This window comes from Chiroxiphia lanceolata, chromosome 8 (assembly GCF_009829145.1).
Source record: "Chiroxiphia lanceolata isolate bChiLan1 chromosome 8, bChiLan1.pri, whole genome shotgun sequence".
Lineage (NCBI taxonomy): Eukaryota > Metazoa > Chordata > Aves > Passeriformes > Pipridae > Chiroxiphia > Chiroxiphia lanceolata.
Genome location: NC_045644.1, coordinates 34,387,056 through 34,458,116, shown reverse-complemented (window position 1 = coordinate 34,458,116; position 71,061 = coordinate 34,387,056). Strand labels below are relative to the sequence as shown.

At 47.2% G+C, this 71,061-nt stretch overlaps 1 long non-coding RNA gene across 1 annotated transcript; it reads left to right on the top strand.

Moving 5' to 3' along the window:
- Positions 1–23,500: 23,500 nt before the first annotated feature.
- On the top strand, positions 23,501–52,479 carry LOC116790292. The gene is made up of 5 exons (XR_004358303.1): positions 23,501–23,719; positions 46,521–46,605; positions 47,062–47,177; positions 50,719–50,828; positions 52,384–52,479. It is a non-coding gene; the product is annotated as an uncharacterized LOC116790292 (long non-coding RNA).
- The last annotated feature ends 18,582 nt before the right edge of the window (positions 52,480–71,061 follow it).

Below are 71,061 nucleotides of genomic sequence, written 5' to 3'. Positions count from 1 at the left end.
CAGTGCATTGATGTGGATTTGGCTGTGGGGTTTGAGGGAGCAGTCTTGAGCTCCTCTGAGCAGTGACTTTGGTCACCATCAAGCCTTTAGCCTGCCTGACAAAGGGCAGAGTGCTGTGTGTACTGTCAGGAAAGGTGCAGGAGTGGGGGTCCCCTCTTTTCTACCCCATTTCCCATCATCTTGACCAGAAGATATGTCTATAAAACTGGGACCTGCTGGAGACTGAGCAAGCTGGTGAAGCAGAGTGACATCCCATGCTCAGATCTTGCTTTGTCATCTCCCAGTGGTGCTCAGTCTGCCTAATTAAGCAGGAGCTACATCACAGAGGTTGGAGAAGACCTCCAAGATCACTGAATTCAACCTTTGACTGAACATCATCACGTGAACTAAACCATGGCACTATGTGCCACATCCTGTTGTTTCTTGAACACCTCCAGGGGTGGGGACTCCACCACTTCTCTGGTAGCTTGTTCTACCACCTGACCAGCCCTTCTATTAAGAAATTCCTCCTGATGTCCAAACTGACCCTCCCCTGGTGCACCTTGAAGCTGTTTCCCCTTGTCCTGTCCCTTGTTCCCTGGAAGCAGAGCCCGATCCCCCCCTGGCTTGCCCTTCCTGTCAGGGACTTGCAGAGAGTGAGAAGGTCCCCCCTGAGCCTCCTTTTCTCCAGGCTGAGCCCCCCCACCTCCCTCAGCCGTTCCTGGTGCTCCAGACCCTCCCCAGCTGCGTTCCGCTCCAGCCCCTCAATGTCTCTCCTGCCGTGAGGGCCCAGAACTGGGCACGGCCCTCGAGATGAACATAAAACCCATATATAACCACAGTATAACCCAGGCAGTGCCCTGTGCTGATGGTTTGGTTCTCCCTCAGCCAGAGGACTCGGTGGCTGTGCAGCACAGACATCCCCTCCAGGCTGTGGGTGGGCCGTCTCCGGGGTTGGGAACCCGCCGCTTGAAATCACCAGTGACGTTCCCTGTGCTCTGGATGCCATCGAGACTGCAAAACTCAAACTAATCTCATTTGGTGTCTGCCTGCACCTTGCTAGAGGGGAGTTCTGTTCCTCTAAAGATTGCACAGCAAACGTGTGCCAAAACGAGCCAGTCTCTGTCTAAAGCAGAGCAGGCTCCTTCTCTCAGCATCCAAACGTTGCTCCTGCCTCACCTGGTCACGTCCTCTGCTGCCAATATTTTAGGGGGATAGATCATCTCATGGTATTCCGGCAGTAGAGGATGACTTGAAGTATTTCAGGTGTTCCTGAGGTTGCCCTTTCACCTGCCTGTCTTTCCCCTTCAGTCTCCTGTGCTTCTGCTGCCTGGGTTTATTATCTTTGCGATTTTGAACCCTCTTTGTGGTCCCCGTTGGAGCTTGATTTCTGCTGGGGGGAAGATGGAAAAGGTCAGGCTCTCACTAGTGAAGCTTATTTAATTTCTTTGCTGCATCTGTGGGCAAACTTGCATGTATGTTGCCAGTGTGACCCTCCTGGACTCATGGTTGCTTATTTATTTACCTCTCCTCTGTTGTTCTTTTCTGCCACCTGGCCCAGTATTCCCAATTTTACCTCTCCTACTAGGAAAAAAAGAGCTTAGTGGGCTCCAAACAGTAAATAAAACTGACATTTGCAGCAGTCAGTCTGATACAACAGGACTAGGATGCAGCAGCACTCCTTTGTTTGGGCTTGTTTCCACTCTTTATTTAAAATCTCTTTTAATCAGGAGCTAATGACAACTTTTGGTTGCGAGAGCTGATGCACAGGGAAAAAAAAAATCCCACCAGTTTGCATTCAAAATAATGCAAACCATTCTAAATAGGAAGATCTGCAAGGATATAATCAAGCTAAATTGCTCATTGTTGCTCTCACCAGAGATGCTTTCTTGCCTCTGCTATCTGAGTTGGGTTGTCTGGCTTTAGGGAAAATGTGTTCTCTCTTTATCCCAGTTACAAACCTATGCAGCAGCAGCAGCTGGTTGTTGCAAGAGTGGGTTTTGCTCTGGGTTTTGTGCAGATCAAGAAAATCTTTTGGTGGCTTGGATATTGCTGTTCAAACTGTGGCAGGAAAATTGTCTTACAGGTTTCTGCTTCTCTCTTTCTGTAGTTAAACTGACTCTGTAAGGTGGACTCATCTCCTCTGGGACTGTGTTGCAGACACAGAGATGTCTTGCAACAGGTCAGAGCAGCAGCCTGCCAGGCAAACAGGGAGTATAGAACTCTCTCTGCCTGCAGATGGTATGCAAAAAGCTCTGGATTTTTAGTGACTCGGTGCAATTTGTCCTATTGAAAGTAGCTGAGCCTGGAAAGAATTGGTAGCTGATGCTGAAGTCTCCAAACAGATCAGAATGTGTTTAATCCTTGGGTGTTTTTTTTTTTGTCCTCCTTTTTCTCAATTGGGCTGTACATGAATGCAACCTAAAACCTGCACATTTTCCATGCTTTTATTGAAATAGTGTATGACAACATGGAATGGCTTGGGTTGGAAGGGACCTTAAAGATAATACAGTCTCACCCCCTGCCATGGGCAGGGACACCTTCCACTATCCCAAGTTGCTCCAAGCCCCGTCCAACCTGGCCTTGGACAATTCCAGGGATGGGGCAGACACAGCTTCTCTGGGCAACCTATGCCAGGGCCTCCCCATCCTCACAGGGGAGAATTTCTTTCTAATATCCAGTCCAAACCTTTCCTCCTTCAGCTTAAGGCCTTCTGATTTTCCTATTAAATAGTCTTTTTTAATTTTTTAATAATAATTTGGCTGTTTCTTCACTGGGCAGTCCTCTGAGAAGTGTAGGTGTCTTCAGTTATGGTGTGGCAGTGAAACTTGCCCTAATGTGACAAAAATCAATGGTTATGGAAGGGAAACGTTGCTTGATGATGTCACTCTTGTCCAAAACACAGCCTTTGGCTCATTTATTCTGCATGTGTCTGTCTCTTAAAGAATTTTCCCCTTTTTCATCATAGTGTGCAGAGCAACCTTTGCTAAGGAATGAGAACATCCTGAGGGTTAAGTGACCTAATTTCATCTGTGCTGCTTTCGTCTTTCTAACCTCAGAAGGCAGAGACCCTGAACTGAAAAGTATATAAAAAGATTCTAATTAGCACAGGACAAGTAATAAGATAAGGCCTCACTTGAAAAGGGGATTGATTTTCATTTTCTAAATTAACAAAAGGGTGGAGTCAGACCAAACATCAAGTGTGGCACCTACTTGAATGCTCCACAGCATCCTTTTTTTTTTTGGCCCAGTTCTTGGTGGGAAGGCAAACTCCTGGGTAGAGTTGTAGCTCTCATTGCAGAGTTGTCTTGCTTGGACACGTTGACAAGTCACGATGTCCTTGTCAGCTGTAAATGCCAACCTGACTGTCAGGAGGCAACTGTGGATGAGAGAGGTGAAAGAGTCTGGACTCACCTCCTGCCTTCTCGTGTGGCTCACCTGTGACAGGCAGGAAGCCCTTGCTCTGAGCAGCTGGGAAGGCCACAGACTCACAGCTGAGCATGACATTGAGTCCTCTGGGACACAAAGAGGTTGTCTCGAGTCCCTGCTCAGCACGAGCTTGCTCAGGAGGTCCCACGAGGAGCTGCTCTTCCACAGAAGGCAGGCACTCCCTGGAACACTGATTTTTGGGGTGGCTCTTGGAAAAAAGCCCTGTGTTTCTGAGGTTAGCCATTAGGACATCAGAGAGGCTTGTAGCCTCTCTGAACTGTTGAGCTGGTGAATTTTTGCCAGGATGAGAGGAAGAGTTCTGCTGGGTGCTCAGGGAACTCTCTTCCACCTGCAATTTTTCATCAGAACCTTTCTCCTTCTTTATTGCTGTTTTTCTGATTCTTCTCCAGGCTCCTAATGACAGTGATTATGCCAAAAGTGGCACATTTCCTGTACTGTGGAAATGGTTTTCAGACCCAACTCTCAGTGCTTAGAGGATTGTTAAAAACCCGGCTTTTCAGAAGGAAGCTTTGCTGTTCTCAGGACTCTATTTCCAGTCCTCTGTTAACCTGCAAAGTAGTAAAATTGCTGACTTGATTATGTTACATTAATTAATTATCTCTATAGCAACATGCACTGATGTCACAAATATGGGAATTCAGCAACACAGCTGGATGGAAGAGGAGCTAATAGATAAATGGGGAGAAAGCCTATTTTTAAATGCTCAAATATCTGCAGTAGTTAAGTAAACAGGTTACTAATAAAGTAACATTTTGCTTAATTTTTCTTTCACTGCCCCATTTAATGAAACCTTTTCTGTTATATAGGTCCTGTTGTTCCTCCTAAAGAAGTTTTTCAAGCTGCAGGTCCAACTCTCCATCTGCTCCAAGCACTGGGTTAACCCCTGCTTGCTTTTATACTGACATATGGAAACTCGGGCAGCAGGGCTTCTCCTAGCAGGACGAATCCCTTCAGCAAAGCCCCCCTGCTAGGGATGGTTCTCCAGGGGAGGGCAGGGTATGGATCTTGAGAAGGGAATACGGTTAATTGTGGAATTGTGGGAAGGAGGGGTGTGACACAATGTGAGATAGGAGATGGCAAGAGGCAGAGGAGCTGGAAAAAGTGATTTTTGGCTCTGAGAGGGCTGGGATGCTCTGATTAATGTGTGTGTGAGCAGTTGTGACTTGTCTGGCTTCTGGGAGTCCTGAGTTATCTCTGGAAGTCCTGGCTGTGCCACTGACTCTTCCCTATTTTGGCTCTCCGATGAAGGGGCAGCAGAGAGGTGCTTGTGCATTGTGTTTGCCCTGAGCCCTCTGCAAGGGGGCTCAGAGAGAGACTCTCTCTCCCTGTCTCCCAGGAGTCTGTAGCAGATGTGGTGTCCTAAAAACGCAGCAGGAATGGTTTGTGATGATAGCTGCAAAATCGGGCTGGGAACAGAAATAAGCAGTTGTTTCAGAGGAAGAAACATAGTAAGAAGAGCCTGTAATTGCACTGCAGGTCTAAAGCTCCCAAGAGGTTGAGACCCGGTGTTTTTCTTGCTCTTTTTGTGTCAGGAAGTCTATTCCCCGAATAATTTTGCTCTGCTATTTGTTTGCCACCACGGGCTGTGAAGCCTGATCAGTTCTTACCAGTCCAGCACAAGGCTTCGGGAGTAAAAGCAGTCTCTGGTGAATAATTTATTCAGTTAATCTGTTTTGATTTTTGTCATCTGACAAGTCCCAGGCACGGTACGACACGTCTGTGTGGAGGAGTCTGGGTGTGCAGGGCTGCTATTTATACAGCACCCTGGCTACGGGAATGCCGGGATGTGCTTGGCGGGGTGAGGAGCTGCTGATCTCTGAGGATGATCATCAGTAGGATGAGTTCTGCTTCATGCAGAAGGAATGTTTGCTTAGTTTGGCACTGAGGTGGAGCAGAGAAAATTCCCAGTGTGGATGGGATGGACAGTGATAGGTGAGCTCTAGGGACAGTCCCTTAGGGTGGAGATGTTGAGGGTAAAACCCCTGTTTTGGAGCAGTTCAGATCATTTGCCACCCAGAATCTGCCGGGAAAAGAAGGCCCAAAATTTTGCTGGTCTCTGTATTTAATTAACTGCCCCGCCAGGGAAGGTAGGACACTGCACAAACTTCACTTTAAAAATCAGTACTCTCTGCCTGGGTTTTGTGCAGAAGGGGTTAAGCTGTAAAACAACCTGCCCTTTTCTATATAAATTAAAAACCCCGTTAACGTGGTAATATTTTGATTTCCGCAGAAAAGTGTTTATTTTGGTAGCCTGTATAAAGTTTCAGCTATTCTAAAACACTGAGATTTCACAGCCGAGCTTTCATGTTCCCAGCAGAGAAGGAGGTGAGATACTCAAAGAATCCCTGTTCTTATTTCAGCACTGCACTTGCCAGCCAAATTTTCAAAAGAGCCCAGTTTGCTGACACAAATGGGGTTGCTGATGTGCCGAAAGAGGAGGAAGCGCCGGAGAACATATTCCTCCCTGGGTCCAAGTCTCTCCCATTTTATCTTTCCCTTCCATATGCTTCCTCTGTAATGAGAAGAATTATTTATCATTAAAGTGATATATAATTTAAAAATTAAAGTTAATGAATGCTTAAATTAATTTACTGACAAAAACAAATGTCTGTCCTTCAGATCCTATAATTTTAATTGGAGTGGGGCTACAGCTTAATTAACATGTATTGATTGTAGTCCTGAGTGCATCTATAGGTGGGTGGACTGTGTTGGGAGAAATTCTCCTCGGAGATGAAGGTGTGTTAAGATCTGCTGATAACATTCTGGATAATTGTCTTGTGAAGAGACAGAGGAGTCTTTGGTCTCGAGCTGTTTTCTCTGCAGAAAGCTTAAACAAAAGCTGTTGTTTAAAATTAAGGCTGAGAATTGGCACGGCCACTTTATAGATGGGAAGAGGATTCTGCTGCAAAAAATATTAATGAATTGAGTCATTAATTAGGTGCACGAAGAACACAGAAAATTGGAGGAGAGTTGGAGCAAATAAAGAAGCGGATGCAACTGGAAGTTTTGGGGGAATAAAAGGTAGGCTCCTACACTCCTTCCCCTGGGCAGGTGTCCCCTGTTTTGTGGTGGGTGATGGTGGAGAGAAGTGTGACAGCACAGGGAGGGCATTTTGAGGGAGGTGAATACCCCTTGTCTTGGGCTGGTGGGAGGGGAAGACATCCCAAGGCCCTTCCAACCGCAGATCTTCTGGGAGCCTGTGGAGCTGGGAGCAGGCACTGAGCAAAGCCCTGCAGGCAGGAGCCCATGGTGTGAGAGCAAAGGCAGTCCTTGCTCCCTGGCCCAAAACCCTCTGCCTGATGCTGAAAACTTTTCCCCTGGCCTGTTCTGCACAGCAGTGGACCCAAATCAATGCCTTTAAAGAGAACTCTGTATTCTCTGGCGTTAATATTTTATGTTTTGTCAATACTGCGAATTACCAGAATGGAAGATGTGCCACAACTCACCTTGTCAACTGCAGCCCACAAGCTGCCTGGCCTCCTGTAAATGATTCAGGGGAGAGGTTCCCACAGGAGCCTCCTGGTCCCTGGGGGCAGTTGTGGGTGTCTGCAAGGGAGAGAAGCCTGTAAGCACGTGTTCCCCTCTTGACGGGATGAGGGGAGGAAATGGCCTCAAGCTGCACCCAGGGAGGTTCAGGTTGGATATCAGGAGGAGTTTCTTCATGGAAAGGGTGGCCAGGCATTGGAAGGGGCTGCCCAGAGAGGTGGTGGAGTCCCCATTCCTGGAGGTGTTCAAGAAACAATTGGATGTGGCAGTCGGTGCTCTGGACTGGTTGTCAGGTGATCAGTCACAGGTTGGAGTTGATGATCTTGCAGGTCTTTTCCAACTTAATGATTTTTTGATTCTTTAATTCTGTGATTCACTCAGCCTTGGGTTTGAGAGGTTTCTCTTTCCATAGCACAAACTCCTCCTTCTTCTCCAGACTGTTTTTTTTTTTTTCTGTTGAATCTTACAGGTACAAAAAAAACCCCAACAAACCAAACCCACCAATCTAGGCTTGACTCACAGCAAAATGTTTATGAATTCATATTCAGGTTGCAGAGGAAAAGAGTAAAATAGAGGAAGACAGGAGTTTTTTAGGGCTTGTGAAGTCCCATTTTCCCCTAAGTGGAGGAGCCTCATAGCTCACCAGCTCCATACAGGGGATGAAGGAGTGAGCAGTGATGCTTTGGGGAACCCTCCACCCCCTCTTCTGCACCTAAACCCAACTTGCAACTCAAAGTGCTGTTTCTTAGAATCAGAGAATTGTTTAAGTTGGAAAAGAACTCTGAGATCATCGAGTCCAACCATTAACCCAGCACTGCCACGCTCATCCCCAAACCGTGTCCCCAAGCACCACATCTACAGGTTTTTTGGATGCTTCCAGGGATGGTGATTCCAGCACTTCCCTGGGCAGCCTGTTTCAGTGCTTGACAGCCCTTTCAGTGCAGGAATTTTTCCTAATATCCAATCTAAACCTCCCTTGGTGCAATTTGAGGCCATTTCCTCTTGTCCTCTTGCTTGTCACCTTGAGAAGAGACTGAGCTCACCTGGCTACAAGCTAATTCAAGTTTTCCTTTTGGCCTTCATGCCCCTCAGGAGGGATATTTTGATTCATCCAGTGGGGTTGTGTAAATGGAAACTCCTCTTCCATCTTGTCAAACCCATCCCTTGTGTTGTCCCTTTTTATTAATGCAATGCAAAGGCAATGCCTTCCTGGAGACCTTTTCTTTTCTCCAATATATTGAATAAATTCTACATCAGGAAGGAAAGTAACTTGCAATAATGAACCATCAGTGGGTATTTAAGATTGCTTTAATGGGTCACATTGATGTAATCTACACTTTTTCCTGGGAAGATCATACTGGGCCATAACCTCAATTCATATTTATGTCAAAGGAAAATATACAGTGGAAAGAGCTCTTCAGAAAGAGCTTTTCCCTGCTAAGCAGCCAGATATAAATGTATAGATTTGCTGGAAATATATGCCAGGGTTTGAAGGGGGCTGAGGAAATATCAGATGTTGAGGTCATTTCTCTCTTGCATGGAAAAGTTCCTGAAAAACTGGTTTCTCACCCCAGGATGTGACCCAAGAAGGTATGTGCTCGTGGGCCCAGAAGTGTGCAAGGCTGAGCAACTTTAAGATTACCTTTGGGAGCACCTTTATCATCCTTTTTCAGCGCTCTGCTTTGCATGTGGCTTCAGGAGATGTGTGAGTATGGGAGATGTTTGTAGTTCTGTAGTTTGGCTGATTTTAAAAAAATGTTGGAAGGGAAAGAGAAATAGGGCTATATACATAAAAGCTGTGTGTATATATATATATATATACAAATATATACAAATGCACACATATATACATATATACAAATTTATACACAGTTATATACAACTACATACAAATATATATATAAAATCAGTAATCATGACCTTCCAGTCATGTCCTCGTGCCTGTTATTCCTTGTTGGTCAGACCCCTCTGAAGGCCAAAAGCCAGCCCACAGTCAGGTATTATGGGCAAGTAGGTTGTCTGCAAGGGGGGAAAAAAGATGAAAATTGTATTTAAGTCCATTCTTCTTGGCCAGGCCAAGCAGTTCCATCTCGATCTGCCGCTGCAGGGAGATGAGATAAAGTTTTAAGTTCACTCGGTCAAGACAGATGAGGGTGAGGGGAAGGCAATGAAAATAGTACAAATTCCTGGAGCTGTCTCCGTGAGGCGGAGGAAGGACAAACATGACCAACGCCCCGTGAATGATTTGCAGAACGGGGTTTTCTTGGACAAACTTTGCCTTTACGGAGGTAAACTGTCAAAGGGCACAATGCAAGTTTTCTGATGTGTTCATGAGTCAGAATTATTTAATGAGGAACTGGAACAGGCTCCCCCAGGCCCTGGAGCTGGGTGACCTGGGGGACTGACGCTCCTCTCGGCGAGGAAGGAACTCCAGCGCCGGCCCAAAGCAACGAGGTCACTCCGAGCTCTTCCAGGGAAAATCAGGCTCCTTAATTTGCGTTTTTTGGATCACAGGGAGCACATATGCAATGCCCTGAGATGGTAAACCTAACTACAAAGAAGGCTTTGGTAATGCAAGCCTCCAAGTGTTGATGCTGGTGCTCTGTTTCTATAAATGTTTCTAGTGGTTTGTATCTATACACACTTTATATTTTTCTTTTTTGATACACCATCTAATTTTCCTGTTCTTTCTGTCAGCCCTTTTGATACACCTGTGAGAAGAATAATTTATTCAGCCATTCGTTCGGTGGGATTATCTCTAGCAGAAAACCAACAACTAAAAATTAGTGGTTTTGCACAAACACAGGCTTAAGAACTAGACTTTCTTTCTTTCCTTCTTCCTTTTTTTTTTTTTTTTTTTTTAAGCCTACATTTGTTGAAAATAGTATTTCAGGTCAGCTGAAATTATTTGTGTTGAACTCTACAAAAAAAAAAAACGACAACAGAAAGTAGCAATTGGAAAAAAATCAAACCACTTCTTTGTGCGTTTCTGAAATTAGATGCTTTGACTTCTACTTTTTGAAGCAATGTTCGGAACCAAAATGAAGCTAATGCTGACTTTTAAAAAAATGGTGTTTGCAGCTTCCCCAGTGAAGCGTTTCCCCCCCATTTTCTCCTTGCTTGAAATTTTGTTGAAGAAGAAATAAGCATGTTTGTCTTGAGCTGGCTCAGGATGACCCCCATCTCCCTGGCCGAAAAGAAATAAATCCATGGATCGCACAGTTATTAAGTGGTTGGAGCCCCATGAGCAAAAAAACAAGGCAGAAGGAAAGCTGCCAAGTGTTTGACATTTCTATTCTAGCAAATATTTGCCTTTTTTTTTTTTTTTTTCATTTGGTCACCAGAGCTCTGTTTTAGGAGAAGGTTCCTTGTGTGCCTAATGATGAGTGTGGACTTAAATCCCTTTGGCTTCTCCCCTTCCGTGGTTTGGGCCAACTCCCCTGAACCAGGGATGGACCTGCAGAGCCATGGATGAGGTCGAGCTGGGAAGTCCTTCTGTCTCAGAGCTCCACCCTCTCAGCTCTCAAGTGCCTGCACAGCTCCTTGGCACCGTGGCCATTCTCAGGGATTTGGGATGAGTCCACGAAGCGCAGCTTGAATCTTCACTGCTCTGAAAACGGAGAAAAGACCACTAGGTGCAAGCCAGGAGAAACGGGAAGCAAAGTGACATCTGAGCAGTCCCCAGGCTGTCCTTGTACCCGAGAGGAGTGCCTAAGGTAACTCCTGCAGCATGGCAGAGCCTGGAAGTGTCTCGGATCCTTTTGGGACACCAGAAAACTGGATGTCACAGAGGAGGAGCGTCCACAGGGGCAGCAACACATGGCTTGAGCTGCAGGATGGGGCACCAGCAACCTGGATTTTGCTGCACTCCTGCTGTGAGAAGGCTTTGGAGCCTCCTCCCTGCTCACTGCACGGGTACAGCTCCCTTCAGCATGTCCTGGGAGCAGCAAAGTGGCTCCTGCTTGCATGGAAGTGGTTGCTTTGAAGAATTAAGTGAAGGAGGACTGCGTTCTTCCTCGCCTTCCCAACCAGGAGATTCATGAGGTGGCAGGGTGAGCTGAAGGGAACTTGCAGTCTTTTCATCATATTGATGGGTGGATGGATTGTGTTGCTTGGAGTCTGTTTAGGACTTTAATTAAATCAGGACTGCACACTCTGCAATGTTTCCCTGCTGCTTAAGGGAATCATTCCCAGCCTCTCAAGGCCTCGTGTGGTGGGATGGCTCTGGCTGGATGCCATGTGCCCACCAAAGCTGCTCCATCACTCACCTCTTCAGCTGGGCAGGGGAGAGAAAATACAGTGACAGGCTCTTGGGTCAAGATCAGGACAGGGAGGGATGACTCAGGAATTACTGTCACAAGCAAAACGGTTTCCACTTGGGGAAATTAATTTAATTTATTGCCAATCAAATTGGAGTAGGCTAATGAGGAATAAAACCAAATCTTAAAAACACCTCCCTGCTCCTGCCCAGCAGCGCAGGGGGATGAGGAATCAGGTTGTGGTCAGTTCATCACACATTGTCTTTACCATTTCTTCCCCCTCACACTTCCCCTGCTCCGGCACGGGGTCCTTCCCATGGGAGAGGGTCCTCCGTGAAATATTCCAAAGTAAGTCCTCCTTCTCACAGGCTGCAGTTCTTCACAAACTGCTCCAGTGTGGGGCCCTTCCATGGGGTCTCTCCTTCAGGAACAGGCTCCAGTGTGGGTCCCTCCCATGGGTCACAAGTCCTGCCAGCAAACCTGCCCCAGTGTGGGTTCCTGTCTCCATGGGGCCATAGGTCCTGACAGGAGCTGCTCCAGCTCAGGCTTCCCATGGGATCACAGCCTTCTTCAGGCATCCCCCTGCTCTGGAGTGGGGTCCTCCACAGACTGCAGGTGGATCTCTGCTGCACTGTGGACCTCTGTGGGACACCCTGCCTCACCATGGTCTGCATTCCCTCTGTCAGACACAGGAGAAGCTTCTGGAAGCTTCACAGAAGCTACCCCTGTAGCCCTCTGCTACCAAAACTGGGTCATGCAAACCCACTGCACCTTGATTCATTACTCAGTATTAATTTTTCAGCCTAAAATAAGCTCTAAAGAATTGCTGTTGGAGAGATTAAACTTATAACATAAACAAACTCATATGCATGTTGTTCTCACACAGAAGATGTTTTTAGTATCATATTTAATGTTCCAAACAAAGCCATTGCTTATGGTGTTTTGCAGCCTGTATGCCTTTGAAAGGGTAGATATGGACCCCGTTTGATCTTGTGCTATTTGGGGCTTTTTATTTGCATTTTGTGGCTCTTATCTTGTAAACAAAGACTCCTTTCTCTGTCTGTAGATCAGGATGTCTCCCACAGAACTCTGCAGAAATGGGAGATGGCTCCGGAGGGTGCAAGACGCAAGTTCAGGGGCAAATGGAAATTAGGGATGAAGAACACTTTCCCTTTGAGGTTTGGCTCATTGCAGCAGAGACTGGAGGTAACTGTTTTGTTTTCCCCGTGTGCCATTTGAATTTTTTTTTTTTTTTTAGCAGCAATTCCAGACTGCACCTGGCAGACTGGGGAGGTGAATTGGCTGGAAAAGGGCAACGCCTCCCCAAAATGCAGAGAGGTGCCATAGCTGCCCTGGGGTGCTTGACCTCTGGGCATGGCCACAATGCCAGGGGCCAGGGAAATAAATACCACGTGCAGAGCTAACTTCAGCTCTCCTCAGAGGGCAAGGAGAAGAGGCAGAGAGCAGTGCAGGAGAGGTCTTATTCATTTGTTGGCTCAAGGGATGAGCATCCCTTTGAGCTGCAGGTCAGGTGGGGGTGGTTGTTAGAGGAGGGCTCTCAGTTTATTGCAGGCTCCCAGTGATTGACCCATGGGAAAGCTTGGGTCTGAGAGTGCTCAGGAGGCTTTCTGCTGGTGGCTGGTGCCTGCTGGAGAGGAGAACACAGCAGGAGCAAAGGGGAGGCTCCCAGGGTGCTGCTGCACAAGGCACTTCGTGGTGGCCTCCAGCCCTTGAGTGCCACTGCCCAGTGGGATGGGAGACCTGGTACTCTGAAAGGTACACTTCCAAAGCCACTCCTGTGTGGCTCAGTGCTATTTTGTGTGGCTCTCACAGTGGCAACCCCAGCAGCAGCTCTCCAGGCACATGTGCACGAAGGGGAGGGTGCAGGAATGAATCAGGCAGTTGCTGCTGTTGTGTGTGAGCGAGTTTTTCTAGTGTACTTATCTCTTGTTTTCTGTAAAGGTTATAAAAGTAAATAATCCTGCTATAACACAGTGTCCTGGCAGTCCCTGCATAGCTCCATGGATAACTCTTCCTAAGGCTGACTTGTGGTGATTAATATGGTACAAAAGGACATTATTTTTTTAAAAGGGACCAAAGAACTAAAGCTGAGAATGTGCCTTGAAGAAGCTTGTTCCCTTCATGCCCCCTGTCCTCGAGGCTGACTAGCTTTTGTTTCTTCCTCCAGATGAGGGAATTGGTGTCATACTTTTCCCTCCTGCCCCACAGTGTTGATCCCTGGCACTGCGAGGATCAGCAAGTGGCCAAAAACATGAGGAGGTGACCTTGCTCTGCCATGAGATCCCTCCTTGCAGGCCTGGACTGCCCATGGGGAAGCTGGCAGCATCCCCATGGACCAGGTAAGCAACATCAAGCTTCTTTCTGCACGACATGTAATACCTGGAGAGGGGCTGGAGACGGAATGTGAGTGGGGTGAAGCCCAGAGCCGGGCAGGAGAGGCTGAAGTGTACCAGCCCCTCTCCCTTTCTGGCATTTGTGCTGTGCTGAATTCATATTGATGCTGGTCTGGCCTCTGTAATGGGTCTTTTATCACTCTTCAGAGAGCTGTGGTGGGTAGTGCCTTGGGCTGTGGCCAAGGAATGGGAAACCACTGGGAACTAGGTTGGTGCTGCCCAAGGTTTCCCTGAATGGCAAGGCAGGGTACCAAGTACATGCAATCCAGCTGCCAGGAATCTTCCATAGCAGTGCACCTCTGTCATGTTCATTGACACATTAAAATTAATGAAAACTGTCCCTTTTTCTTGAATATTCTCAGTATTGCACCCCTCGCCCTCCATCCCATATCCTTCAATTATCTTCCACGGGATTAAAGTTTTACATTCCCTCATTTTCCAGAAGTAGTTTGTGGAGCACAAACGTTGTCCTGAGCCATCCAGTTCTATTTGCTCCCCATAGATGTGGCTTCTCCCAGACTTTTCCCTTAGCAGTCAAATCTCCGTGGAACCTTAAAAGCTCAGGCTTGGGAGGGAAGTTTTTCCACCCCAGGATGGATGCTGCTCCCTGTGCTGCAAAATAAATCCCACCACGAGGAAGGGAGAAGCATCTAATCTTCCTGCTCCCTAGATTTAGCTGTGCCATTAGCCTGGACCCTGCACATAAAGCTAATTTTATAATTTGTAAACGTAGCTGAGTGGGTTTTATAGAGGAATGTCGGGAAGTGATGAAATACCTTCAATAGATTTATAAAGAAGTTTAATGCATAAAGCTTTCTCCCCCCCCCTGCTTCCACCCCCTCCTTCTGTCTTGGAGTTGCATACAACAGAAAACATAGCCATGGTAAGGGCTTTGTGGCCAGCACTCAAGCCTTTAATTTTGCTTTTACAAGACAGTTTTATAACATCAGAAAGAATGGAAAAGCTTCAAGGCATGCACACTCAAGACACTGTGCTCCTGGAAAGTTTTGGATGGACTCCAGGCAATGTTTGGTGGCAAAGAAAGATGAATATCTTAGAAAGAAGAAAAAATAATCAGCCAAGCCCTCGTCCCGCAATGTTCCTGTTTCTGTAAGCTGGGAATGCCGTTGGAGCATAGGAAGGACAGGAAAAATGTGTTCCTGCAACGCCACGTGTCTGAGGGTGAGTTTTGACTGCATCAGTAAGAGCTTATTCTGTTGAATTTTCCTGGTGTAATGAAAATAAGCCATCCCGTGATCTGCAAGACTAAAAAGCCTGCTTTTCCCTTGCTGTGGGGCTCTACATGGAGTTCCTGTGTGATTTCTCCTGGGAGAAATTCCCAGTTGCTGCCTGTGCCTCTGAATCAGAGAAATGTCTCCCCTTTCTGCTTTCACCAGGGAGGAGGAAACTTGTGGGAGCCAGTGGGTATCACAGGGGATCTCTGCAGAGTGAGGTTTTGGATGGAGCTCAAATGGATGGGCAGGTTGGGAAATGATTATTGAAGGGAAGGACAGATAGATGTTGGGACCGTGTGTACCCTGGTTCCTCAGGTAACCGGGCTGGCAAGTGTGACCTGATGGACCACGAGAGCCTCAAACAGCCCTGGCCCCATATGAGGGATTTACAGGGCCAGGGAAAGGGTTGTGGACTTAGGGCTCTGAATTAGCATGGCAGGGCCAGGCTGATAATCAGCATTCATGGAGCAGCCTTATCATAACCAGCAGCAGCTCCCCCCTCTTTATCTCTCCCAGGGGCTGAGAAAACATGTTGGTCGATGTGCCTCCGAAGCTCTCCACTGGGAATTATCAGAAGATCTCTCCTGGTGTGGAGAAGGCTCCTCCCAGGCCAGTTTGCCCAGCTCTGGCTCAGCAGTTGCAGACTAATCTCTGCATTAAGACTTTACGTACCTGAGAATTGTTTGAGGCTGGCTCAGAGCTGAAAGTGTTTTTTTCCACTCCATCTCTCTGTTTTTTATGTTCCTGGTTATGTTTTCTTTTAACAATTTGCAACTTGGACTCTTTCGTGAACTTTCTCCCTTCTTTTCCTTTTTTTTTTATTTGTTTCTTTTTTTTTTTTACTGTCTTTCTATTGAACGCTGATGGAAAAAGAAAGTTCTTTCCTCCTGCCTACTTAAATCTTTGGCTGAGTCGCATGGAAAAACAGTCACACTTATTGCAGCTCCCAAAGCCTTCAAATCATCGGGAGAGAGGGGAGGAGGGAGCAGCTGAGGGAAGGAAATCATTTGTATAGGCGTAGAGTGAAGAATCACCTTCCTTTAAACTCGTGATCTGTCTCTGTTCCCACAGATTGCTGTCTCTGATCTTTTTTTTTTTTCTCTGCCCAGTATCTCTTTTTCTATTATCTTTCCTCTGCCTTTGCTGTGATGTGTCTGTGGTGTGTCCCTCTTGCTGGAATGTCTTGCTCCCAGGAGAGTTTGAATAAGAACACTGGGACTCGAAGCTCCAGGTTATTGACAAGAAATCATTACTAAAACCTTTTAATGCCTCTTCTGTAATTGATACAGAGATGAGCAGGGTGGGTTTTCCTGTAGACATAGGGTTTTTTTCCCCTCTCCTAATGTCTCTAAAAGCCCTGAGTGTGGTGTCCTCCAGCCATTTACTAATGGGTTAAAGCCTATTGGTGCCAGATGCTTTGGGGTCTGTAAATATTGCCCTGTTTGCAGATGGATACACTTGCAGGGAAGCAGATGGAGCCTAAAATACTGAGCAGCAGAAGACCCTGGAGAGCTCACTCCCAGCTAAGCACCATCCTGTGTGTCATACTGGGGTCCTCCTTTTCGCCAACAAGATTTTTGGTTGCCCTTGTAATGCTACAGCCCAAATTGTGGCCTTATTGCACGAGATTAAGCTGGGGAGAGAGCAGGAGAGGTGCTCTGAGTGGGGCTGAAAAGACCCAGACCTCTTACCCAGGCCACTGGGGGTAAACAGCAGCCTGGCTGTGGCAAGGGTGTCTGTAAGGAGCCCAAGGAGGGGAGGGATGAGGGACTATTGGGGTGAGACTTGGCAAAGCCCCCGTTTCCTCAACTAAGACTGTCTTCTCATCATCTCCCTTGGTTTTTTTGCTGGCATCTGTTGCTAGGAGATAGAAAGCACAGTCCCTTTTGAAGCATCTTCAGCTGCCCTCTACCTTCCTGGAGAGCTTCAGCTCTGCACAGTCTCCCTTCTCCTTTCCCCCTCCTGGACTCATCTCTTTCATCTTTCTCCCCTTGGCTCTGCACTCTGGTCAGGAAGGACTTGCCACGTCCGTGCTTGCTGTAGGGTGCTTGTTTCAAACAGTGCTGTGAGCCCGCTCCCCAAATCCTCTTGTTTTAACTAGCAGGGGATTCAGCAGCAGACATGTGTCTGTGAACTCAGCTCCTGTTCCAGATGTTCCTCCCTGAGGATGGAGGAGCCAGGACTAAGGGAAAGCAGCCCCTTTGACACGTATGCAGCTCCTTCTGCATGCAGATATGGGCTACACAGGCAGCCTCCACCACCTTCTTGGGCAGGACTTTGCCTTTGGGATGTGCAACAGCTTCTCAGCCCTGTGCAGGCATTTGTCTGCTCCCTAGGCTTTACTTGGGCTACAGCTTCAAATAAAACTTGATTGTTTCCCTTACAAAATAAAATAAAAAGGGAGGTGAAGGATGCTGCAGAGGCACAGATGAGAACAGGGATGCTCAATGAGTAGGGGTGTTTGCCCCTGGTTTGGTCTCTAAATCATTCTGTGTGCCTTTAAAAAAAACCCAAATCAAACAAAATGTATAAAAAAGGGGAAAGCTGTTCTCAGCCTTCCAGCCCTGTCTCACAGCCCTCTCCCAGAGCCGCAGAGCTGTGCATGTGGAGCAGGTGGGCACCGAGGGCAGCAAAATGTTTAGTGATTGCTGAGTGAGGAAGTGACATTTCCCAGCTTGCCTAAGGATGCAAGAAAAATGCATCTCTGTCTGCAGCAGGCCCACGAGCCGGGGCTGACCTACACAGATGCCAATTATACACACAGGCAGATGCCCACTTCCCACCTTGGAGCGAGGGGCTGAGCCCGGGTGCAGCCATGGGCCGGGACAAAACATAGCCGGCACGGAGTTTTTCCTGAGAAAAGCCCCCCCAGATCCATGGATGTCATTGGAGGGTGAGGGCTCAGCAGGAGCTTAGTGTTGGACTGATGTGTTTATTTGCCTTTGGAGTGAGGGATGCAGCTAGTTTGGAGGGAGCAGTGAAAATTCAAGCCAGTGTCCCCCCTCTGCATCCATTAATGCCCACTGAGGCAGGAGCTCCCACCAAGGCAGAATGCCTGCCTTGAAGGCACCAGGGCTGGTCCCTCCCTGGTGCTCCCTCCTCCTCCTGTCCACCCTGATTTCCCATTTCCCATATTTCATTTCTCTTATGGCCTGTGGCAGCCACATTTAGTGGTTGCTTCACACATTCATCATGCTGTGGGTGTCACAGTGTGATGGTTGGGGCCTTTGTTTGATTTCCAAAAAAACCTCCCCTTAAACCACCAAACCCCAAACCAGTTTTAACCTGCCTTTAAAACTGAGATTGCAGGAGAATTTTCCATGGGAAGCAGGGTGGGTTTTAGTGATTTCTTTCTCTTTCCCTTTGCAGCCTCACTGTAAGATTCGATTTCAGCACTATGGGCATTGAGTTCTTGGGGAATGCTTTATTTTGGAGTGATGGCAATATGGAAATGAAAAATAAGGATCGATCTCAAGGGCTAAACCAAGCTGTGTGAGTTAAAAACAAGCTTTTCTGGGAACTTCTTCCCTTGGGCCAGGCTATGCAAGCATTAACTCAGGATGGTTGTGGTCATCTGAAAGGTTTTGTCACCAAGAGGTCCTTTTCCTCTACTACGCCTGGCCAGCATCAGCTGTTTGAGCCTTAATTCCACCTCTGCTTCATACATGGGAAGGAGAAAGCTCACTGTAGGAGGAACAACAATAAAAACCAAGTTGTTCTATAAGGAAGGGCTCATCCTACCTGGCTCCATAGCTGTGGTGCAACGCATAACCCTCACCGTAAATGCAACACCTCCTCCTGCTGCTGTCACGTATTGCTCACGTCAGACTTGAGTGAGACAAACCACACTTCTGTCCCACTTAACCGCTCTGGCTAACGAGGGAAATCAATCATGCTGCCCTGGGGCTGGCCATCCATCTCAGGCCCTTCCCTGATGTCACTGGAAGAGCCAGGGGAAGCCTGGCCAACACTCTCCCACTTGCAGGAGAAGGGCTCGGGTTGTAGGGAAATTGCCACGCTTCTATTAAAAGGTAATATTTCAACAGTGCTGGATGCTTTGCTGTTGCTCTCTTGGTATTAATAACCTTCCCTTAGCTAGGAGGTGTTTGTGCTAGGTCTGCCTGTTTCTAGCTGAAGGAAAACCCATTACAAGACCTCCTTGAGTCCTGTGTAGTGGGCACTTCTCTCTTTTAGCAGAAATTTTTGGCTCAGAAAAGCCCCGGCAACCCAGAAGTGTAAAATCACAAATGAAGTGTGTTGTGTTGGAGGATTCTGGCAATTTGCTTAATTTTTGTCACCCAATTTCTGCAAATCCCCCGTGGAGGTGCTTGAAAAGAACATATTTCCCCTCCTCTTTTCCTGCTAGTTTTGTCATTCTGACAAATGGTTGATGTGCTGGTTGTGTTTCTAACACTGCTGGAAACGGTTGTGGCTTTCATGTTTTGGAGCCAGCACCACGATTTCCATGAAGAAATGAGAGGAAGAGGCTGTGGATAACTGTTCCTCTGGCTCTGGTGCACCCCACTACAACTCGCTTTCCTACGAATAACACCTGCCTATTTTACATCTCGACAACAGCTTTCCTTATTTATTGAAAGGCTTGGGATTCTTGGAGGATATTTCCATTTTTCTCCACTTTTTCTGGTGGTCGCACTACAGCAAATTGGTCTCCAGCTGCACCTTTTCTTCTCACTTTTGGCTGGAGGGAGCCTATCTTGCTCTCTGACTGATCAAAAATCATCCCACAAAGCTGTTCCCGGTCCTGCAACGAGCAGTTGGGAGATGCAGTGTGGGAACAGCGCCTCGCTCAGCAGTGATGTGACGGCACGTGGGGGCAATGCCATGTTCCTCTGCACTGCCTCATAGAGCAGTGGCACCTCTCTGGGGTTAGTGGCCACTGAAACAGTGCTGTACCCCTTCACCTCTGCTTTTGGTGATGCAAGGGACAGCTTGCACTGGTTGATGTCAAGAGGAGACCAAGATGAAGCATGAGAAGTTTGTTGTTCTGCGTGGAGTGCAACAAGGCTGCTGTTGAGCTGGAGAGCTGCTCAAGGTCATCGTGAGAAGGGGAGAGAAGATGCTTACACAAGGCAGATACCAGTTTTTGCTGGGCTAACAAACATTATCAGATGTGTTAAAAAGCAGAGTTGCTCTTCAGCAGTGTCCTTTTTTAACTGTCAGCCTAATATCGGCTGCAAAGACAGTATTCTGAGTTTCTGTGCCCATGCTTTTCTTAAGATGTCATATTCAGAAACCTCCTGGAAAGAGGATGGCGACTGAGCCATATCCTGGGTGAGTCACAGAATCACGAAATCTTTGAGGTTGGAAAGGACCTCTAAGATCAAGTCCTCAGGTAGCTGGCTGCATTTATTAATCTGTCCCCTTTTCACTCATATTGAAGGAAATACCAACATCTAGTTAGAAAATTAGAAATACCCGTGGCATGAAAGATCTAACATTATTATCATTGTTCAACATATATTTAAACAAAATAGAATTGTAGAATATCCTAAGTTAGAAGGGACCCACCAGGATCAGCAAAGTCCAGCTCCTGGCTCTGCACAGGACGGCCCCAAGAAGCAGTAAATTCTACCACCCCCAAGACAGTGTAAAGTCAAATTTGGTTAAAACCCTGTGGATTTGTTCACCATATCCTATGTTTGTATCTTTATATACGTGTTATCTTTTCCCATAATTTGAAAGCTTTTACTAAAATAAGCTTTAAAACAGCTCGAATGGTTCCTTGAATAGGTGTCTTAAAATTCTTGAGTCCAAGTTCCCTGGCCTTGATCACCTAAGTATATCTTATGGAATCACAGGATATCCTGAGTTGGAAGCGGTCTGCAAGGATCATCGAAGTCCAACTCCTGGCCCTGCACAGGACCACCCCAAGTTGCCAGGTTTTGCTACTTTTTCATGATCTTTAGTTGTTAGGAAGTCCATGGATTGGACTTACCCAAATGCTCAGTGAAACAGCAATATTTCCATCCCGTGCAGTCTGCTGTCAAGTTCTCTTTTCCCAAGAAAAGCAGGAATGAAACCTCCTGTTGTCCTCCCCTCTGCTGGCCAAAGCTTTCTCCTTTTGCAATATGAGCTGCTGTCTGACACCAAATAGGATAATATTTAATCCGATGGACATCGTATGCTTTTACAAAGTGCTGTAGCATAATTGGAAAAAGAAGGACTGGTTCAGGATTACAGCAAGACAACTCAGCCAAAATGTAAACTGAACACACTGCAGAGCACTATGGGACCTGCTTATGCTCCAGAACACTATTTATGATCTTTTAACTGATTCAAAATAGCTGACAGGATAAAAGACGAGCCTGTCTCTGTTAGTTTGCAATTAGGCACTCGGCTCACAAGCATCCGTTTTCCAGGAGAGATCACTGCTGGTGATTGTGTGCTTCATGTTTTCCTCAGAGCCAGGACTGGGAAAGGGCTGCTAACATGATAAAAGAAATGGAGCTCGTGTGTGTTTGGAGGGGAGATGAGGAAAGCCTGACTTAATTAAATTAGGCAAATGAAAGCTGAGGAAGATAGCTGCCTATAAATACACTGGCGGAAGATGGGGAGGGGAGAGCATCAGCCAAGGAGAACTATTTATGCCCGAGGATAGTGTTGGCACAAGAATAAATGTACGTAAACTGGCCCAGAATAAATTCAGCCTGGAAACTGGAAGATCGTTTGTGACAATTAGGGAGCGATCGGGCTATGGACCAGCCTTCCTGTGGGAATAGAGGGGGATGAAACCCTTCCTGCTTTTAGCAGGAGCTTGCAGGAGGGCCGGATCCAATGACCCAGGGATGCCATGCAGCCCTATGCTCATTCTTCTTCCCTTATTTTCCTATGATTTCTGCCTCAGCCTCATATTTATGCCAATTCTCATCACGTCCCACCCTCCTTCCTGTTGCCTGATATGTATCTCAGTTGCTGGCTTCGCTCCCTTCTGATGCAGGTGGCTTTCTTCTAACAGTAATAACTTCCCCACATGGTCAGGAGCCTGCAGGATTCTTGGTGCTTTTGAAATTTATTTTTTTTTAAATCTCTGTGCCCAATCCCTCTTTGTCCCTTTGTCCTTCTTGCACGGAGGAGGCCAGATGGGGGCAGATGGTGTCCTCCAACCAAGGTGTCTCTGCCAAACCCCACACAGGTAAGAGAGTCCTTGGAGTGTTGGACTGATATTTCCTGCTTGGGTTAAACAGGCATAAAATGGTAATCAGAGCCTGTTTCCAGCCCTGGCACAATATGGCCCCGAAAATAACTTTCCCACTGATGGAGAAGGGCTTTGGGGAATTCCAGAGTATTGGGAGCCGTGGATGCTGAGCAGCCTCGGGAGGCTGATGGCAGTAGTTTGCAGTCTGAGCTCTGGGAGATATCCCATTTGCACAGCTCTTTCTAGGGCTGGGAAACAAGAGATGCTTTGTAACAACCTCACTGGCTTTTTGTGTGCCTTTGCTGGTATTTCCCTCACACTGTTGCGAAGGGGATGGGGCAGTGAGGTCGCTGAGCTCACCTTGTCTACAGGAATGTCTCCAGGAGGGCACCAGTGATGCTCTTGGCTCACGAGATTGGATGCTTCTGTTTGGTTTAGGTGCAGCAATGGTGCAGTGTTTAAGTTGACTTTTTGCTAAAAGCATGGGCAGCGGATGGATGCGAGTGGGTGTGAGGAAGAGAAGTGATTTCTCTGCTTGCAGGTTGTACCCATTCCGCTAGGCTGGAGCTTTTCTTCATTTATTACCATAATGACTAGGAAATGCACCTTGAAACTTCCCAAAAGGCTTGGAGGCCTTGTGAGGAGAAGGCTAAGACCAAATTCCTCCTGCAACCGAATCATAATGTTGAATCTAAGAAAAAAAAGAAAATTAAAAACTTTTGTTGGGTATTATGTCAGCTTTCCGGATTATCTAAAGAGATCTTTTCAGCAAGGTAGTTGAAATACTGGGTTTTCAGGGGAATTAAATGCCTGCCTGTGTGTGTTTTGGGCACCTAATTCCTCTAAGGCCTTTTAAAACTCTTGTGTTCATTCATATTCCCTGACTGTCACTGCTTAACCAGCCTGAGCCTTATACGTGCTCCATCAGATATTCCAACAATTCCTCTTGATGAGGGAGCAAAGCTGGGTGCCAACGCTCCCATTCTGCATGCACACAGCTCTGGCAAGGGACTAGCAAGTGCATCTGTTTGAACTTTACACCGCCTTCGTTTAATTTCAGTTATATATTTAGTTATCGGGATCAATCTTATCACACGGGGAAGCTCGGGGAGTGGGGGGCATGTGGAAGTTCAAGGCAGCCAAAATAAAACCCCTTTGCTATGATGCTTCACCTCGTTTCCTAATCTGCTGCCTTAAAAACGTGCATTTCTAACCCCCTTAATGCCCATCTTCTGTAAAACTCTATTCCCCTTCCCTGTCGTTATTGCAGGTTTTTGATTCATTCTTATCAGCTCTTTTTTTCATACAGCAAAGTAGAGCAGATATGGGATCAGAATACATTAAAAAAAATAATCCTAAACAATACAACCAACCAAACTAATTTAGTAAGCAACAGTTTGCACACATCAAGGTTTTTTATTCTCTTAATGCTTTGACGTATAATTGGCACGCAGGTAAATTTGAATAAATCATTAATGGAAGGATAAAAATGAGGAATTTCTCAGCAGAGTGGGAATTCTCTGGGCTGTGCTGGGCTTCCCTCCATGCTGGGGGGCAACCAGATGCTCAGACCTCATGGATGGGTCACTGAGGAAGGGCTGTGGGGGTCCCCAGCTGAGGGAAGCCAGTTCTGCAGAACACTCGGTTTGGATTGTGGTTTCCCTGGCACCCTCAGGGAGGGATCTGGGCTGTGAGCTCCTGAGCTATGTGGTGCTCCCTGGGACAGATCTCAGCAGTGGGGTGAGTGATATCATGGGCATAGCACGGGGCGGGACTGCTCAAACTCCTCTTTGATGGGGCAAGACTTTAACGGGGGTGAATTGGTAAGAATTTAAATTGCAGAACTTCTGCTTGCTCCTTCCAGCCCCTCACCACCTCTGTGAACCCATAGGATATGGCCCCAAGGTGGATTTATTGTTGTCAGAATTATACTTCTTCTGATCTCTTTTCAGATAAGGTCAAACCTTATAAAGTCAAGTATGAGGCAGTTGGGCTGTGTCTTGTTCTCCCCCCAAAAAGCCTCATGCATCTGTAGAATGACTTCAAAGTGCTGCATATCCCATTTTTTTCCTCAATTCCTGCCTTTGTTGATTTGGGTTCTAAAACAGCAAAAGGAATATTGAGATTCTCACACCTTCTCTTTATTTATTTAGCTTTACTTTGGCTCTGCTCAGTCAGGGTGCCTCAGCATTAAGATTTCACCAGCCAAGCCCTGCTGTGCCGTACACAGGAGCGTTTCCCCTGAGTGCAGGTGGAGAGCAAATATTCTGTGGTAACTCAAACCCAAAGGCAACGCTGTGCTCACCTCCCGCTGCTCTCCCATGTGTGAGCAGTCCAATTCTCATCTCCTCTTCCCACTGTCATTGTCCTAATGCATTCCTTCCAAGACTGTTTTGGGGGGAACATGTTAGATGAGGTGGAAAACCAGGCTGAATTCCTGGCAGCTGGAGCTGCCTTCCTTCATGCCTCTCTGGTGCATCTATCTGGCAGCATGAAGGAAAATGTCATTAATTTTCAGCCTAATCCCTCTTGAAGTGTTGAGCTCCTTCTCCTCATGGCCAGCAGCAGTCTAGGAGATACCAAGGCAGCTTAGGTGTTGGTCAGGGTTGTGGGCAGTGGTCACCCCGACTGGTGGGTGCCATTTGCCTGGGAGGTGCCAGTTCACTTTGGGACCCAACCTGTGAGGCTTTTGGCTGTTGTCTTTATCCCATTCCAAGGGCAAGGCTCTGTCTCCAGGTCTCCCTGTTCAGTAACAGTTACGGACTCTCGTCCGTGGCCTTGAGATGAAGCATTCCCTGTGTGCCAGTGCTGCCAGCCCTTCATCCCTCCGGGCTGTGTGGGGACAGAGCAGGCAGTGGGAAGCCCTGGGGCTGGCACTGGCTGCTGCTCCACAGGTGAGAGGGGAAAGATAGGAGGAGGATGGAGGGATTGCAGCTGGAGTTCACCCTTGGTACACTCAGGTGTTTATCAGCGACCCTTTCAAACCTCTACTGATGCCAGTGCTGTGCTGGCAGAGGGGCCGCTCTAGTCCCTCCTGCAGTCATCCCTGTGACCCACTGCCATGGCATGCTTCCAGGAAAGTCATCAGGTCCTAAAAATAACTTGGGGAATAGCTGATGGTGTGGCTTCTCTCCGCATGCTAGTGGAATTAGCCAGGAGGCTGACTCCAGCCGGGACTGCTGCTGCCTGCGGTCGGCTGCTCCCAGTCCTGCTGGTCTCCTCAGCAGGACTTGGAGGTCACGGTGCCTTGGCATTGCTCCACAGCTTCACTGCCACGCTTGCTGGGCTGTCAGAGGCGGTTTTTCATCTCTGCTGTGAAACCAGGCATCGACAGGGAAGTCGGCTCGTCCAGCACTGGTTGTGTTTAGTGCCTTTTGCAAGTGCGGTGTCGAGTCTTTGGCACAGCTTTGTTTGGGTCTCCTGATGAGCAGAGGTTATGGGTGTATCTTCACAACACAGAGGCTCAAGTCTTCCAGCTCTGTCTCACCCTCGAGTGGGAGTGAGGAACTGGTGTTAGGAATATCTTTAGTCTAAAGCACAGCCAGAGGGTGCCAACCCTTAACTTTCTCCTACAGGAGAAAATACAGACTTCTGTCTGGAGTGCCCAACAGGAAAGGGAAAACCAAAAGCTTGCTCTGTGTGCTGCAGTGGCCTTCTGTCCATCTTGTGACCAGAGAATTGGGCTTGCCAACTGCTTTGCTACATTTCTCCCTTTATTTGTTGCTTGTTATTATTCAGGACTTTGCTCTCTTCACTGGCTTTTCCTGATAGACGATGCAAAGCCAAGTGACACTGGGCTTCCAAGGAGGATGGGCAAGCTGATGTGGACCTTATCAATTTGGCTGGACTTCTTTGGTGAGGTGTGGAGGTCACAGCTGTGGATCATATCCACCTAATAGAAAGACTTGGGTGCTCAAGGCACCCTGTGGCAGGGGGAAAAGGTGGTCTGGGCATCCTTTAGTGTTAAGCAGCAGTTTTATTGTGGCCTCTGGCTGAAGGGAGCTGTGCTCCCTGACCTCATGTGCTGGTTTGTAAATAGCAAGACACTCTCCTTAGCACAGCATGTTCAGTGCTTTCATCAGTGGCCACAGTGTCTGTAACCTTGCTTGTAACAGCTCTACAATAATTGCACTCTGTCATCCATGCTAAACATATCCAGCCCTGGAAGCTAATCCTGGGGGTAGGCGTCTCCATCGCTGTTTGTGGAAAAGGGTTTTTTCCCGTCTCCCACTGGCACGAGGGGCTGCATGCTCAGGATTGCTCTGTTACCTAAGCCCTCACCATCATCTTGGATGTGTGAAGTCCTTTGGCTGGGAATTCTGAGTGCCATGGCAGTGCAAACCAGGTCCAAGGGCTGGTCAAACGCTGCAGCTGGGACGGAGATTTGAGTGTGTTCAAGCTCTGCTTTTCCGCTCTGGACTTACCTCTGCTTTTAATTTCACTGCTGTATTTACAACTCTTGCCCTCTAATTATAGGTGATATGTTTCTCATCTTTCCTTTCTGGGAAATGTGTCTGCATGTGTGATCAGAGCTGTGCCTCCTCCGTGCCCGCCTCCGTTAGGAAGCGGGATGTGATTCCTTTGCCTTTTCCCTCCTCCTGCAGCTGCAGCCGTCATGAAGTGAGGAGTTCACAGAGGGGACAGCAACCAGGATTCAAGGAGAGATTGGTGTCTACTGTCCTTTCTAACTGCAGTTGCCTCTTTTCTTATTTATAAGTGCAAGCAAACAGGTGCTAAAAGCTTTTTTCCTCCGTCCTTCTCCTTGCATGGCACAGACAGACTCTCTCCTGAGATGTCTCCTTGTGATGTGCTCTCTCTCCAAAGCTGCTTCTGCATTTCTTGGCACCTCTGCAAGTACTTGATTTATCTACTTATCTTCCCATGTCCCCTTCCTCATTACAACAGGAGTTTGGGGCTTGGAAGGAATGAGTGGAATCACCCTCAAGCTCTCTGCGGGTGATGTGGGGATTGGAGATTTCCCTACTCACTTTGGATATCCTCTTTTTCCCCATAGGGTGCTATCTGGCATCCGTGTCCAGAGTCACATTTTGTGGATTCATTTAAGCATAATCCTTCATAAAGTTACTACCTGTGAATCTCTCCTTCAGTGGTCTTAGTTTGCTCTCTCAATCCAGTCGTGGATCCTCCAGGCATCGATTTGCCCTCAGAAGGACACTGCTTTGGAAACAGTTTTGTGTATATCTTTCACATGGTGTGTGATTCCTTAAAATTTCTGCTCCAGAATAACCCAGAAAGCTTCATAAATTCCTTCAGCTGCTAATTCTGGCCATTCCTTGGAGCACTTTTAACCAGACAGCTTCTACATGTGCTCTCTAGAAATGTCTACTTTGTGGTAAAGCAAAACCTCATCACTGATGCTGTCACTGGAGAAAAATGTATTCATTATTACTACTATTATTATTATTTTTAGGAAAGATGCAATCTCACCTCATGCATAAAATTAGTTTAATGGAACAGCAGGAATGGGAGGGAATATTGGCTTTCCTTATGCTTCTTTGTGGAGTGAGTGAACAATTTCTTTGCTCCCTCTCAGGTCCTGGATGAATGATATATCATTGAAGCCGCATTTTTAGCTGAGGCGTGTCCATGAAGACAGCAGGGAAGGAAAAATTAGGTTTTAAAAACTCTTTAAAATGAAGGAAAAGAAATTTGTGAGCTTCTAAACACAGTCCTCAAGAAGCCAGTAGGGCTGAGAGTCGAGAATGACTTGGGGAGGGAGAGAGAGGGTGACAGTGGGGCAGCAAATGGGTTTGTGTCTTGTAAAGTAAAGGGGCTAATTCCACCTCAGGTGGAGGGGATGAGTGGCACCACACCAGTAGTGTTGGGACCCCAGACATTGTGTGTTCCATGGTCTTCCAATGCCTCTCTTGGGGTTATCCCTGCTGCTTTTAGCTGTCCCAATGAGTACAGGCATCAGGCACTGTGTAGGTAGTGCTGTCAAAGTGCACTTTGTGCTTGCCTGGCCCTCAGAAAACTTCTTCTTTCACTTCACTCTCTGGGAATTGGAAAGGAGAGCTGAGGATAAAAGTGATAATGTCATCTCAGGGCATCCAAACGGCGGTGATGTGCTGCCTGAGCTCTCGTGCCCTCCAGCAGTCCCACACGGCTTTGTCCTTTGGCTTATTTCCCCTTGGAACTCCAGGTTATCTTGGGGAAGTTTTTTCCACTGAAAAGTGAACTTTGATGAATATCTCCCTCTCTTGTGGAAGCAGTAGCTTTGTAAAAATTCCAAACCAGAAACTCTTCCTTCTTCAGCAGGCAGAGGATCGTCCCTCTTTGTTTGGAGGAACATCTTGATCAAAAAGCTGAGCTTGGTCATGACTATTGGACTCACTGCAGCTTCTTCTGGCCCTGGGATTTAGGTGGGACCAAGACAAGCTAAGCCCTTCCCTCAAGAAGATGAGAAAAGGAGGGGTGCCTTTCCTGGAGGGAAAGCTCCTCCTAGTGAGCTCCATTGTCTTTTCAAGCTTTGGTGAAATGGGTCCACTAGAATTAGTGGTTCTCTGGGTGAGAAAGACCAAAGGATGGGCTGGGAGAGGGAAAAAACTGTGAGAACAAGACAATTGCAGGCAAACTCAATTTCCATCAATAGCTGTGAGTCAAGCTTGGGGTTCTGCATGTTTTCCAATTCCTTCCTTCCGTTGCAGTTTGTATGAGGGGGTTGCACTTCCCCCCCCCCCCCTCCTCTTCTCTTCCCTCTTGGGCTGCAGGAGATAGACACTTTTTAAAATGCAAAGTGAGGGATTTTATCTCAGCTCATCAAATCCTCTCTGGTGGCACCAGGGCTCTGAGAAACCCTAAAAGCCTTTGAGGCTGTGTGCAGTCTCATCTCCTTCGGGTGCCAACCCCTGGCACTCCTCCTCCAATGACCCTGGCTTTGTTGTGATGGCTTTCCAACATCTCCTCACCCTCGGGCTCCTGCAGGTCCTTCAGCACTGCTTCTTACTCTACTACCAATCCTCCCTCCAAATTATCTTTGGGCCACCTCCTGTATTTCCTGTTCTTCAACTTATGTCTTCACCTTGGTGCTCCTCAAGTGTCTCCTTCCCATTCCCCACACCTCCCTCTCGTAACGGCTCAGGTCCCTCCCTGCTGGTGTTTGGCCTAAGCAGGCAGTTCCCCACTGCCCAGCCCTTTCCTAGAGGAAGCAGTCAGCATTTTCTTATGGTAGTAAACCCCATCCACCTCAGAATGGGCTTGGATGGATGTCACACTCTGGAATACTGTTGGCTTCACCGACCAGCATCTACCAGTGACAGGACCCAAGGAAGTGGCCTGAAGTTGTGCCAGAGGAGGTTTAGGTTGGATATTAGAACAAGGTTCTTCCCCCAGGGAGTGGTTGGGCACTGAACAGGCTCCCCAGGGCAATTGTCACAGCACCAAGGCTGGCAGAGCTCAAGGAGCGTTTGGATGATACTCTCAGGCACAGGGTGTGACTCTTGGGGATGGTCCTGTGCAGGGTTGAGGGTTGGACTTCATGATCCTTGTGGGTCCCTTCCAGCTCAGCGTGTTCTGTGATTCTGTGCTGTGATTATGTTGCAGTAGCAGGAGACAAAATCTCCCTGATGCCTGGGAGCAAGAGACAAAATCTCCCTGATACCTGGGAGTAAGTGAAGCACTGCCATGAGTGAGCTTCCTGTGCTCTGAGTGTGAAAGTAACTCTCCTGCTACACGAAAAGAGATATAAAATTTTTTTTTAACTTGTTTTTCTTCCTCCTCCCCTTGGTGTTTGCTGTGAGTGCATGCTGATGCTGAGGTGAAGGAAGCATTGATACAACTTGCTCTGACCGTGGTCAGCACGGCCATGTGCTGTGCTGGCAGCATTCAGGTTGTCTCTAGAGCTCCTCTAAGCCAAGATCACAGGCCAGATTGAACTGGAGAAAAGCCTTACAGCTTCGGGGGGGCCACTGCCAGAGCATACAGGGACTTGTTAGTGACGTGGGATCTTGAGAAGAGCAGGCTTCACTGGGAGATTTTATCTGGTTTTATAGCTGGCACACGTGGATTTTTCTGTGATAAAAGCTGTAAACACCACAGAAGTCAGAATTCTCCTTCCTGGCTTGTAATAATCAGCTTCTAGCTCTGAATCACCCCAAAGTAATAGGACTTGCTGCAAATATGGCAGAGGTCAAGCTCTGTTTGTGGGCGATAAGAGAGTTTAAGCCTTGAACCAATTCCTTTGGAGGTGAGCAGAGGAGCTGGGCAAGGAAGGGGTGCTGTTAGTACCCCCTCAGGGGGCAAATTCAGAATTAAGCAGCCCCTTAGCATGCATCAGAGAATCCACCTCTACCAACCTCTGATTTGTTGGAGACTGTTTTACTTGCTCTTGTGAAGAAGGTAGATGTTGCTTTATAACACCTTTCAATATTGGCTGCCCGTTGCAGTTTCACGTGGTATAGTCTTTTTTGTTGCCCCTCCTTTAAACTGGTTTTGAGCAGGAAAACAGTTCCCTTAATGGTTATTTTAAAAGTTTTTGTCCCAGTAGTGACAACGGTGGTGCTTGGGGGTTTTGCACTGATCCCAGAAGGCAAACAAGTAGTCCCAACTTAAATCGTGCACCAACTATAAACCTTACGCTTTTTAATTGGGAAATTGATTTTCAATCCAAGCCTCTTGAAAAATCTAATTATTTTCCTTAAAAAAACCCCAACAAAACTAGCAAGAGTCTTTCTCTCTGTCATGCTCCACCAGGCGAAAGAGAGGGAGGAGGAAATAATTCTTGGCTGCATCTCTGCAGGGCGCCCTGGTGATAACCTGGATAATACAATCTGATTTTGGCCTTGAGTCTGTTCCCTTGGATTATTGCATTTCTTCAAGGACCAAAAGCTGTGCTGGCGATTCAGACCTGGAGGAGAATATCTTTTTTAGTGGTAAGCTTTCAGGTTGGTTTTTTTTTCTCTCAGCCATCAAAGGGCAGAGAGGAGGCTTTTATCATGTTACCAGTGGCTGCTTCATAGAAAACAAGTTGTGGGCATGATGACCAGAGCCCAGCTCTCCTTCCTTCCTTCCTTCCCAAGGAGGACCCTGCTTGTTGGGTTAAAAGGGAGAGAAAAGTGAAGGGAAAAGAGATGAAAGAAAGGCCAGTGTGCACGTGTGCGTCAGCTGCACTGAAAGAAAAGGTGGATTTGGAGATGAGGGTGTGTGTAGGTATAAAATTTGAGCTATGCCATGCTTAGTGCTTTGGCTGAGTGATGGATACATCAGGATCCATGCTGGATATGAAGTCTCTTCCACATTTAAATATAAGCTGGGAGCTGCTTGTGAGGGTGTGACGTTTGCTTTGTCCAATCCTTTAGTTCGAGGGCTGAAATCCCAACTCTCATGTGCCAAAGTCCTTTCTGTTTTAATCTTTGCTATTAGGTTTTATAGCACTCACTGCAAGACTGTGTTCAGGGGCCTTCACTTGAGAGGTGAAGCACCCTGGCTTTTTCTCCATGCTTTGGCATAGCTGCTACTGGTGTTGCTCCGGGGAAGTGAAGGAGGTGGATTGCCTTGTCTCTGCAGCCACTTCAGGATGCAAGAGTCAACATCTCCCATCTCTTCTGTTGCAGAGGGGTTTCTTCCCCACCTTGGTCCAGGTGAGGTGTTTCTCCTGGAAGCCCAAGTGCTGAGGGATGCTGGAGCAGAGGGATGCTAGCTGGTCTGCTTCCAGAGGTATCCCTCCCTCCTTTCACTGCCTGACACACACCCACAGCCACCTCAGAGCAGGGATTGTTTACAGAAACACTGTCAAGCAAAAAAGTCCTTCCAATAGCTCTGAGGAGAGGGATGTTTTCAGCTACTCAGTCACCCTCAAACTGTGAAGGCGCGACATATCAGCTGCATAAAATTAATTTATTTAGTTAAGGGAGGTGTTAATTAAGAGATCTCATTTGTTGTGTCTCTGCAGACAGCTCTCCAGGGCCTTTTGAATTGTCAGCTCTGGTGACAGCAAAAGCTAATGGTGTCACGAGTTGAGAGTGGTGTGATTCATGCTGGGGATGAAGTGGGAGGTGGTGAAAGGGGTTGAGAAAGGAGTGAAGGAGACGTGGCAGAGGCTTGGGCACACCATGCTGGGGGCTGGCAAGCCAGGACGACATGCTTTGCCCTTCCTTAGCCTCCCTCCAGTGAATCCTGGCAGGGGGAAAGGCTCTGGCTGAAGGTGTGTGCAGGAAAAGCTCAGGGTTTGCAGGGAGTCGCTGGCAGAACAGCTTAGCAAACCCATGGATGCCAAGGACGTGCGCAGCCAAAAATGCATTAAAATAACTGACTGTCCGTGTGATCTGAACTGGAAAAGAATCTTTGATTTATTTTAAATAATCAGCTTTTTCTGCACTCTGAGAGGTTAATTCTTCTTGGTTAATCAGGATGTGTCAATCTGATAACCAAGTGCAGGCCTAACACCAAACTTGTGGGTTTAAATTTAAAGTGTCTTAGAAAATAACAAATATGCTTTATCTGAAAGAATTACATGCTCCAGTACAGCTGTTTATAGGCATCTCCTTCAGGAAAAGCTGCATCAACACTTTTTTTCCCCACTTTTTTATCTTCTTATGATCTTTATCAAGTTGCTTTTGGAGGGAAATTGAAATTCTCTTGATGCAGAAAATAGGCCAAAAGGAAAAAAAAAAAACCCAACAAAATAGTCAAGGAGAAATGCTAAACTCGGTGAGGAAGTGGTGCTGCCTTCTCCCAGGCAAAGATGTTTTGTGTTTTCAGCTCCCCAGTTTGTTAAACAAAGGCTGCATTGCTTGTGCTTGTGCTTAAGAAATCAGTCCCAGCTCTTCTGGGCTTTCCTCCTTGTGTGTCCTCAAAGCTTTACAAACCAAGCTCTTGTTCAGGAGCCAGACTTCCAGTTTCTCTCTCAAAACAAGTGGGAGAGGCAGAGGTCGACAGGATGCCACAGCCATTTTCCAGCTGCTTTCTCAGCGCTGCAGTGAGCTGGCTAAACAAGCTGGAATTCAGGGGGAATATGGGGCACCTATAAGAAAATATATGGTTGCTGGAAGATGATTTTAACCGGCTCTTGTTGCACTTACTGAAGGAGCAATTTTCTCCAGGTCACTGATTTGACTTTCTTTAACACTCTACTAACAAACATACGTTATTACTTTCTCTTTTTTTAATCGATTTTCACTCATTTAAACTGGGGAAGCATCAGCCTCATATAGGCCACCATTACTTTAATCTTTATTTATATAATTTTTTTATAAGATTTTTAATTTGTGTGGGATGGCTGTGCAGCTCAGAGGAGCCTCTGGTCGTGCCCCTCTCTGGGGGATCCACATAGCCCTGCCCAGGGGGACTGTGCTTTCAGGGTTGTGAGCTCGGGGTTGGTTTTTGTTGCACTCAGCTGCTCTGGAGTAATTTGGAAAAGAGGAAAGGCATTTTTCCAAGCAGGCCCTGAGGGGTTTTCAGTCCAAAAGAATTACCAGGACCTCACCCCGTGCCAAGGGCCTTCATCCCCAGGGACATGCTGCATTTTTCTGTCTCACTGAGGGTAAAGAAAGCTCAGCTTACCCTCGGCTCCCATCACAGCTGTGGGACCAATTCCCCTCCGAGTCAGCTTTTCCCTCGTGATCCTCCAGCACAGCCAGGCAGGAAGCAAAAATGTGGTGCCAGACAGAGCTTTTAGTTTTTGATTTAACCCCAAAGCGATGGCAGGGCTTTCCTGGCGTGGGAGCTGTAGACAGAAGAGTCTTTTCCCTGTGGGAGTTGCATGCCCAAGAGATTTTTGTCTTGGGTCCATCTTCTTTGGAGCCACACAGGATCTGACCAAGGCTTTTCCTGCAGCTGCACAGTGTGGATTCTCCACTGCCTGCAACTGTAGTTGTATTCCCAGGTCTGCCTTGCCCTGTCCAGCTCAAAACTGAATCATAGAATCATCACAGAACCATGGAATGGTTTGTGTTGGAAGGACCTTAAAGGGAATATCTGGATCAAACCCCCTGCCATGGGCAGGGACACCTTCCACTAGACCAGGTTGCTCCAAGCCCCATCCAACCTGGCCTTGGGCACTTCCAGGGACGTGGGAGAAAAGGAGCAGAGCTGTATCCCAGCTATGTAAATGATGGGAGATTAGTAGGCTGGAAGGCAGAGGAAGGCATGGAGCTGCCTGGGAAGGATTACCACTCCTCATGGAGCGGCTATACCAGAGACCAGAGGAAGGGGTGCTGTAGGAGGGGGCATGAGCAGAAGACAAGATCATGGGGGATTCATTTAAACCACAGTGTCGGATCCTATAAATCTGCGGGGTTTTGCATATTTCCATATTTATATATGAAAATTCCATGAGGTGGCTTAAAGGCAACTGAAATAAAAAACAGGGCTGTCAGAGCTTGAAAACTACCGGCAAATCTCTAACAGACCATTTAATACAAATGTATGGGCTTGAGGAAGCTGCAAGCGGGTGGAGGATTCGTGCCCTGGGGGTGCCTTGCCTGGCCCCACGTTGGTCCCCACGTGCTGTGAGTGCACTGGTGCCTCGGGTCACTGCAACTCTGCTGGCCAGGAGGGTGTGGAGAGAAGGGGCCTTTCAGCCCGGCTCACATCACACGAGGGATGTGGGGCTGCTGGCCCTTCCCTCAGGTGCTTTCTCACTGTCCTGTGTGTGCCCTGATGGTTTGGGAGCAGCAGCAAGTTAATCTTCATGGCTGCTGGCTCGTGGTACCCCAAAGCTGCGAGCTGCAGGATAAGCAGCGCTGCCAGTGATGCTGGAGCCGGGGCTGAGAGAGCATTTCACACCCCACAGGGGCTGTGGTTGTGTGCAGGCTGTTTGCCTTCCTGGCGGAGACCGACTCCCTCTCCTGTGAGCCTGTGCCCTTTTCCTTCCTGAGCTTCAGTTATCGGTCAGAATAAGAATTCTCCAAACCACTGGTCTGAATCACCCTCGCTGACCTTCTGCTGCTTAGTGAGTCTCTTCCCATGGATTAATTTAAAGAAGCATCGCAGGGATTTATGCTTTGTGCCCAGCATGGGGCCTGAGTGGGTAGAGTGGCCCTCCAGGGTTGAAAACACGCTCATTAGATTACCCTGCATATGTCTGTGCTGCTTTTTGGATGCCTCTAGACATCATCCTCCTTGTCCCACCTTGAGTACCTGCTCTGTGCTCTTTTACTGTAGGACCTCAACCCTTTCTGGTCTCCCTGAGTCAGTCCCAAACCTGTGCAGCCCCAAAACTCAGTGCAGCATACTGTAACTCTCAGGTCTGGCCTGAAGATTGATAGAATCATAAAATAATTTGGAAGGGACTTTTAAAGGCCATCTAGTCCAATCCCCCTGTTATGGACAGGGACATCTTCCATTAGACCAGGTTTCTCAAAGCCCCATCCAACCTGGCCTTGAATATTCCCAGGGACGGAGCATCCACCACCTCTCTGGGAAAACTCTTCTAGTGTTTCACCACCCTCATGGCAAAAAATGTGCACCAAAAGTCTCTAAAGAGAAATTCCTGCTTTCTGCATGCAAGGACAAGAGTGAGCCTCCGCCTTCTCTGAGTCTCCTGTCATTCAGGGCTTTTCTCCCCCTCTTCAGCCCCACAACAGTAGCTGGAGGCCACAGCCACATCATTCCATCTGAAGTCTCCAAATCAAAAGGAAATAATTAGTGGAGGACGAGAAAGCTCGGACCAAAATAAGCTGTCAACAAGAAGAAGGTGCTAATGTGTCTGTCATCCCCGTTCCCTCCTGGCCGGCCCCCAGAGGTGGGAGGCTCTGACGGAGAGGAGGGTGTTGGTGCTCGCCTGTCAGCCATGGCTGTCTCCAGACATCAGCTCTCCTCTTGTGAAGACACATCCCGCTCTCAGGCCAGCTCCTGCCGCTGTCCCCTGCTCGTGGCTGGGAGGGATTCGCTCCACGGGCAGCCTGGACGTCAATGCTGCGACTTCCCCGCACAAGCGCTTTCAGCTCGGGTTTTATCTGCTCCTGTGGACGCCTAAAATCGATTTGTGTCCTAACAGTGCCTATTTCTCTTCATTACAGAGAGACAGGTGTGTGGAATGAGTAGCTCAGATGTAGGTGTCTGCAGTTATTAAGTTAAGCAAGACGAATCCCAGTGTCAGCATTTCCCTTGGCTTTGCTTAGGGGTTTGCTCCTTCTCCTGCAAGACTCCTCATGGTGACTTTGGCACCAGGTGACATTCTTGGGAGTCTTTTTGGGTATTTTTCTGCCTGAGATGTGACATTGCTTCCCAGGGGGAGGCAAACTCTGAGGCTGTGTTTTTGCAGCAGTCCCACATTGTGGCTTCCTCCTGTGGAGCTCTTTGCCATGGGATAAATTCTTTACCATTGATTCAAAGAGCATGTAGGGTATTGACATTTCAGGATGTTGCCTGTCATGAGTCTCTTGAGAGGGTGAAGAACAAAACCTTGCCTGGGTGACCGTTTTCGGTGACAAAACACACTTTAGTTATTTCATTCATAGAATCTGAGAATGGTTTGGGTTGGAAAGGACCTTAAAGACCATCCTGCTGCCTGGGGCAGTAAGACACCTTTTACTAGACCAGGCTGCTCCAAGCTCCATCCAACCTGGCCTTGATCCTTACTAATTTTTGGGCTGAGGACTAAGCTCTCACTGTTTGAAAGTGCTTCTTGCAGTGTCCTTCCTTTGCCTTGATGAGCAAACAACATCACACGTGATTGCATCTCTAAGGGATCTTTAACCAGATGCTTCTCCCTGGTTTATCTTGAATGTCGCTGCTGGCTGAAGTGCTTTGGGGTGATCCTGTTTTGTCAGGCTGGAAGATGATACTCCATGGAGGTCTCCTCCTCCTTCTACCCCCATCCCTGTGATGCTGCTTTAATGGGACACGTGGGACGACTTAACCCTATAGGAAAAGGACACCCCAATCTTCAGCAAGACTTTTGTCCATCATTTCTCTGCAGGGCTAATGATTTCTGAGGAAAAAGGGGGATCCCTGCAAGTAACAGTGGCCTAAAATACCCTGTGAGGGTGTACACTGAGGCAATTCAGGCCTTGGTGTGTTCTTGGGCTCTATCAGGCTTATGGCAGCATCTCTCACCTCCTTGTGGGGATTGCTCCCATGTGCTGCTGCCTTACTCCCTGCGTGTCCTCCAGCACCCATCCCTTTTCCCTCTACCCAGCATTAGAGGGCGGTCAAAGGAAACCTTCCCTTTCCTCCTGCTCCCCCAGCTCTGTGGGCTCCCAGCCAGCACCCGCACCCACCCCGAGGGCAGAGGGCTGACCTCAAAGCAGGACCCTTTGCCTTGCCCTCACCCTTTCTCCAGCGTTTCTGGCTGTGTTTCACCAGTCAAAGCCACTTGTGGTTTTGTAGCTGACATTTGGGATAGAGCATCTGATGAATCCTGCGTGCGGTTTCTCCCCTGCCTCGCCCTCCATCTCCTCCTAATTGACATCCCCGAATCTTGTCTCCGTTTGACAAATCAGGCTACTTACTCTAAGTGATGACATATATAAATATTGCAGGCATTCGTTTTACGTCTGGATACCCTGATAATAAAAGCTATCAGAATCTCTTCCCCCTGCCCGTGCATAGCAATTACTACCAAAGGCTTCACTCCTCCATCACCGGAGCAGGATGTGGAATTGTGGCTGTGACAGCAAGTTTTCCCTCTTGCATTGATGGAACGTGGGTTTGGGCTGTAAACCAGCTTTTTTTTTTGAGCCTGACGCAGCAGCAGTGCGGTGAAACCTGTGGGTACGTAGCTGGGGGATCTTGCAGGAGCCCTTTTGCTCGCAAAATCCTGGGTGCCTGTGTCCCCTCTGGTGGAACCTTGGTGTCTGGAGTGGCCGTGGCGGGCGGCAGCAGGTGCCATCGCAGGTTTAGGGTGAGGTTTGGTACTCGTGGGTGCTGTCCCTGTGCCTTCCTCGAATCCGCTGGGCGCTGAGGAAGCCAGCACCCATCCAGGCTCTGCTCCTCACCCTCGCTAACACATTGGTGGCTCTCCTGGGTTGAGGCTGTCAAATTGCAGGGTATTATTTTTAGCCTGGTTTCCCGAGGAAAAGAAGCTTATGCGATTGTACTGTCTGTCAGTGCTTTTCCTCCCACCAGCCTCCTCTTAACAAGTTTTGAACCCCCTGTCAGATTCACCGGGAGGGATCGAGAGCTCCGAGACGCGACGTTCCTGCACGTTTCCCTGCAAATTAGCAGCTGGGGCCACCTTCCCAAGGGGGGCAGGGATGAGGGGAAGATGAGGCTGGGTGGGGACAGGAGGAGGTGCTGGGGAAGGTGCGAGGCAAGCGGCTGGGAACAGGCTCCTCTGAATACCTCAAATACAGATATTAAGTGCTCATGCCTTAATTGAAGTTAATTTCTGGGAGACGCGTTTTATTACAAAAGATTTCTCCAGCTCAGGCGTGTCCACACCATCTGCTTGGAGTTGGTGGTGGCAAAGCCTTCGACCCTGCCAGCAGTGGGGGCCGGCCGCGAGGATCGGCCCTTCTTGGGAGGAAGGACAAGCTCCACAGAAAAGCCTCTTTTCTCCCTTCCTGCCATTTAGCCGAGGTTATTACTGACAGTAATTTATTAATTTTTTTAAGAGCCAAGTGCTGCTGCTGGCAGGAAAAGGCACAGAGCTTCATCTCCTATGATTTCCCCTCCATCGGGAGGTTGGGCAGGCTGTTCCTCCTCCTTTGTCCAGCTATTTGTTTTCATCAAGTTTTCAGGAACATAAGAGTTTGCAATTCCTACCCTGTGTCAAAACTGGGGGAAAGTTATTAAATGGTGGCTTGGCTGAGCTGGACCTGTGTGCACACACACACAGAGGAGCTCCTGCTCCTTAGGAAACTGGTCTTAATGAGAGACAGCTCCTATTAATGCTTTGCTTACTTTTTCGGCCGAGGTCTTTGCTGGGAATGGAATTTTTATGGGAAATCTTAAACCAAACAATGATGCTAATAAGCTGTAATCAAAACCAGGGAGGGAAGGGACCTGCTTCTTTCTCATCCCACAGCCCTTCCCGAGATTTCAAAAGAAGAGCTTTTTCTACAGCAAGAAAAAACCAAGATACTTTTGAATTATTGGGGTTTTTTAACCAGAAGGTGAGAGTGAAACTCCCAGGATTGGTTTATTGCTGGGGCCTCGCTGGGAATGTTAGAGACAGAGAGGTACAAATCCCTGCTTTGAAGGGCTTGAATCTGAGCCATCTGCATCCCTGGCCAGTACCCAACATACCAGGTTATTTGTGCTTTGTGAAGCTCCATTTTTCTTATTTTCTTCCTTTTATTTTGGTTTCTTTTTTTAACCGCTGACAACTCCACGATGACGCTGAAAAATCTCTGCACTGGGTGAATAAATGTATCATGTGAAATGGCTTTTTTCCCCTCTCTGTGTGAGATCCTGGGTTTGGCAAGTTGACATTCTCTGACTAAAACCCATTTTGTCTCAATTTCTGACCATTCTTGCTCACAGTGAGTGGGTTTTGCCCATAAACACAGAAGTTGCTCGGTAAAGCTGAGTAATTCTCCTTTTAGAGGCCTTTGCTGCTGTCTTCTTCCTCAAACAGCCACCTGGAGAGGATTATTGTCACATATTTTGATGTAGAACCTAAACCTGTCTCTTGATTTACTCAGGAGAGATCCAAATGCACTTAGAACAAGCCCAGGATTCCTCATGAAATGTTCGCCTGCTTAAAGAAGGCTTTTAAAAAACCCCTTTATTAATTAAAAAAATAGAAGGAAAAGCCTTTTTTCCCACTTTATGCAATGATGGATATTTTTCTGTGTGCAAAATTTGGATAAAAGGGGCTGAACTTCTAATTACATTACCTAAGGAGGCTTAATAATGTTTGCCTGCAGTATCTTGTCGTGAATATTCACCAGAGGCAATTCAGTTTAATTTCTGTTGAAATCCCTTTACTTCATCCCTTACTGCTTTCCAAAGACCTTGTAGGGCTGCCTGAGGAAGGAGAAACTGTGGGTTTGGGTTCCAGCAGCGACAGTTGTTGCATTGGAGAGGGATGATAAACACATGGATTTGGAGATGCTGTGTGACCTCCTGTGCTGGCAGAGCATAGGACCATCTTATATTCTATATGTTCCTCAGTGTTTTGCTTTTCTGAGGTAGCTGTTGATACCTGTATTCTTGTGAAGTCTTCTCAGAGTGAGTGAGAGGTACTTAACTCCAGACTAAGCTTGGCTGGCTCAGCTGCCACAAGGACCAGCGCTCCCTGGACAATCTCCAATCAATCCATCTGATTTAAGCCCAGGGGGGTTATTTCTGAGCATCTGTAAAACACAAAGCCTAGAAGGCCTTAAATGACATTTCTGGGCTCTGGGAGAAGCCCTGCCATGGGATGGGAAGTGTCTCTTGCGGCTGGTGGGGGACTCACCTGCTCCTGGTGAAGTGGGCGATGAGGTGCCCATGAAACGACTGTGCCTCAGGATATGATCCCTTGGAGGTGTTCTTCACCAGCAGGTAACAGGTTTTTCTCTCTCTCTTGGGCATACTTTGAGTTGTAGATGCCTCTTTACAATCCCACTGTGTCAGGGCCCCCATATCTGTTCTAAGCTAAGCCACTTCACAAGCTAAGCCATACAGGTGGTTCTTCTCATTTGTCTTCTCCACTGATTTTCCACCCTTGCCACTGATCTTTTAAACCTGGCCTTGGATTTCGCAGCATTGAATGTCATTTCACATCCATCAATCTGGTTCCCAAGGTCATAATTTCCTTCCAAACGATGCCAAAACTCTTTGTTTTGTGTTGTTTTGCCTCCGAAGGAGTGAGTTTGATGAGTGTTGGTCCCCTGTTGTTAAGGAAGCGTTGAATGTGAGTGGTGACTGAACAGCCTGCTCAGCAAAATCCCTCCAAACTGCCTCCTTTTTTGGTATTATCTATTATAATCCTTTTATTTTTTTAGGCAAAGCATTTCTTTGATTCATAATTCTTATCGTAATGTTCCCCTCCTACAGTTTAACTAATCATTTGCCCATGTGGCACAATATCAAATGCGTTTCTGAAGTCCAGATGGTCAAGCTCTCTCACAAAAGACAAAGATTGGCTTTTGTCTAAAAAAAAAAAAAATAAAAAAATAAAAACTGTTATCTCCCAGAAAAATATATTTACCAGGCTCGCCTGACTGAATCCATCTGCGTGAAATCCAGCTTGTTTTACCCGTTTCCTTAGTTTTTTGCCTTGGTTTCTCAAGCAGAGGCTGCCGCTCAGACCAACCTGTAGCTGCCCTCCCACCCCAGCCTTAAATATTCCCTCATCTTTAATCTTACATCCTCCTCTCCTCCTGCTCCCCCTTGTTAGGTTAGTTTAAAATAATCTGTGGAGAAAGGAGTCTCTGGGCAGTGAGGCAGTGCCACTGCAGTGATTATTTCCACTACAGTAAAGGTTGAAAACCGGTTACAATTATCACTCCTAGTTTTACATGCTAATGGGGTTTGCCTCGGGGGGATTAAGTTAACTATTCTGTCATGCAGGTGAGTGTTTTGTTTTGCTCCTTTGAACCATCCTTTCTCAGGCTGTCAGGGAGAGGAAGATAAAGGCTGCCATCCTCCCATATCCGGCTTTCCAAAGCCCCAGCCACGGATTTACCTCCACAGCAGCTCGCGCTGGAGAGATTAATTTGGGCTTGTTTCAAGGTCATCTCAGGTGCATCTTTTTGTTGAATGTGCTTGCCCCTCTGGAGAAGTGCAGATCCTTTTTTAAATTCTTCCAGGCGATAGAGCTGTGGATCAAGGGAAACTGGGAGAAAATAAGCTTGGACATTTCAAGAAAATATAAATAGTCTTGACCCAGACTCTCTGTGTGGCATGAAGGGGGTGAAGCTCTCAGGCTGTCACTGTACAGATTCCCAGGCTGAAGGCAAAGAGCTGCTCTAGTCAGAATTTTCCACCTAATTTTTCATTTTGACAGAAAATATCAGTGTGAAATGTACTTTTTTTTTTTTTTTTTTTTTTTTTTTGGATAGGACTCTGTTCAAACCATTCCTCCTGACTCCTTGTGAATGGGGCCAGTGTCAGCTCCCATGCTGCCCACCTGAAAACTGAGGGTTTCACACAAATTTAGGAGATGAAGTCACTGCTTTTTTTATACAAAGTGGAGAACTCCATCAGTGCCATAAGAGCATCAGTCCTTGACAGCAGGCAGCTAATTAGGGCAGTAGACCACCATGGACAAGAAGCCTTCATATCTCTGCCTACTTTGCCAGTGCAGAAGACATTGAAATCTCTATGGATGTGCTTAATCTGGGTTAAACTGGGTGGCAGCTGGGTTCCACTGAGCAGAAACAGCCCAAAGCAAGACCAAACCAGGGCCTTGAAGGGGAGGTTTAGATTTGATATTAGGTAGAAGTTCTTCATGGAAGGGGTGGTCAGGCGCTGGAACAGGGAAGTGGTGGAGTTACCATCCCTGGAAGTGTTCAGAAAACTAGTGGATATGGCACCTGAGAATTTTAGTGGTGAACACCTTGGTGGTACTGGGTTGATGGTTGAACTCGATGATCTTAGAGGTCCTTTCCAGCCTTCATGATTCCATGATTCTATAAAAGAGGAAAACCTGAGACGGGTTGTAATTTTAGGGAGAAATGACCATTGTTTTGCTATAGCAAAGTGATCTAAAGCTTTCAGTGGTGATGGGAGACCAGGCTAATACAGCCAGGGAGCAGCACAACAAATGACAGTGAAAGATTTTTTTCCTCCACTGCAAAACTCGGGTCCATTTCCATGCCTGAAAGGAGTAGGAGATTTAAGTTTTGCATTGCTCTAGGTCTCTCTGGGAAGAGAAAGACCTGCAGTCCCTGAAGAGTTGTGTTCTGCAAATGTCCATCTCCTAAGTCCATTCCTACCTGAGTCAGGATTACCTTAAACACCCCTGGGTAACCATTCCTCTTACCCCTTTAACAGCTGGTGGAGAAAGGACCAGACACTGGTTTTCTGTTGACTCTGCGGGGAGGCTGTAGCTTAAGGAGATGATTAAAACGAAATAAATCCCCAGTGAATTAATTGAAAGGGTCAATGTCTGTAGTTAATCAGTTAAAATTGCCTATGGTTATCCAGCTGTGTCTTTCATGTCAGCTAGAAGATGCTGGTGAGGCAGGAGCCATCTAATAATACGGATTTGTTTGGTGGGTTTTCTTTTTTCCCTCCCCACTGGCAAGTGGTTTTTCAGTGGACACATGGACAACTATGCTTTTGACGTTTATCCAAGGTCTAGTTTTGCCTCTATTCCTCCTTGCTGCTTTTTTTCTGCCCCTCATAGTTAGGTGGTGGTTGGAGTAGCTTAATGACACATTTTCAGCACTGATTTTGGTGGTGACAGTTATTAACAGTTTCACGATAAGAAACAGGTGTTCCAGCATGGTCCATCAGGCAGGAGAAGAACAATGCCTCCCCAATGTCATTGTTCATGATGTATTCACTGAATGATGGCTTTTTTTTTTTTAATGGGGGTTTTATTCAACCTCACAGGTAGCATTTACTGTTTAGTATGCAGGCTTTGGGCAAGCTAGTGGAGTGGAAAACCTTTTAATTTCTTTTTAATGCAAACATAGATCTTGCAAGACCTTGTCAAGCGATTAGAATGGGCACAGGCTCTTGCTGATGTCTCTCAGCATCACCTGGTGGTCCCCTGCAAGAAAATCCCAGGTATTTCCCACGGGATTTGTGGCTCAAGGGACAGGTCCAAGCCTGAAGGAATTGGGGTGACTCTCCTATTTTGCAGTGAGGAGCCACACCTGGGATGGTTTGGGCAGAAAACATCATTAGTATAATAGGGGCATTGCAACAGCTCCTGGGCTCTGCCACCAATTCCCATGTTTTCCCATGGATGGGTGGGAAAGGAACAATGTTTTGGAGCGTGAGGCTGTTAGTTATCCTGGATACCTTTTCAGATGGGATGTGAACATGGATCCCTTGCTGGTTTGCTGATTATTTGGCTTGTGCTGTGAGATTGACTGGGGGGGCAGCTGTCCTGACACTTGGATCCCACAGTGTGCTGTGCAGGTCTCACATTCCCTGTCCATGCTCCCAGGGCTCAGAGGGAAAGAGTAACCCCACTGGCCCTTTCCCCCATGCTGTGCAGGAATTATTCCCTGAGAGAGCTGTCATTTCTGTGGTTCAGGGGGGCTGGGTATCCTGGACACACAGTAGATGCTGGAGTGGATATTGTTGGGTATCCCTTGAGGGACAACTTTCTGCATCCTTCATCTTCGCAGGAGGAACCTCTGTAGGAGATAGGAAGAGACAGAGCCCTCAGTGCTGAAGGATGCAGCAAAGGGTATCTCCTCTTCTTCCTCGTTCTCTGGGGATGCTGTGGTCCAGCTCTGACTGCAGTGCAGGGTGATGCCTGCCTGGCCTTGCTGGAGCAGCTCTGAGCCTTGAAAACAGGGCTGGGAGACACCTGTAGCCTCTCAGACCTTTATTTTGTACCACAACCTATCGATTTATCCACACCCTATTTCTTTCCTGTTGATATTTGATATCACAAAGGGGCAGGTCAGTGCAAAGGTGCTTGATAGATCCCCTTCGTCTCCAGTTAGGCAGTGCTGCCTCCCACCTCAGTCCTACTGCTTAGGAGAAAAAGCGGGAAAAAAAAAGAAGATTAATTGGTGATAAATAATGCATTTTGTTCCTACCTAAAGGCTGTTGGATCTCCATAGTCTTCATTCCTCTGGTGACAGGGAGCTTAGTGTTAATAGCTCTATGTTACCCATCATGGTGCTTAAACAGCCTCATCAGGGCCATACTCAGCCAACACATCCCTGCCAGAGGCAGGGCTTCCCATTATTACTTTCTTTCAAAAAAAAATAATAATAGTAAAAAAATTCCACTCTCCTGCGGTGAGTTTTCACAGCAATTTCTCAAAGTGAGACAATTAATGAACATTAGACATCCTTTTTTTTTTTTTTTCTGGGAAAGCAGCAATCAGAAGAGAAGATGTAGTATCCCTTTAAAATCTCCCTGTACATATGTACGTGCACACAGAGCCCCTTCAAGGCTGAGAAAAATTGGAAGTGATAGTTACCAGTATAATATTTAAATGAGTGTTAATTACCATAAACCGTTTGGATTTTAATGTCTCCTTCTGTACAGTATGTAAATCAGGGCTGGAATGGGCTTGTGAGCATTCATTGGGCCTCTGGTGTTGTGGATAAAAGGGATGTTTTCCAGTACTGGGATTTAGCCGCCTGGTTTCCATTAAAGTTAATGGGAGCGATGGGGGTGAACACTGGCCACTCTGGGGAAGGTTTCCCCTCTCATCTCAGAGACAGCCCTGCCCTGAGGACAACTTGTTCTCCTGTCTCATCCCACTCCCTACCCAGAGGCTTCCCAAGGAGGCTGATGAGATGCTGAAACGACTCAGGTTTGGATCTGGATAGAGGGATGTCTCACTGTCAGTGAGATATAGCAGCTCTTGACCATTTTATTGGGTACTAAGGGGTTTTTATGGGGTTTTAGCATCCAGACCATGAGCAAGTTAATTCCATGGTGCGTGGTTTGCTGTACCCACATCCACACTCATCCTGCCTCCATGCAGCCTAGCCTGCACCTTGAGCAAAGGGGAAGGGCCTGGAGGTCAGCAGATCTTCAGGCACCTTGATACTTCCCCAGCCCCCTTGTTGTCCTTCCTCTTTGCCCTCCACGGGGGCCTAGTTTGCCTTGCAAAGTGGTCTCATTATAAATGCATCAACTTCTGCCGGTCTCACACGCGCAGCCCTCATTTAGCCCTCCAAGCTCAATTACATCTCAGGATGTCTTGGGGTAATTAAGTAATATTAGAACGTTTTCTTTTCTATTTTTTTCCCCTTCCCTAATGCAGCTTTCAAGAGCACAAAGCCTCGGTTCTCGCCCACTGGAGCCCACTTCTCCGAGCCTCGGAGTTCTCCCTAATGTACCTCGCCATGAAGGAAGGCTAATTACATTTCTGAAGGATGTCATTAGTGTCACATTCCCGCTGGGTTCCACAGGGCTGGCACACAGCAGGAAATGCTCCCTTAGGTGTCTCTGAGCACCACCATGTGCAGTGCCACCGGCGAGGAGCAGCCGGGGCTCTGAGGGGAGCTCAGCCGGCAAAGCAGAGCTGCTTTGGGCTTTGCTGTGAGCTGTCTCGGATGCTTTGCATCCTTCATCTCCACAGCTCGTCGTGGTTTACAAATATCAACTGATTAAGCCTCTCAGAGCTCCTGTGAGATAAGTAATTGCTACTCTAATGATTGGCATTATATCTGCTCTCATCTCGAAGTGTCGGACGGTGCTTTTCGCTACAAGAGAAATAAGGAGGCAAATGTTAAGCACGCAAAAAGATAAGCGATGCTTTTGGGTTATCTGGCCATCTCACCTGCTGGCTGGTGGCCAGAAGTCTGGAGCTACCATAACAGGCACCTCTGGCACTGCTTTTGGAGGCTGTGGTCCACATGCCTCCCTCTTTTGGCTGTGTCAACCCCAATGAGCTCTACTGACTTCAGTGGAGGCTCCTCAGAGGCTTCCCCAGAGGGAAGACAAACCAGAGTTTGTCTGTTTGGGGAGCCCATTGTTTGCATCATGGATGGGATGCTGGTTTCCAAGGAAGCAAAAAGGAAATGATAGTCACACATTATTATCTTTTTTCTCTCACTAGGTGGTTCCAAGGACAACCTTATCATTTTAGTCTACCACAGCTCTCCCGTTCGGCCCTGGGCAAGGTGGCCACCAGGCTCCCACAGGTGAGTACTTCTTTCAGGGGGTACTAGAGGCTCAGAAAAGGAAGTCACACATAAATTAGAGTAAAAATTGCCATGAAAATTCTTGTTCATGTGGTGCTGTGTTGCATTTTGTTGTCCTGGAGAGATGCACTGGCTCTGTTAGTCAGGCTGGAACTTGCCGCCTCTGGAAGAGGTCGATTATCTCAGGTAGTCCCTACTCCTGTGGGGAGCCTGATGTCCTCCTCTACCTGCCTGGCTTTTTGGGACACTTCCATAAGCAGATTAGGGATGAGAATACTGCTGCTGTGGCCCAGCCTCACTGCTGATCCAAGTGGGATAGTAAGGTGTCCTAATACTCGATGCCTCCTTGACTCTGAATGGAAAGAAGGGTACATTGGAGTCCAGGGTATCTCACAAGCTTTTTTGTTTTTGATTTTTTTTTTCCCCCACTTGCAAGTAGATTTTTTTTTTTTTTAGCCAAAACAATAAGCAGAGACCAAAAGGAAGCAGAGACCTGGCTTTATATCACATAAGGACAGATGGCAAAACTTTCCTAAAGACATATGTTATGGAAAAAGGAAAACCCCTCAAAGGTGAGTCACACAGAACTTGGGTACAGCTACTGCAGTTCATTCAGGTCAAGCTGGGCTCTGCAGAACCATCTGATTTGTGGTCATTGGTGGCACCTGCCCTTGGAGGCATCACACCTGAGGCAAACAATGTGGAGCTGTCTATCCTTGGGCAATTTTGCTACAGCCCCCTGGGTTTTAGGAAAGCCGGGATCTGAAAGGCCTCTGGGTGATGAGACTGGAGTGAGCTGGCTCGCCTCCTCTCCTCTTCCATCCCTTTGGAGGGATCTCTCAGCTCTCTGCATCCACTGTGTGCTGTCTCCAGCCTTGGGTGGAAACCAGGGTGGAAGCCTGTTGTCCCTCTTTACTGAACAGGGGGATGGTGCCACCAGGAGCCCCAGTGATCCATAGCTGTGTGTGGCTGTGCAGGGATGGATGGGCCAACTGCCTTTTCCGTTTCGTGCACTGGTGTGAAATTAAAGGGATTTTGGAAAAAAAAAAAGGCTGCACTGGCAAAGCTAAGCTGCCCTGGGAAATGTTGTAGGGAGAAGCTAATTGTCCAAGGTGTGGGAATCCCAGGCTTTCCCACAGACTCTGCCTTTCCAGTTCTGGCCAAGCTGCCAGTTCTCTCTCATCTGGAAAGGGAGATGGGTGTTAATAGGGAGGCTGTGTTGAATTTGGGGGGCAAAAGTAGGATCTGGGCTGTGAGGGAACTGCTGCAGGGATGGACCAGAGCAAGCACCTGGAGGTGTGGGGCCAGTCCATGCCCCAGAAATCAGGGGAGGCTGAAGAGAAACACAGCAAGGAGATTAGTCCAGGAGAAAGGAGGAGCGAGCCACACAGAATCTGAGGCAGGGAGAAGCCTGTCTGGTAGGTGGGAGAGTCCTAAACCAGCTGATTTCTGTGCACTGTGTTCTCAGGGACCTGCTCTGCCTCTGGTCCCATCTGCGATGAACTGGCAAGGGTTTCACGCAGACCCAAACTGACATTAAACCCTGTATTTCCTGCTCACTGGTAGCTGTGTGATTTGGAAACCATTCTGCTGAAGGCAGAGTCCTGGCAGTGCCCAGTAGCAAAGGGGCAGGAGGCAGGAGCCGAAATCCTGCAGCTGATCCAGCCGCTCCGGGCGTAATGGTGCTTATCCAAAGGAGTGCTGGGACTCTGCTGTGAACACCACATGTTATTTTGGCCGTATGAACGAGAGCCGAATTTTTAAAAGGCTCCTGTAGCCTTTAATCAGCTGCAGGCCAGGGCTGTGCATGTTTCCATGCGTGTCCCATCTGTCCCAGGTCAGGAACCACAGCCCGTGGTGGCTGCAGGGGTCCTGAGGGGTGGTGACGTTTCCCAGCAGGAAAAGCAGCACCTCATCTACTGTTGAGGCAGGGAAAGTTAGAAGACAAACAAGAAACTTATCTGAGTGTATTTAGACCACTTGAGGTTGCCCACGCTCTAATAACATGTTCTACGAATTATAGAACCTAATAATTACAGCTAATAAGTCCAAACTGTGTAATTACCCTGGAGCACTTTGAGCTAGAAGGCAGAAATGAGCATGGTTGTTACACACTCGTTAGGTGATGTTGGCTTTCCCTGTTCCACATGCAAAATCCAGGAGCAGCAGAAAGTGTAGCTGCTCTTTTCTCCATCCTCATCAGTGCTGGGCGAAGGGAGGAAGACAGCTCTTTTTCCTGTTTCCTTTTCCCAGACAAACCAGCTCCAAAATCCAGTTTCTTTTCTTTAAGAGACGATTCCTGATCAGATTTTCAGATCCGGAGCGGGAGGCTCTAGAGGGGAGGTTGTGGTTATTTTTTTCTTCCCACCACTTTGCTTCCCTTCCTAATTAAAGCAGCTCTTTTGTCAGCCCCCTAATTTCTTTCCACCCTCCAGTTTTCCCAGAGAGGTTTCTTTACGTTTTCTGCCTCTAATCAATACACAATTTATATGCAATAACTTTGTCCAGAGAATAGGAAAGCAGGATCAGCATCTCTCCTGTAATTCTGGTGTGCTGTAGCCATGGACTGAAGGTCAATGCAGGCTTGACTGTGACTGGTTTTTACTGTCTTTGGGCAACTCGGCAGCAAAATGCCAGCTTTTAAAACCTCCACCCCGTGCAGGAGTGTGGATAGTGCTGTGCCACCTGCCAAACACACCGTGAAGCTTGGATTCCTTGGCAGAGCTCCCTCCTATGGTCCTGCAACCCTTTCTGGTGGAGGGAGGGGGTCCTGCAGGGCATGATGGATATCCTGACAGATGCTATTTTCCTCGATTATACAGACAGTGGGTGCTTTGATAGCAGGTGAAGCTGGTGCCTGCTCAGGGAGCGAAGAGGAGAGTTCCATTAGGTGTCCCTGGGGATGGCAAGACAATTCTGGAGAGAGAACCTGGCACTGAGGGAGCAGGCACCTCATTTAACTTGCCCCCCAGCCAGGCTCATGCTCATCTGTCTCCTGTCACTTGAGATCCTGCTGTCACCTCTTCAGCATCCCTCTGGCTGTGCCATACCCATACAGCTCCCACCAGGAAGGGACAAAAGGACAGAGAGCAGGAGGGGCAGGAGAAGACATTAGACCCAGGAAGAAGTCTCCACCCTCCACGAAACTTCGGGGGTGGATGTCATCCTCTGTGCCTGTTCATACCCCAACCCTCCCTCCCATGGACACTACCTGGGAAGAGAGGCTATATCCATTGGGAATGCCCACTTTTGGGTGTCTCACAGTGGTGGGATCAGGCAGGGATGCTCCAGTTGATGCGCTTAACAAGCAGGGAGGTGCAGACTCGCAGTCATCCAGTGTCTTATTAATCACATTTAATGTGTAGGTTGCTTTAGCGTTGATCATTTTAAAATTCCCTGTTGGAAAGGTTACCTGTGTAATTACAGGTGTAAATCTCAGGGACGTTCTTGCCAAAACAAATGGAGCGTCTCACACTCTTGGCCAGGGATGAACCCACAGAAGCCGTAAAAAGGGTGTGGAATGATGGACCAGGAAATGTTCACTCAGCTGGTGAAGAGCTGTGTAACTCTGGAGATAAATGAGGCATTTGTGTGGCTGGGAAGAGCCTTTGGAGTTGTCCCCCATTGTACAAAAGCAGGACCAGGTGTTGCTCAGGGATGTCTTGAGCACTGTTGGATACAAATTTGGGAAAGCACCACACGGTGGTGGCCCAAAGGGTCCCACAAGGGGGAGGGATCAGGCTCAGAGGGTGAGGAGTCATGAGGTGCCTCCTCCTGAAAGGTCTCAGGTGTGGGTGAGGGACCTCTGGATAACTGGTTTATGAAGCAGATCTTTTGGGAAGTGCTGATAAATACCCTCCGTTAGCAGCAGAAAGCTTCAGTCTCTTTAATCACTGACTGAAAAATCTGTGTTATTCTGTTCTGCCAGTGAAGAAAATGGAGCTGGACCTGTCTGATTGCTTGGGGTTTTTTTGATATTTGAGGTGTAAGGTCTATCAGAGCATCATTAAGTTCACATGTGCCCCTAGAAACCTGATTGTTGGGAACTGCCTCTCCTCTCCTGCAAGACATTGAAAAACCAACCTCACACCTTTCCTCCTCTTCAAATTGCAGGTGCCTCCTGCTCAGAGCAGGATGTGGAGTGATACATTCACCCTTCTTTGCATTCCCTGTCTCCTGAAGGCCACATTCATCCACTTCCCCTTTTCTGGAGAGGATGTCAGGTGAGTAGTTGGAAGGAGAGGTGCTGATTTGGGTTTTTGGTCTATGCCTGTGCTCAGCACTCAGAAGGAGGATTAGTCGTGGCTCACACTGTCAGAATAAATTAAGGCACAATGACAGCAGTATCTTAGAAGTAAAATATTCTGTATTAGAAGTAAGAAGAAATATTAAAGACTTCAGTGGTTTGGATTGTTAATTGCAGGATGTGTTAATTGCAAAGCAAGCAGCACAGCCTCTTACATAAACTCTAGTGCCCATAGCTTACATTAGAATGGCAGGAAGAGTACATGGGACATCATCTTGATGAAACCAAGGCAAACATCTAAAAACACTTAAAATACTCCTCTGGAACCATCCTCGTGTCTCTGTGGTCTCCCAGTTGGTCCCAGCCCTCTCTGAAAGCATTGCCTGGCTTTTGTATTTTACGCTTGTATTAGTTGCTTCCAACTTTCTCATCAGCCTCATCTATAAATTCAGACTGTTCTTAAATAAGACTGGTGCCGCACAAAACCATTTCTCCCATCCCTGTGCACTGTCTAATGATTATTCCCTTATCCCTTTATGTAACTGAATCAAGCCTGACACTTAAAGCACTCCCTTAAGGAAGTTATTGAATTTAACAGGGCTGAAACCAACAGGGTTCTAGAGAAATGCTCTGAAAACCTGGGCAAGAAAATATCCTTCTGATAAGTTTCTGAACCACTCTATAAAATTCTGTGGCAAGAATGAAATTCTGCAGGATTTTTTTGCCCATAAAGGCTAATTATGAGTAAATAGCCCCCATTCTTTTATTGCTGACCCTAAAACTCAGTGGATGCTGCTATCCTGATTTGTCTTTTCCAAGCAGAAGGATGTTTTGGCTCTGTTCCTTAATGATTTGTTCTCATTTGGATCCCAGGTGGAATTTTGTCTAATCCAGAGCTGTGGTATAAAGTTCTGCCTTAAATTGCTCCTTGATGGGATTCTCCTTGTGAGTTCCCTGCTTTTCCATGGCTCCAACAGTGTTGGCTGCTTGTCCATCTCTTTTTCCCCCTTTGTTTTGGACTTCCAAAGGAAGTTTAGCTTATTCATCCCATTTCAGCTCAAGGGAGTGATAGTGGATGGGAGGGGAGAGGCAGAGGGAATACAAGGCACTATGACACAGAAATGGGGCAAAAATAGTTCTCCCAGATTTTCCAATCCTTCTCCAGCCTTTCCAAGGCAGGAAAAAAAAAACCAAAACAACAAACCAGCTCTCAGGAAGAGATGTTTTTCATCAGACAAGTGGGATTACAGAGTATCCAAAGTGTTGATGCTCCAAGAGATTTTGTATTGCCTTGCCTGCTAATTCTCCCAGGAGCCTGTGCAAATATTCTTGTGAATGAGAACTCCGGAGCTCCTCCGCTGGCATTTGCAATTCCTTTTATTCACACTGACTTTTTCTTGCTGAGATTGCTCACACAAAGGGCAAATAAATATTCAAAGTGCTCATGCCTGAAATGCTCCTGCCAATGTTATGAAATGCTCTTTTTATTATTTTTTTTTCTTGGTGCATTCCAACAATTTCAATTGATGAAGCTTAAGAGAAATTCCTGCATGGAAGGGTAAGGTGACTCGATAAGGGAGGAGAAGGATCACATGGTGGTATTAATGTCACTACACACTCACCAAAGGGGAAAAAGTGCTGGCAGTGACTGGGGACATCCGGATATTAATTGAGGAGCTGAAATGAGTTCATTTAACACACAGTAAATGTTTCATCCTATTGACTTGTTTGTATGTGTGTTTTGTTTCGTGCTCTTTAACAAGAGGAGAAGGGGGAAGAAAAAAAAAGAAGCAGCCAAAATACTTGCTGTAAATAATTCAGCTCTCTCTGTTCTCTGTTTTGGAGTGTGGATACAGTGCCTGCGTTTGGAGATGTGGTTCAGGCTGTGTCTTACACTTGGCTCTCGAAGCTATACCTTAAACTTGGCTTTCAGCTCAGTCTGATGTGATCAGAGATGACATTGAGTTCTTCCTGGGACAGTGTAGGTAAAAAAGAGCTGAAAGGAGCTGTGAAATCATGGCTTGGCACAGCTGAGGGACCCAAGTGGCTCTTTGCATCAGCAGCACTAATGCATCTCCAGTCAGTCCTCAGCTTCCTCTCCCAGTACCTTGAACTGGGAAGAGCAGAACTCCCTGAGGAGACCCAGGGAGTTGTCTCAAATCCATGACATCACTCTGCATCCTTTTCTGTTGGTGGACCGAAGTCCTGGGCTGCCCAAAACCTGCTGCCTAACTGGTGTCAGCTGTTTCTTGCCATCCACCCCATGACACCAGGCACAGCTGCCTCAAGCCATCTCAGCAAAATGGCCAAGAAAATATTCACTGTGAGGAAAAATTTAAGGCTTTTTTTTCTCTAAGTAGTAGATAGAAAGTCAGTTCTATTTCTGGAATTGTTTATAAAATGACTCTTACTCAAAGAATCCTCTCTTTGAAGGATCCAGGTCTATAAGAGGCGACAGAGGTGTCTTGTTTTAGCTTGTTTGGGAGGTGGCTGGCCTTTGCAAGAAAACCCAGGGCACCCAAAATAAATCTCCCCTCTCCTATTGCACATTCCCCTCCAGATGCTGAACACATGATCTGTCACCCCAAGGCTGGATGTGTCCTAGACCATTTACCAAGTCCCTTGGTATGGAACATCTTGGCTACAGCTGGATTGTCAGAGACCACCTGAATCCCCAGTAAATCTCCATCCTGGGCTGCACCAAGAGGGTGGCAGAGGCACCAGGTATGTCTTTTGAGGTGGCAAAGCAAAAATGAGGCAGCTGGTGGCCAGCATCACACAGCCCTTAGCTGGAATGTCCTTCCTGCTGGGACCAGCAGGTCCTACCTGTGCCTTGTCCTTTCTGCTCGTCGTCAGACTGAGAGGGTTCTCTACTCCTGGCTCCATAAAACTAATGGATTATGGCAGGTGGTGGGAGGAACAGGAAAAATGGCAGCCTGGTAAGGTCTAAAGAGACTATCTGAGTAACTTAGGGTGATCTTCCCAGCATGATCAGTCAGGCCAGGTCTGGCAGGGCCACACCATTCCCTCATTACTGTGCCTACTGAGAACTCAGATGTCCGACCTCAACTATCAGTATTTCGGGTTTCCAAGGCAACCCTAGCTTTAACAGTCTTCATAATGACATCATTTGGTTGAAATGAGCATGCATGATGTTTTGATTACCACTGGAAGTATAAATTAGGTTACTCTCCCCACCCCCAGCCACTTGAAAAATAAATGCACTGGAGGGAGGGGGAGATAAAAAAAAAAAAAACCTGAGAAGAGGGTAAATGGAAAAATCAATTTTTACATTAATGGAGTCCTCGTTCAGCATTTCTTCTCTTTATAGATTTAGATAACAGTGATATCTTGGTTTCACAGAGCAAAGAAATTAATTACTTACTAATGGTGCAATTCAGAAATTAATTTATGTTGTCCATTTGAATGTGTCATTATTAATCAATTTAAAGGAAGAGGCCTGTAAGCAGCACCATCTGAAGTGACTTATGTTGCCAGAGGAGTCTTCCTGCCCCCTTCTTTCTAGAAAACACATCATTCCTGCTACCTGTGAGTTGTTGTGCCTTGAACTGCTCTGGCATCCCTGATGCAATAAAAAAAGGGCATTCCTCAGGCCTGGTGGAGGGGCCCACCCTCGATGTGTTTCCCTAGGCAGGGACCAGTGTCGGGGTGCTGCAAAGATTTTAAGGTTCTTTTTGCATTTATTTCAATTCCTGGTGTGAGGTTCAATCCTTTTTGTCCCATTAAAAAGGCAACAGACAAAAAGAGGATGCTGTCCCTGGAGGCCTTGTGGAGATGTTTTGTTGCTGAATTACCAGCACATCTTGGCCAAATCCTGGGGTTTAGCACACCATGTGCTCCCCAGCGGGGTCAGGATGGGGCAGCTGCCTTAGGAGGGTGATAATTAAATTGTCACAGATCTGATTATCTGCTTTGTACTGCTGTATTTAGATGGGAAGAGGTAATAAATTGCACAGGACTCCTTTTTCTGAGTAAGGCTGGTCCCAGGCTGGAAAGGGGAATCCCATATCATGCAGTAAATCACGAATAACCTAAAAAGCGCTCCTTGGAACCCCCAGGATTTCAGGATGTCAGTGGCCTTCCATAGCCAGGCTTTTCCCTGGCAGGCAGGAGCCTGATCTAATGGTTTACACTGTTTGTGTTATTAGTATCTCCAAAACCTTGGATCTGCCACATATTTCTGTGTGTGCTCCTTGGGGCAAAGGGCAACGCTGAGGACTTGGGAAGACAGTCTGTGTTCAAATCCCTGCTGGTGAAAGGCTGGGATAGCCATTCTTTCCTGTAAACACATGTTCTGAGAATCATGGAATGACTGGGTGGGAAGAGACCTTAAAAATCACTTAGTTCCACCCCCCTGCAGGGACACCTTTCACTATCCCAAGTTGCTCCAAGCCCCATCCAACCTGGCCTTGGACACTTCCAGGGATCCAGGGGCAGCCACAGCTTCTCTGGGCAACCTGTGCCAGGGCCTCACCACCCTCAAAGGGAAGAATTCTTTCCTAACATCCCATCTTAACCCTTCCCTCTGTCAGAGTGAAGCCATTCCCCCTTGTCCTGTCACTCCAGGTCCTTGTAAATAGTCTCTCTCCATGTTTCTTGTTGGCTGCCTTCACATTGTCCTGTTAATTTTGATGTTATCCCACTGTAAAACAGAGGGACATGAAAGCCTGCAATTTGAGAGCCTTTTGTGGTATCTGTATTTATATTTATATACATGTTATTTCTTTGCCCCCCTCCCCTTGAAGTACCACTCACATTTAACATCTGCTACAGCAATAATGCTTCTTTATTAGGTCTGGAAAAGTTTAGACATGCGCTGATGGCAAACCAAAGCCCTAATCTGGCTTAAAGGGTTTCAGATTAGTTTCACATTCTTCCTCACTGTTTTGTTTTTCGAGCCAATTACTGCCCTGCTGCCCACACCAGGCACGTTTCAGCCTGAAAGTTCTCTTTGTTGAACCAAAACACTTTCCCCGTGAAACGCCGAGCGGCGAGGGCTGGAGAGGAGTGAGTAGCAGGTTGCAGAATTAATCAAGAAATCATTTAGCACCTGTAAATAAATACTTGTATCCAAAGTCTTCGGGTTTTTTCTCTGCTTCTCCTTTGTTCTGGATAAATCCCTGGCTTCTGAGCAGGAGTGAGAGGAGAAGCAGCTGAGATTTCACTGTTTGGTTGGACACTGTGCAGGAGCAGATTAGGGAGCGTCCTCACCCTCCCTTTTGGCACCTCTGCTTGGGGATCACCAAATTCTGACAGCAGGAGGTAAGCCAGGCTGGAAGATGGTGACAACATCCCTCTGACTACCCCTGTGCTCCTGTGCCTGTGGGTGAGAACAAGACTTCGGCTCATCCTGGCTTGTGCCTTTTTGGAGCCAGAGAGAGCCAGAAGGTACCACAGCCTTTAAGTCATACCTTGAACTCCCTGAACCCATAAATAAGTGGGGTTTTTTTTGTGATTCCTGCCATGCAGCAATCCATTTCTCCCACAGTCCATAAGCTATGAGATAGCCTTGGCAGGGGGTTGACTGACTGGGCTCTGGAGGGTTTGATGTAGGAATCAAGCTTTTATTCACAGCTAAGCAAAAGCAAAAATGAAAAGGCATAAAAAATGTTTGTGCATATGGCATTCAAAATCTTTTTGCTTTCTCTGATGTAGAGATTGAGAGGGAAAGATAAACCCAAGTTAAAAACCTTGACTTTCAAATGTTTAATGCTGATCAACTCCACCTAATTTTCAGAATCCTTGCCACTTTTTAGGATGAGAGAAGAAGAGTCTGGGGCATTGGCAGCCTGAGTTTTATTAATTTCCCTTCTCTTTCCTTCTCTCCTTGTCCAATAACCACAGAATATGCTGGGTATATTATTTTCTGGTGCCCTAGACTTGCACGGAGTCGTGCCATGGTCTTTTATTTTTCTGCTGACAGCAGCTCCACAAAATGGAGCTCTAGGTCGTTGATTGCCCTCGCTGCTACAACCTGTTGAATTAATTTTAGACTTCCCTCACTCCTGAGCTATGAGTCGATGGCTCATAAAAGCCCTTGTGGGATGACCTGTGCTGCTCTAAGTCTGTCTTGTCCCCAGACTGCCACAGCATGTGGTAACTGGCCCCAAAACACACAAGAGTTACCTTCCTGCTGGGCAGCTTCTGGAGGGCTGGATCTGGTGCCATCCCTGCCAAGGGACCACAGGCCCTTTATAACCCAAAAAGCCCAGATTCTTGTGATTCTGCAGATGCCCTTATAAAACAACCCTGAAAGGGGGAGGTGGGGATGGTGTTTGCTCAGTCTTGCTTCTCTTTAGCTCTGTTATTTTCCTTTGCCCGGTGTAGAAGGATCTCACACTAATTTTCTCACCTTTGTGGTGTGTGCCACCAGTAGTCTGTGCCGCAGGGAAGGGAGCAGCATGGCTTGAATCTCTCCTCTAGAAAAGATCCAGAGACCCCTTGCACCTTCTATGTCCAGTTGGGATTCCCTTTTCCAAAACACAACCTGTGTGGCCACCTGTAATAGAGTCTCAAGGCCCTTGTACACCTACAGCTCTGGCAGCTGCCCCTTGTGTTGGGTGCAGGAGTCGTGGCTGGTGTCACACACACAAGGAAGTCAATTGTGATGTTAAATGGGGGAAAAAAGGTATTCCCAAAATTGTGGCAGCATCTTCAGTCACCTGGAGAGAAGGGAATATTGGGGAAGGGCTGCGAGCATGGGGCTGCTGCTATTCCAGCCTTCTAGCAGAAAGCCTTTGAGAGGCAGGGCAGATGCATGGAGGGTTGAGGGGGGAAGCAAAAAATAAACCACAGCAAGCCCTGCCTGGCAAACTGAGCCTGGATCAGCAAGAGCAGGAGGCTGCACCTCTTGACTCAACTTTTCTGGAGACGGCGGGAGTGGAAGTGGGTTTATGGTCCTTGTGGTCTCTCTTTGCTGTTCTCTTAAATCAAGGAGTGTCATCCTGATCGTCTCCTCATGCAATGGGTGTCACTATTGCTGCAAGGAACAGATCCAGTGGAGCCTCATCTCCCTAATCCTGTGGCCCCAGGACAGCTGCAGTGGTGCAGAGCAGAGTCCTGTGACAGGAGGCCTTAGGGCAATTTGCTCCTGAGCTGGAGCTAATCCCTAAAGATGGTAACTGGCTTAAAACCTGAAAATAGGGTCTTTTTATGCCTTCCTAGCCATTTCTTTCTCTCCTTCTACTCTTAATAGTGCGATCCACAGGCTCCTCACACCTATTGCCACAAACCAGTTTCCCTCACTCCCCAGGTGCAATATTTAACCTAGCAGGTGTTATCCAGTGTGACTGCCCAAGGCCATACGTCGAAAATAAGAGCTGAGACCCTTAAATCAGGCTATTAAAATGCGGGAACAAGATCTGCAGTGCAACAATAAAAAAAAATATTAACAGCCTGCAAATGTGTTGAGAGATGGGAAGAGAGAAGTCCATCGTGAATCCCCCTTAGGACAGGGCTGTCCTCTCACCCTGCTGTGATGAAGTCCCCTCACTCATCTTCAGGATGGGTGTGTGTAAGACACCACAAAACCTCACAGCAGCATATGATCCTCCACAGGTGCAGGAGCCAGGCAGAGGAGGAAGGAGATAACATCCTGAAAGCACATCACTTTTTCCTTTTCCATAACTTAAATAACTTGGGTCCTTGAAGGCTCTTCTGTTCCGGTGCTGCTCTGGATTCCCATGGTCTGCTCTTGCTCTCCAACCACTCTTTCCTCAGAGTTCCTGAGTGCTCAGCTGTCAGCACAGGCAGTCAAACCATCTCCGCTGGCTGCTGATAATTTTTCTGAGAAAAAGGTGTTTGCCAAGCCAGTCACTTTAATCCTTAATGCTGCTTCCAAGGGCAAGGTCCCACTGCAGCAGGACAGCAGCACATGAACTTCATCTGCTAAGAGGCAGGAGGCAGCTCTAACAGTCTTTTGGCCCACACTGCTAATTATTTTGAATAAAATGGGCATCCATTCAGCATATAACTGGCTGGAGCACAGCGGGCGGCTCAGCACCAAGTAAGTGATGGGTTGGTACAGGAGCTGCCAAGAGCATCAGCCTGATTTACAGGTTCACAGGTCTGTGGATGCAACTCCTCTTGCTGGGAGGGGAGAGCGGGGAAGAGGATGGCTGAAGGAGGAAGGTGGTTCAGCTGGAACCTGGCCCCTTGGAGTGACAGTGATTAATGTTGCATACTTTGCCACTAAGTAGGCTGAACATGTGGTAGGTGTCTACCAACACTTCCTCTGAAGGCACTTATCTCATAAAAATGAGTTCTCCGGTGTATTTGACAAATCCTGATTGATTTTCATCCTGCCTACCTTTCTGGTCCCTGCCTCTCACAAAAATCACGGTGTACGTGAGAGTTTCCTCCAAGACAAAATCGCCTCTGGAGCAGCGAGAGGAAGAGCTGGGGCAGCTCCCTTTGACATGGATCTTTTTTCCTGGCACACATCCCTCTCTACCTCTGATGCTAAAGTCCTCTCTGTATCTTCAGTGCTGTCTAGCTCTACCTGTCAGCCAATTAAGCTACATCCTTGCAAAAGTTTTAGCACAAACTCACTGCAGTGCAGCTCTTCCCACCCCCAGCACTCCGGAGAGGAGACTTGCAATGGGATGGAGTTACAGAGGGACACAACTGCACCTGCAGGGACAGCACTAACTGCCCCTGAAGGATGAAAAAAACCTTTTAATTAAGCACAAATGGTCTTAAGTTCAGAAGCTGAGCAAGCTAGGCTGGGAAGGGAGAAGTCAGAGAGATAAGATTACTTTCCATGGGTGAGGTGTGAATGGCAGCCAGGGACTCTTGTTTCCATCTGGGATTAGGACACAGAGCAGCCCGAATCCGGAAAAGAAACAAATCATAGGATTCCAGAATGGATTGGGTTGGAAGGGACCTTAAAAAGTCATCCTGTTCCAAACCCCTGCCTCGGGCAGAGACACCTTCCACTATCACAGGTTGCTCCAAGCCCTGTCCAACCTGGCCATGGACACCTTGAGGGATGGGGAATCCAAAACTTCTCTGGGCAACCTGGGTGAGGGCCTCACCACCCTCACAGGGAAGAATTCCTTCCAAATATTTAATCTAAACCTGCCCTCTATCACTTAAAACCATTTCTCCTTGCCCTATCACTCCAAGCCCTTGTGAAAAGTCCCACTTATACTGACAGCAGGTGCTGTATTTTCACGTATAAACCTTACAGTTCATCCATAAGAAGAGTCCTGTGATACTGTAATAACCCAGATTATCAATATTCAGAGATAATATGAGGAAAGCTTCTCTCTGGCTTGTCTGTCTCCTTTCATCTCATCTGAAGCTCACCTACCTCTGTGGTATTAAGTAGCCCCCACGAACAGAGCGCTCCTTTTCAAGCACCAGCACTTGCAAATGAGTTGTAGACCCCCAAAGTTACAAGATAGGAGCAGGAAAATACAGCATTTGCACAGCCTTCTTCAATTGATAAGCAATTTGGAGGTAGACCACCCCCTTTGGGAAGATGCAGCAAAGGAAGCGCCTTCAGAAAATGAAAGGTGCACATGTATCCACTTAAATGAAATGATCTTGTTAGGGAGGCCTAATTGGGCTGCCTTGCTTAGCCCACCTGTGAGCAGTTTTGTGGCTGCAAGAGCTTATAAAAGTAGGAGTGGGACACTCCCAAAGTGTTCTGCTTTGTTCTGGCGGCTGAAGTTAGAGGAAACTTGAAGACACGGGATAGCAGGTAAGAAATATCTGGAGACTGTGGATGTGGGAGCAGATTTGAGTGAATTTGTTTCTCAGAGCACTGTTACTCCTAAAGAATTCTTCTGTTCTGCGTTGAGATGCACGTGGAAGTGAAGAGGCTGAGCTAGATGCAGTGTTTTTGGAGTTCTCCAGGGCTGGCTTTTCTCTCACAAACAAATACCTTTGGGAATGAGCTTGGATCTAGGGTGCTCTCTTGCAGGATGCAGATGAAACAGTGTTTATTGCTGTATTGCTAGAAGGGATTAAATGAAACATGGAGTAAGAGATGCTTACCTGAAGTGATAAGGCTTGATAAGTGGCACAATTCTCGTAACCTTTCTTTAGAAAAAGGACTCTGTGGTGTGAGCAGGGCTTGTTCTGGGCTCTGGGGGTGACTTCAGGGTGCTGTGTGTCTGCAGTGCGTTCAGCGGGAGGGGGAAACTCTGCATATGGAGAATGAAATCAGAACAACTAATTCTTCAGAGATCATTTACTGCCTTAGGAACACTGGTGTTTAGTGACCAAGTGAAGCACGTGAACAAAGCCTGCAAGGGCAGGTTGGATGGGGCTTAGAGCAACCTGGGATAGTGGAAGGTGTCCCTGCCCATGGCAGGGGAGTGGAATAAGATGATCTTTAATGTCCCTGAGAGCCTAAACCATTCTGTGATTCTAGGATTAATTTCTTAACTACTGTAAAGTACCAGGGAAAGGGCAATCTAGGGCTGGACCCTCAATCTGGAGTATCCATGTCTATTTTGCTGCTTGGAGCTGCCTCCTTGGGGAGCAGAGTGTGGGGAGCTGCCTCAGGTGCTTCTGTGTTCTCCTAGATGAGATGATGGTTCAATCTCAGCTCCAGTGTGCAAGGTTAGCCCAAAGCTTTGGCTGTAGCTGTTTTCTGGATAATGCTAGTGTGCTGCTCATGTTGGCTCAGGGTCCTGGTCTATTCTTTTCCCTTTTATCTACCTACAGATCTGCAAGTAAAAATATTGCATGTGCTGTAAAAAGGCTGCTGGGATGAACTTTTTGAGCAAATGGCTGCAAAGACTGGAGCAACTAACTTTCCTTTTTATTAGAACTCTGCCTCTTCTGAATTATATCACAAAATACATTAGTTTGGATAAATTTCTTTATGCTGTGTTTCATGGTATTTTGCTTTCCTCTGGAAATGAATGGTGGCTTCTGCTGATCCAGGTCCCTGTGGGCACCCTACTCTTGCCCCTGGATCCAAGACCTTCCTCTCTACATGGAGGGGAGCCTCCTGTCCCTCCCTGTTGTTGTGCACAGACAGGAATTCTCTACCTGAATAGGCAATCAGCTCAAAACCCTGCATGGAGACCAGCAAATTGAGACTCTGTGGCCATGACTGAAAGGTGGATTTGGGAGAAATGGTTGTGGATGCCCAACATGTAGTTGGATTTTACTGGTTTACGTGTGGTAGCTGTCACAAGGTTGGAGAAACTTGGATGCTTTTACCTCTCTGGGGTTCAAGACAGACTCTCATATCTTTTCATTGGTAGTTTTTTGGCTGCTGCTCGATGTCCTTGTTAAACTAATTTTGTGGAGACTCCCATCCCTGCTCCAGACTCCACTGCTGATAACAGGGTTGCATGTATTTTTTGAGGCTATTTCAGCCCTGCAGTGACCAGGCCAGACTGTTTGCAGCTGCAAGTTGCTTTTTTAATAAACCCCCCCCTCTTTTTCTCATGCAGCATTAAGCTACCAATGCAAAAGCTGTCAGTGATAGACTAATAAATTGAGTTTTCCTACAGGAGCAGGGATATACCCTCTCAGCCATGAATATCCATGTGATCCCAGCCATGAAAAGTGGTGTTCAAAATGCAAGATGATGAAATCTTTTCATTAAAAAAAAGAAGTATCCAGTTGGACTGACTGTTGCTCTCTCTTCCCTGCTCCCCCTGAGAGCGCTCGGCGAATTCCCCTCTGAGCAGATCTGTCAGTTTGCGGTACTTGGGGCAGCACTTGTGATAATTTATCTTCAGTTATTTTATTTCTGCCGGTTTCTAAGCTAATAACAAGTGATGAGGGCTCGTCTCCTGCTCTGGGCACCTTCCCATTACTTAACTAACAATTAATAAGCCAGATAATGGAGTGTTTCTCCCACACAGGAATAAATACTGACTCTATTAAACTGAGGCAGCGCAGCATCTCCAATCTGTTCAGAAACTGCAGCCAGTGCACAATTCAGTGCCCTGCTTAGAAAGAGCTGGTTTTCCCAGTGTGCAATGTGAAGACTGGGCTCGATTTACTGTTTTCTGGGCTGGATGGGGGAAAGGTTCTTGCCTGCTTGGACTAAGGGACCCTGCTTCAGCAGCACGGTCACCCACGGCATTGCCCTGGGAAAGCTGTGGCCACCCCATCCCTCAGGGATGCTCTGGGCCGTGGGGAAAGGGACTGTGTGAGCCCATCCGTGGGAGGTGGCGGGTCTGTTTGTTTGCAGTACACTTCTCTAATTGCTGAGCCATAGGAAGGGTGCTCTGTTATTACAGTGTGTATGCAACAAAGTAAATACATTAACTCCACATAAACATTTAGTTGCTGAAAAGCCTCTAATTAAGAGTTCTCACCAGCAGGCAGCCAATTACTTATCCTGGCAGCTTCTTCTGTCCCCTCCCTTGCATGTCCTGGAGGAGGGCTGGGACTTGCAGCATGTTCTGGAGAGTGAGGAGGAGGATGGTGGCTTCCCTGGGATGCCACAGAGCAGACCTGTACTCCTGCACCCGGTCCTGTGTGCTTTCCCCAAGCCTGTAAACAGACTCCATGCACCTCCTGCAGGAGCCACAGGCTGTTGTGTGAGATGAGGAGGAGTCCTTAGAGGTGGATGCACTGTGCTGGGATGGCCATCACACCTGGGAGCCTCTGACATCCCTCTGTGCCACCAACCCTGTGCTCCAGCATCTCGTAAGCTGGACCACAGAGTCCCTCAGCATGCAACTGTCCTTTAAAATATCCTTCTTTCCCCCCTCCTCCTCCTGCCTCTGAATCTTTCAGTTGTTTCACCTCAATCTGTCCTTTCAAAGACTAACCCCTGCAGAATATTGCTGGTGGCAGTGCATGCTTTTTTGACATCCAGAAGTGTGCTAGACCACTGAGCTGCCATTTGGAGAGATCAAATGATTCTCGTGGCTGTAAAATCCTGACACTAGCCTTGAGGGCTGGAGGAAGTGGATAGTCACGAGCTGAAAGCTGCCCCTTTGAAGTTTGGGATTTCTGGAGATGTCATCTTTTATATAAATCACCAGCCAGGTTGCTTTTCATTTTGTTGGAGTGTTTTTCTTGTCTAGATTCTTAGAGAGCAAGACCTTCCTTCAAGGCAGGAGGGATGATGAGAAAGATATATGAGCCCAGATGCTTATGCATTACATATCTCTTTGAAATGTAATAGTTCAAATTTTTCAGAACTAACAATATGCTAATGCATTGGGTGTTTGTACACAGGGTGTCTCTCTCATGGAGGGATGTAAATCCAGAGTTCCCTGATTCGGGGGGGAAAATCTATGCTTGACCTGGTTTGAACTGTGCCAAAGCTAGGCATGGCTTTAAGTCAGAGGTACTTTCCCTAAGCCGTGGAATGGATTGGCATCAAAATCTTGTGCTCTTTGTGAAAGAGCTGTTTTGCTGTCCCCATTGAGTGGGGACAGTCCCTGGTGGCAGTGGTGGTGTGGGAAATGCTGGCCTTGAACAGGAAACCTCTCCGTGCCATTTGCCAGCCCCTCTGAGCATCACTTCTTTCCAGGATTGGCGGAAAGACTACCGAAAGCAAAATCACTTAAGCAAACTAAATGACAGTGTTTCAAAGGACTGTGTGTTTTTTCAGCTGGGGGTTGTCACATCCCTTCCATTAAAATCTGGGGGACTGATTGAAGGATGACAGGCCATCGCGTTGGACTATGACATGCCTGGTACAGGTTAGGCAGGAAGAGACTTTCTCCTCCTTAGAAGTAAAGAAAAAAGAAAGTATCTACCTGACACTTTTGTGCTTTTAGCACTTTATTTATTGCCTAATCCTCAAAAAATCCAGACACAAAAATTGTCCCACGTATTTTGTGAAAACCCACCATCGTTTTGCTGCATCTTGGCCATGGTTGCAACAACATCCCTTGTCTTGTTCTGTCAAGGGACCTACTCTCTACATGCCTATTTTTCCCCATTTTCACCTTTTCTTCTGCCTACAGAACTTTTAAAGGAGTAATTATTTATGTTCTCATGGGTAACATCTGATCCAGGGAGAGAGGAGTCCTGTGTGTCCTATGGCACCCGTTCTTCCCATCCACTGGGTCATCAGCCTTGGGCTTGCAGGATTCCACTGAGGGAATGGAGCCTCACATCACTCTAGTGCAAGAGCTTCCTGGGCTACAAAACCTCATTTGGAGGTGGTGTGGCTTGACATGAACCATCTCCTGCTTCTCAAAATGTTTGCCTGAGCAAGAAGTGGTCCTGAGTGGACACTACAACAAAGCAATAGGCTCTGCCTGCATGGATACAGGCTTTAAAATGTGCTTTAGCCAAGCAGGACTAGTTAAACTAAATTTTTCCTGCTGGCTGTGACCTAGATACTGTGTCTGATGAGACCACAGTGACCATGGTCCTTGCTAGCAGCTCTGGCAGGTGAGCAGGCAAAAAGAGCTGCACAGAGACTCTCCCATCAGCCTCCCACATACATCAATGTCTTGTGCCTCTGAGGAACTCTCGGACAAAAAAAAAAAAAATTCCCCTCACACACAGCAGTGACAGATCTGGATTGTCTGGAGAAGATGAAATAATTTATAAGCTTCAGTTTAATGTTCCTGTTTCCTTTTTTTTCTCCTACAGCTGCCACCTCCCCACCTTCTGTCACTGTCGTCTAAATGAATTTACAAGGCAAAGAAAATAGTTCTCACTAATGTTCTCACACAAACGAAACATTAGCGAGGGAGACAAAAAAGAAAATAATTGATTGTGAAAGCAAACCCCCTCTGAGACAGTCTGAGCATTATCAGGAGCAGCCTGGGAGAGGGACTGGGGGGAAAGGGAGAGGGGAGGAGGAGAGCAGAGCAGGCTGGAACAACAAATGTAGCGTTTATGATAATTATCCACATTTTAATCCCCGTTTCCAACCAAGCATTCACTTCCTTTAATTAGTTCTCGATTAGAAGGAGATTATCTAATAAATTGTACAAATAAAGAGCGGGTTATCTTTGTGGTGTTCCTGCACACCAAGTTCTGAATGGATGGGGACACGGGGACAGGGTGTGAGAGGGACACGAGCACAGAAAACCTTGCTTTCCTTTTCCCTCATTTCCTTGGCTGCAAATATTGGCTGTTGCTGGCATTAGCAATGCAGCCAGTGAAGTAAATCCATAATTAAACTGAATTAGCATGTACTTGGAAGTTTTACATGCACAGACACAAAGAAGGTTCCTGCTTGGAGCATTTCCAGTACGATTTGAAGAGGAGGGTGGGGGGAATAGCAAACAAAACCATATAGTTTAGTTAAAAAGCACTTTGCTGAAATTGGTTTTGAATTTTTATCATGCTGTGTGCTAAGAGAATGTAATTTGGGTTTCTGGGTGGCTGGTGGAACAGGACTTCCTTAGTTCACCAGGTGATCTTTGGAAGTGGCATGTTGAATGTCAGCTCTCGATTGAGGGGGTTTGTGTGTGTCACCTCAGTGTCGCTTGTGCTGAGGTCTATGAGTGATGTACACAGAAATTAGAAGTCAACATATGTTGCTTAACCCACACTGAAGCTTCAGCCTTGCCTGGGCTGGAGAGGGCTTTCCTCTTGTGTACCTTCACAGGTCCTCGTTGCTGGTCCGAGCTGGTCTTCTGAGATCCCTTCCTAGGCAGAGCTCAGAAATGGGGGCATCTGGGGTGAGATTTTTTGATCTTAAAAGAAAATCCCCAGAAGTATATGTTTTTATTTTCCATTGTTTCTGGGGGAAATGTACAACAGTTTTGGTGGCATCCTGAACGTGTACAGCATGACAAACACATCTCTGCTGTGGTTTCTGGGTGGTTTCTGCCCCACTTCTCTCTGTTTGCTTGAAACTCAGGTACTGGAGGTTTTGCTGGCCTCTGTAAAGCCCAGCATCCCAGCTGGGTTTGGAAATTGCAGGAGGTAGATGTTGGAAGACAGGACTTCTGCTCTTAGAAGGACAAGCTCTAAATTGTACATCTTGCCCAAGTGCAAAGCTAAAGTTGTGCCAGCAGATTAATCTACAGACCCTCATTAGCTTATCTTCTCAGCTCTGATAATGACTTACCTGCACTGTTTTGCCAGGTTTGGTGGGATCTCTGTCACACTTGCCCTGTGCATGGTCTTCAGTTGCCTGAGGTGTGTAGCATGTGCTGGCTGTTCAGACTGGGTCAGGTCTAACACCTTTTGCCATCTCAGCCCAGCTGCTTTGAGATGCTTTTCAAAGGCTCTTCCTGAGCCCTTCTTGCCGAGTTAGCAGGGAACTGGATTTTAACTCGAGCTCTCTCTACAAAGTACAGCCTCATTCCGAGCTCTTATGCTTCTTGGAAAATTTCTTGATTGCTTTGGGCAGCAAGTGCTTTCCAGAAGGGAGTCTGAGTTATGACTGGTGTCAGCATTTGTGAGAAGATGGAGTGCCTTGATGCACTTGCTATTAAACACAGCTGGGTGGGTTTGGAGGTGAAATCCAGCAGGTTTGCAGTGAGGAGGCTCTGGGATGCCTTCCTTGACAGGGGAGCTGGGCTCTGCATCAGGCTGTGCTCTGGCTCCACCCTTCCCAACGATTTTCTAGCCCCGCGGTTGAGCAGTCGATAGTTTCCTTGTCTGGTTTCAATCCAACTTGACAAGGGAGTAGAGATCTTGAAGATACCGAATCCGTGTGTGCTCCTGCCAGCCCAGCTAAACCAGTCTGTAGCACCCACTGACATTCCTTGTGTTGCCTCTTGGAGGTAGATGGATGGTTGGGTGGTGTCCTCCAAACCGGAGGAGTTTTTTGGCACCTTGCAACGTCTCGCGCAGGCACCGTACGGCCAAGGTTGTTGAAACTGTGGTGTAGCGAGAAATAAAGGTGGTGTAGAAAGAAATAAAGGTGGGCCTTGTGAGAGAAGCAGGAGTGAGAGGTTGGGCCGTGTCTCACTGGGTCTGTCAGGGTGTGTGTTTCAGTCAAGGACACGCCCCACTCGCGTGTCTGCCCAAAGTGACCTCCCAATCGATCGAGGCAGTCGATAGGCGGCTACTTAAGAATAAAGTTCCGTTTTCTTTTCTTATTTCTACTTCTTCACTTTAATTATCTAAGATAGATAAGCAGCTGCGGGCCAATTAGAAAACAATTACCTGCTGTAATCAATGCTGGTGTGGAAAAAGAGTGAGGGTGAGCATAAAAGCCCGAGAAATGTCTTAAAACACAACGCTGAGGTAACACTATACGTGACTCCATCCTTGAAAGCCCTATGCTTCAACTTCCCCGAGATAAAGAGCCAGAAATGTGAGGAGTTTCAGTCAGGAAAAAAAGCCAAACCAAAGGAGAAAAGTATGGAAACCGATTGCACCCCTCCAAAAGAGCAGAATTAAGGACTTCAGGATAAGGAGAGGGACAAGAGCCATGTGATTTTTGAGCAAGTCCCTCTGTTTTCCTGCGCTGCCTTCACCAGGGAGAAAACAATCCCAATTTTATACAGGCTGTAATGGGCTCTGCACTGGCTGTTACCACTGGCCAATGAGATCTGATGGCTATAATAGAGAGCTGGATGAAAATACCAACTCTCTTCTCAGCAGCAGTCAGAGGAAGTGACTAAAATGATAGGAATTACTAGGAAAACAGGGAAGTAAATAGCAAACAGTATTCTGCCGTGACACAGGGTGCATCCACATCATGAGTGGCTTGCCACTGACTCTGGCAGGAGAGGGAAGGATGGGGAAAGGTTCAGGGAGAGGCAAGAGGGATGGTCAAGGTATGGAAGTGGTTCTTGCACAGAGAAGCTAAATAGGATAGGATTTTGAGGTAATGCATAAAATGATTGCTGGCTGCTTTTTCCAATTAAAAAAGCGTGTGGGTATCAAGTACAACTAAGAGACAGCACATCTGAAGTGGGCTGAGAATGACTATTTAACAGGATGAGTAGCTGAGCTGTAAGTCTTTGACAATGTTAAACTTCTCACCTGCTCAACATGCAATTGAAGGGCCCTGTGGAGTGTAGCAACACAGCTGCATCCCGGTGTCCCCATCCTCTGCCTTGTCTGTCCACATCAGAGGACACAGCCATCCCCAGCTCTGGTGTATCCCACTGGGGTGACAGAAAAAGGGAGAAAGTACATTTTTTTCCAGCCTGGATTCCTGGTTGCACATGTCCAGATCTTTTCTGCCTTCAACCCTTCCCACTTCTCATGACAGATGGTCTGATGAGAGGTTTTGGCATTAAATCCATTCCCTGTGTCTGTGAAGTGCAGCGCCTGAAACAGAGGATGGGATGACCAGTTATTAGGAATAAAACAACACTTACAGTCTTGCATTCCCAGCCCTGTGTGATAAAATACCACAGAGACATGGAAGTGACTCCAGTATCTCCCTGTTCATCCTCTGCCTTGCCAAAATTGTCTCATAGAAACACATAGTCTCACATAGACCTTCTCACAGAGACCCTTCTGCTCTCTTTTTCCCAAGTTGGGAGTGCCTGAGATGTGTTATTTTCATGGGGCTGTCCCCAGAAAAATGCACCTTAAGAACCAGTTGTACCTTCTCAGATTTAGCAAGGACCGGAGAAACCAGGTGACTTGTGTACTTCTCTGATGACACACAAGCCCTTGTGTGATTACTTAGCTGTGTTCATGTGATAGGAAACAGCAGAACTGGGAAACACGAGATGTTTCCAAGACAGGGGCCCAATGTACAATAGCTGCCCTGGTCCTCCTGCCTGTGGCAAGTGCCTGTGCCACGTTGTGTGACCATCAGAATGAGGAGTTTATATTCACAGCATTGGACGTGTAGATTTTATTTGGGCATTGAGAGCCTCCCAGAGAAGGCTCAAACCTCTGAGCTGTGGGTGCATGTCTGGGAGAGCCTGTTGGATGCTCCAGGAGCTGGTGGGGGTCCGGGCTGTGCTCTTGGAGCTGTACCTGAGGACCCTCTCCTGGTTGGCAGCGTGTTCTGTGGGACTGGGCTCGAGGGAAGCCACCCCGGCTGTTTCTACATCCCAGCATCACTGAGGCCAAGCTGGTAAAGGAAAAGGAAAGGGAAGCAACCAGGTGAGCTGGGAGCACTCTGGAATAGAACCCACACAGACTTTAAGGGCTGTTTTCGTTATTCTGCAGGAGATGGTGTCAGCTCAGCTACGCTGAAGTGGCTCTTGGCGACAAAACCTGGAATCCTTGCCTGGAAGCATGGGGGAGACGAGCTTTCCACCCACTTCCCTGGCAGGTGAGAAGCTCCCAGGGTGGCCTTCTCCTCTCTGCCAGCTTTTTGTGCCACCCCTGCCAGTGTAATGGCAAGTAAACAGCAGTTTTGTTGCCAAAACATCTCTGTGTGAGCAGCAGGTGGACAAGCAAGACTGAACTGTCTGCAGTCCCGAAGAGCCTGAATTTAGAAAGATTCCCAGCAGTCATCAGCAAAAGAAGAGCAAAAGGTGAATTTGCTCTGTGGTTGCCAGCTCAGTTCCTCCTCTCCTCACTGCTTGTGCTGTGTTTCTCCAAGGAACTCATCCCGGCTGGCTCTGAAACCAGAGAAAGTGATGCTCTGACCGGTGCTTCACTTGGCAAAGCTGTTTGAGAATTAAAAATAGCAGCAGTTTCCCTCCACATTTAATCTCTCTCTGATTGCCTCCAATGGCCACTGATACTTCTGCTTCATTATATATGATGTGTAGTGACAAAAGTGGGGTCTTGGGTGAAATATTAACTGTGCACAAGCGGTTTGCTCGTAATGAACCGTCTACATGGAGATCTCTAACTACAGTGTAATTATCAGTGAATAATTCATAGTGAATAATTTAATAATTTTAGCCCTTTCTGCCAAAATCAGACAGTGACTCATGATTTCTGAGAATTATTCTTAGAACACTTTAATGGTGACTATTTTACAGGGTGAGGTCAATCAGAAATATTTGAAGTTTGGCTGTGGCAGGCGGATCTGTTCCTTGGCCAGACAGGGACAGGCTTTTGTTACAAAAACTTGAAAGAGGAGAGATAAAAATGATTATCTTTTGTTCAAACTTGCTGCTCTGAGCTCTGCTATTCTTGAGTGGCTTTGCCGGCGGAATTGGGGCGCTGGAATGTTTGCGGCGAGATCGATGCACGGAGGGAGATAACACAGCTGCTGGAATGGGATGTTTTCATCATTTATCCCGTTCTCATAATCCAAAGTCCACAAACAACAGGCTTTAAGCTCATCCTTGCTGTAGGTCTGCAAACAGAGCCTGTAGGAAGAGAACAGTGAAAAAAGTTTCCTTCTCCTGTGTATCAGAACGACACCAGCTCCAAGATGAGAGAAAAAGCCTAAGGTAAAATGTGTCTCC